General features: G+C 35.8%; 2 protein-coding genes across 5 annotated transcripts; one reads left to right on the top strand and one right to left on the bottom strand.

The window, feature by feature from the left end:
• The first annotated feature begins 22,802 nt into the window (after nucleotides 1-22,802).
• LOC146908736 (AT-rich interactive domain-containing protein 1-like) lies at nucleotides 22,803-28,769 on the top strand. 4 transcript variants are annotated; one of them, XM_085729820.1, is made up of 4 exons: nucleotides 22,803-23,069; nucleotides 23,682-24,782; nucleotides 27,282-28,135; nucleotides 28,269-28,769. In XM_085729820.1, exons 2-3 carry the CDS (start codon nucleotides 23,826-23,828, stop codon nucleotides 28,125-28,127), a joined length of 1,803 nt encoding a protein of 600 aa, XP_085585946.1. In that variant the 5' UTR covers nucleotides 22,803-23,069; nucleotides 23,682-23,825; the 3' UTR covers nucleotides 28,128-28,135; nucleotides 28,269-28,769. The 4 variants fall into 4 exon arrangements, with proteins under 4 accessions (XP_085585946.1, XP_085585944.1, XP_085585945.1 ...); XM_085729818.1 differs by having other exon boundaries at nucleotides 28,263-28,769; XM_085729819.1 differs by lacking the exon at nucleotides 22,803-23,069 and adding an exon at nucleotides 23,247-23,496.
• Nucleotides 28,770-32,906: 4,137 nt separating this feature from the next.
• On the bottom strand, nucleotides 32,907-44,357 carry LOC146908735 (chromatin remodeling ATPase BRAHMA-like). Its single transcript, XM_085729816.1, has 15 exons — nucleotides 43,978-44,357; nucleotides 43,676-43,865; nucleotides 41,252-42,574; nucleotides 39,663-40,976; nucleotides 39,328-39,443; nucleotides 39,028-39,115; nucleotides 38,855-38,941; nucleotides 38,607-38,699; nucleotides 38,435-38,518; nucleotides 38,159-38,362; nucleotides 36,986-37,228; nucleotides 35,340-36,884; nucleotides 34,702-35,241; nucleotides 34,053-34,304; nucleotides 32,907-33,882 (listed from the first exon to the last, which is right to left on the bottom strand). The coding sequence occupies exons 2-15, from the start codon at nucleotides 43,841-43,843 to the stop codon at nucleotides 33,262-33,264; spliced, it is 6,678 nt and encodes a 2,225-aa protein (XP_085585942.1). The 5' UTR covers nucleotides 43,844-43,865; nucleotides 43,978-44,357; the 3' UTR covers nucleotides 32,907-33,261.
• Between the last annotated feature and the right edge of the window lie 7,104 nt (nucleotides 44,358-51,461).

Raw genomic sequence — 51,461 nt, 5'->3', positions numbered from 1 at the left:
CTGGTAGTTTCTGGATATGCGATTTGGATCGGGTCGGATCGTAACAAATTTATTTGTTTCGCGTAGCGCTTACGGATAATGATTAAATTAATTAATTAATTAATTTAACATTTTCAAGTAACAAAAAATATATATATCATTTTTTTTATTCGATATATATATTTTGTAAGCGTTCACCCGTTCACAAAATTGGGTACCCCAAGGGCACACCCTTGGAGGTCACTTTGCCCATATATAAACACTTACTAGTTAGGGTGACCCTCCAATGTGGGACATTTTTAAGTCACACCCACACACTAGTTCTTTCATAGTGTTTTTCTTTCCAATTTTCTTCACTAGAATTAACTAGTGTTCCAACAATCCCCCACTTGACTTCAAAATGGTTTCGTAAACTTTTCAATAAGATTTGCTAATTTACAAAGGTGTCGCCAACAACTTGAACCTTTGCATAGTGGAAGGTATTCTGATTTAACAAGAGTTGCTTGCAGCATTGAACTCTATCTCAGACATAGAATCCACACACAAACCTTTTCATAGGTGTATTCTAAAAGCCCGTGCGTTTTAAGGCCCTGCACGTGTATCCCAGTTTTAACGAATGCTCTAGGAATTCTGCCTCGAAATTCCATAGGATCGGCCTAAGTTCCACATTCGTATAGGTGAGTCTATCAAGGGTACTCCTGTAGCTGTGTACCCCACTCAACATAGAGTATAGATCTCATTAAGAGTTACTATTACCTCATCCTTCTTTCGCTACAGGATCATGCTTTCTATATTCTTTATCTCATAGCATGTTCTACCACTTCATGACTTGTTTTTACCCATTGAACCTATTTCTTGGGATCTCCAGTCATGTAGGTCGGGTTACCATCACTTGTGGGCTATAGGCATTAGTCCCATCCTACTGGATGTTTCTATGACTTTCTCTCTATTAGGTCCTTTCGTCAAAGGATCAACTAAGTTTTCATTCGTACGTACAAAATCAACTCTAACCGCTCCATTTAGAGATACACTCTCTAATCGTGCTATGTTTTCGCCTTATCTGTCGTCTCTTACCATTGTAATAACGATTCTTAATCTTTGCAATAGCCGCGGTACTATCACAATGAATTAACACAGCAGGTAACGGTTTTTCCCATAGAGGGATCTCAGCTAGCAAGGATCTTAGCCAACTTGCTTCTTCACTAGTTTTCTCTAGTGTTCTCATCTCAAATTCATTCCATAGTGGACTGAGTCAATATCATTTGTTTTAACAAACAACTCCTCTAGTGATGCTCAATGTGCAAACACTAGTCGTTAAATATTCATCTGAAAGATGTTCTATTTTATATCTTGTACCATTTAAGTACAATATGTTACTCCTAGTGAAGTAATCTTAGAGTCATAGTCTTCTTAAGGCACCTCATGACTCTTTCTATAGCATGGCAATGCTTCTCATCCGTCTACTAGTAAACTTGCACAAGAGTTTCACGACATCGACAATGTCGGATCTAATACATTCAGTGGCATACCTAAGTGCTGCCAATGATGCTCGTATATTCTGTTTTTCTAACTCCATCTCAAGTGTTCTTACACTTGGATCATAATATATGATTGCAAGTTTACGGTGAAATAATTACATTTCCTTAAGATCTTCTCAACTTTGTGAGATTTATCAAAAAAGTTATCTTTTCTGATCTAGTAATCTTGAAACCAAGAATTACTTCAATTTTTTTTTGTCTAGGTCTTTCTTATCAATGTTGTTGATAAACAATGATTTCACATAATTCATAACATGAATCTTTAAATCAAATATGAGCAAGTCGTCTTCATAGAGACATATGATCGTGCAAATATTATTTGTCACTTTCATTCACTTTATACTCATTCGATAACATTAGAATGTCAAATTTTTCATGCCATTCCTCAGGAGTTTACTTTAGACCATACAAATAATTATCTAACTTACAGACCATGTTTTCTTGTCCATGAATCGCAAAACTTTCAGGTTGTTTCATATAGATTTCTTCTTCTAGTTCACCATAAAAAGAGGCAACTTTCACATCCATTTGGAGTACTATCGAGTTATGAACGGCGGCTAAAGGGACTAGTACTCTTATGGATATGATTTTCGTGACTGGTGAATGAATGTCGAAGAAGTCTATATTTTTCTTTGTCTAAAACCTTTGACTACAAGGAAAGTCTTGTATTCATTAACTGTACCATCAGGTTTTAGTTCCTTTTTCCAAAATCCAAATACAACCGATTGGTTTTGCAACTATGAGACAAGTCAACCAAGTGTCATGTTTTGTTAGACTCTAGAAAATTCATTTCATCGTTTATTGCTTTTTGCCATAATTCAGCATCCAATGAGGATATAACTTCTTTAAGGCTTAATGAATCTTCTTCCAATGTATAAACCAAGTTCATACTCTTTAGCAATTTTAGCTTTCTTACCTCCTTGAGGTTTTATAACATCTCGTATGATGTTTTCATAACTATTTCTAATTACATGAATGTGATTAGATATAGTGCCCCCATTAGTTCTTAATTTTTAGAAGGGAATTTATTTTGCCCCCACTAATGTTGTGCTCCCATTAGAGCCCCCACTAGTGCCCCCACTATTCTTTAGTTAAAGGGGTAAATATTTACATAGAATTCGACATCTTTTAAATTCTATGATCACTTTAACATTTAGGTCATAAAACCTATATGTTTCGTTATTTATCGCATACCCGATGAATACATATTCATAGGCTCTACTAGTGAGTTCAACTCTCTTGGGGTCCAGGATCTAAATATAGTCCAGACAATCCCAAGTTCAAAAATAAGACAAGTTGGATTGTCTTTTCTTCAGAAATTTCTTAATTAGAATTTTTGTTCTTAGACTTGGGTACTCTATAAATTTCAATTTTCGTTATAAAAATTGAACATTCAAGCACATCAATTTTATTTTCCAAAATTCACAGTCATCAATAAATATGATAAAAATATCATTTTATCATTTCTAATTTATGTGTCATCAAATTAACACATATCATAATTTATTATGTTTAGAGATTCAATTCTCTAAATTCTGATTTATATGAACTTTTGGTTCATATATCTTGACTGCAATAAATAAAATTGTCTAATTATATAACGTTGGAGTTAAGTCCAAGTTACTCAAAAATTAAACTCTTGTTCATGATCAATTTTGATATGTCAAATATTAAAATCATCCAACTAATAACATAGAAGGAGAATTTAATTTTTAACATACCATCAAAGTGCAATCTTTTTCCACAAGAATGCATGGTACACAAGTCTCTCTTTAAGTCTGAGTCAACTCAGTCTTATTCAATAGAAATCTGAAATTCAGATTCTTTCTTATTTTTATACGAAACATTTGGAACAAATTTTTCGTATAATTTCCAGTTCATCAAAAAACCTTTTCAATTTGGTCCATTCTTTGATTTTTCAATGTTCATATTAACAAGGAGTATTTAGATGGTAAAATTGTCTTTTTGTTCCTCGGCACATTTCATCTATTAACTTTGGTTATCACGGAACCATAAGTTATTCCAAATGGTGACAGAAGCAAACCGTAGCTACTCCAAAAGGTGATTGAAGCAAACCTCTTTATACTCACCAAGTTAATAATCAATTGTATAACAAACAGAGGTAGAAGCTCAATTAATCCTTCTATTAAATAAAGAGGATTATGTTATACCTAATTAAATGGATGTGCCGAGAGACAATTTTCTATTCACAATAACTTCATGTTTTACCATCAAAAGTGTTATGTGAATTTCATAGTGTTGTTGATTGAAACAACAATCACTTCATCGTTTCAGTCGAAAGATGTAAATCTATAGCTTGATTTATCCTTAATGTGTTTAGGGACAACTTAACCTCAATAAGTAACTTCTCCGGTAGACATAGCATATCGAAACGTCTTAAAATTGTTGTATTTGGATTTCCAAACTGTTAAATTTGGATTTCCAAATTCTGTTATCTACCGAAGTTGTTACTAGGCTGAGTCACAGGTCGCTCTCTTTAAGACGTTTCGTGGCACTACCCAAAGTTGTGCAAGGTAGACTATCAACCACGCCGCTTCCAGGATAAAACAAGCCCAGCTACAACTGTTCGATTAACTACTGCACTGTAGAAAATCGTTCGAGAATTACACCCTCAAATATGGTACTAAGACCACTCTTTAATATTGAAACCATTCAAATTAATATGGTATTATTACCATTCTATTATGGTGCTGAGACCACTTGAATATGGTGTTACCACCATTCTAACTTTAACTTCTCCAAAATATCAATATGGCACTACGACCACTCAAATATGGTGATACCACCATTTCTCATTAAATAGAAAATTATTGAAATAATTTATATACTGTTAAGATCATTCTTTAATTCCGACGGGACATTAGTATTACGAAAAGGGACTATGATCTTAATAGTACTCTATATTCCGAATAATCATATATTATCGAAGGGACTATGGTCTTAAGAACATTCTTAAAATATGGTTCAATCGATTGATCGAAGCCACTCGATACGGTACGTAACCGCTCTATTTGAAACCGAAAGGGACAGAAAGGAGTAGAAGCAGAAGAAACTTGTTAACACAAGTCGGAGGGAGAAGAGAAGAAAAGAATTCCCGACAACTCAATGAAATTCTTTTCGGTGTGAAGAATGAGTGGGGCGAACTTCTCCTTTTACAGGGAGAGTTTGTAACAAAAAACGAGTGACTTGGGGATTAAGTCTGCTTAATCCTTAAGCAAACGCGTTTTGTTTCTTAATTGGATATATCCGGTAGTTTCTGGATACGCGATTTGGATCGGGTCGGATCGTAACAAATTTATTTGTTACGCGTAGCGCTTACGGATAATGATTAAATTAATTAATTAATTTAACATTTTCAAGTAACAAAAAATATATATATCATTTTTTTTATTCGATATATATATTTTGTAAGCATTCACCCGTTCACAAAATTGGGTACCCCAAGGGCACACCCTTGGAGGTCACTTTGCCCATATATAAACATTTACTAGTTAGGGTGACCCTCCAATGTGGGACATTTTTAAGTCACACCCACACACTAGTTCTTTCATAGTGTTTTTCTTTCCAATTTTCTTCACTAGAATTAACTAGTGTTCCAACAATAGATTCATACATATTATAACATATTTGCTCATCATTGAACCTTACCACACACAAGCTCATCCAAATCTCAGTCGATCATTCCTTTTGCGATGGCTAAGAATGGTCAACCAAAAAGGAGTGAGAAGTGGAATTCTTCCTTCATATCTAATAGTACAAAGCCTATCAGGAAAACAAACTTTTCGACTCATACCAATACGTCTTCAACCATACCATACATGTGTTTGATTGACCCATCGACAAGTTTAATAGCCATCTAGGACGATTTCACCTCCCCATGTGTTAGCTTTCTCAACGTGGATAGCGACGTCATATTGATGCTTGCTCTTAAATCACAGAGTCTTGCCAACATACAACTTGACAATTGAACATGGAATAATGAAACGACCAAGATTACCCTCTTCTGAAGAAAAGCACTACAATTTTCAGTGAGGGCCACCAACTCGTCGTCATTAAGCTTTGTCTTCTTTGATAGGAAATCATCGAAGAACATAAACTAAGCATCAATCCAAACCAACACATCAACAAATGAAAGTTTGACTTTAAATTTAGACAACGTTCTTATAATTTTTTAAATTCTTTTCTTACTCATCCTTCTCTTCAATTACATTCCCTCTCTCATTTTGAACTTCGCCCTCATGACTCTAATTTTTTTATTCATAAATTTATTCTTTGTATTCAACTTCTCCACCATCTCTCTTTTTCTCACTCTTTGTCGTTCTCACAGGGGTACTCACACACCTAATTTTTACTCTAATCATATTGCATGTCCCATTCCCGAGATTATAAGGGGTGTTACCTCCAAAACTACCTTTAGCCACGGTAGACATTTGTGTAGAAATTTGGCAAATCTAAGTTTCCATATTCTTGATAGAAGCTTCGTTATTCCTTTTGGCAACCTCTTGACTCTTGATTAAGGCTTCCGTGTTGCCTTGAGATACATTCATGAATTGGCCAAGAATGTCTTTTGGGCTTTGCTTGGCATGTTGACCTTGAGGAGTACCTTAAGGGTGTTGTAAACTTGTATTGCCCTTCCAAGAAAATTTGGGATGATCCCTCCAACTAGGATTAAAAGTGTTCAAATGTGGATTTCTTCGTTGCTTGGTAAAAGTTGATGACATGTCATCTTATGTTATTTTTAGCACATTTTTTCAGTCATTTTAGTTGAGTTTTAATCCAAGTTAGAGGAGTTTTAGAATGATTGCATAGGGTTTACGGGATATTTTGTAATGTTTTCATTTCGAGTCAAGTAATTTTAGTTTTCCCAAAATCAAACAATTCTTAGGTGTTTTTGATGTAATTCAATGCAAAATCATGCAAATCAGCAAAACAAAACACCTCGTGAGAATTTGAGAAGATAATGATGAAGATTTAATAAGCCTATAAAGTCATTACAAGATAAAGAGATTCTATTCCAAGTCCCGAGAAAAGTTCCAAGAAAGAAACTTCCCAAAAAGACCAAAAAAACAGGACCCGAAAGCCCCATGAGTGTCGTCTACAACCCCAGGGGTGCACCAAAGCAGTGCGTGATTGCACTGCTAAAGACGCACGCGCAAGGCGCGCCACCCTTAACGCAGAGTGTGTGCGCATTTGGAAAATAACAACTTTTTGCTATTTTCTGGTTGTAGGTTTGGTGAAAAAGCCCAATTTTTCGGCCCAAACACACTTGGAAATCAACCAATAAATACAACTCCTCACATTCATAACCATTCATTCATTACGGAGAATTTCAAGAGGAAGACAAACCCTAGGATCATTAAGGAAGGAGTCTCTCTTCTCATCCTTAGTCTCTAGGGTATGTTTATTTTATTTGTAATTTTTCCTTTATTGGATAGGTAACTAAGATTAACCTCTATTTATTTGTTGATATTTTTAATTCAAGTTTCTTATTCATCTATGTAATGATTTCTATTTAATCTTCTTTTGCAAAAGTCTTGATGCTTTCAATGACCAAGATAATGTGACATACCCAGAGATGGTGTTTGGCAAGTGCATCAAAATGTTTCAAGTAATAAAGTAATATTTTATCACCTCCACATGGATTGTCGTTTTCTACTAGACAATTTACTAAACTTATAATTAAAAAACAGTAAATTGGGGGGAGTTGGCAAGATTGGGACAAAAATTATAGTGGTTTTGATTTAGAGTTTTAACGTCGATTATAATTCTTCGAATCCTCTATACTTTTTTGTTGAATTAGTGCATGTTTCTAAATCAATTACTATCTAAGGTTTATATAAACGTCGGTTGACAACGTGGGCCTAAGAGTCTAGGACCTCCAAATGTCGTATTACTCCACATTAGAATGTTGGGACTTATAATCTCACAGGAAATTAACTTCATATGTCATGTTGCTCCTAAACTATTTTAGGGACTTATAATCTCACAAGAAATTCTCACAAACGTAAGAGATGCCAGATGTCGTGTTGCTCCCAAGAACAGGACTTACATTCACACAAATGTCTTATAAGTTTAATCATCCCACTAATAAGGAACCTTTAATTTCTTAGAGACACTCTTGAGCAAAATACGTTATAGTGATTCTGGTTGAAGCAAGATGTCAATCTATAAACCCTAACTTAAGATCAATTTAAATCCTAGTTGAAAAGCATTAACCATGATATATATGTAAATTAAATATAGCCTAGATAATATTGAATAAAGAATGTCAGACATTGATATAAAATTCCAACAAATAATAGAGGTTTTTAGAACATCAATCCGTAGGTGTTTAACTATTCATGATAACTGAATACATAATCAAATGAAAGAAAAATGGAACAAACACTTGAACAAGAGGAAGAGAGGTTTGAAAAGACCCCTCATTGAAGCTTTGGTCGCCCTCATTTGCCTTTGAACTGTCAAGTTGCTGAATGAATACTTCTGGATGTGAAGGGGCTTTAAATAGGTAAAAATCCTCACACAACATGCTGAAGGTGAGAAAAACACAAGAAGGGGGGTTGAATTGTGTTTTGAAAAATTCTTCGTTTCTCCTAAAAACTGAACACACTGATCAGAAGCTAAGTGAGACAGCTTCTGAAGTGATAATCAGAATCTAAATGCAGCGGAATAAACAGAGAGAGAGAAGAAGAACGACACAAAGCAATTATACTGGTTCCTTCCACAATCCGGAAGTAGTCCAGTCCCCCTTGCACTTCCAAGGAGATTTCACTAAGAGTAATATCTGATTACAATTGCTCAAGCACACAAGCAAGAGACTTCCTTTGCTCAAGCACACAAGCAAGAGACTTCCTTTGCTCAAGAACACAATCAAGAGACTTCCTGCTCAAGCACAACTGCAAGAGACTTCCTAACTAAACAAAATTACACAGAAAATTGTTTAAGGTTGAACACTTGATATACAATCAGAGGTGTTCACAATACAAATCAGATACAGACTCAATGGACTTAAGAATTTCTAAGATATGACTTTGAGACACAGAAATTCTAAGTGAATGCAGAACAATTTCAGCAGAGGTTTGACACTTATAAAAATGTTGTGAGTCTTTCGTTCAGCGTTCTTGCATTACCAAAACTCTAAGTCTTCACTCCTTTATATAGAGGTGTGAAAGAGACGTTGTGAAATTGCCAGCACACCAAAGAGTCGTTGTTTGAAGCTTGATCTTTCACCAATGATCTTTTGCCTGATTTGGTTGTTGTCCTATGAAGAACCAATTTGAAAACCATTCCTTATCCAAAGGAACATCTATGCAGGCGAAGCCGTATTCTGGAGCTGTTTTCTTGTCTTGTAGCGTGGACACAAAACAGAGTAGTGGAGGAGGTGGTTGTACAGTTCGTACAATAGTACAATGTCAACGCTTTCGTCCAAATTGCAAGCACATGCCTTCAAACACCTTTGAAATGACCGTTGCAATGTTCCACTAATTTTCTGCTGTGTTTTCGAGTCCAATAGACAGCTTTTGTAATGTAGATTCTTCAATCTTTGAATCTTTTGCAAATTCAGTTGATCTTCAGCTTCTGGTGAAATGACTTCTGATGAGGCAGCTTCTGATGATGCAGCTTCTGCAGCTTCTGATGGTGCAGCTTCTTCAGCTTCTGATGATGCAGCTTCTGATAATGTGGCTTCTGGACCTCTTATCTTCAGGAGCACTATTTCTTCAGGTGCGCTTTTACTATCTTCAGGAGCAGCTTGACTTCAGGAGCGCTTTCCACTTTCAGGAGCGTATTGCCTTCAGAATCGTCTAAGCTTCATTTTCTTTTGCTCTTTATTTGCTCATTCAGAACCAATTAATGATGTGACTTTTTAACTGTGGTCCTGTACACTTGAACAAATATTAGCTAGTCCAATTTACAATTTTTAATATATTGTTATCATCAAAACTCTTTGAGGTTCATTGTTAAACACATTTTGTTCCAACAATCTCCCCCTTTTTGGTGATGACAAACAATAGTATTTAAAATTGGTCAATTGTTGTTAATCTAATTAACGAGTTGACTTTGGGGTTTCTGAGGTTTGTAAGCTCAGAGTCTGAGGTTTGTAAGCTCTAACTCCCCCTGAGTCTGATAGTATTTAAGGTGAGGTTTGTAAGCTCCCCCTAAGTTCTATCCAGGTTAATTAAATTCATTTTTCGCACAATAATATCAGAGCTAAAAAAAATTGAAAGAATTGACTTATAGATAAGAAGAATGGTTCAATTAATTTTTATTTGAAATTTGATACTCCCCCTTTTTGATACACCGTTTTAAGGTAAAAACAAAAAGGATAGAAATTTTCAAAATTTTCAAATATTAATTAATGGGGCTCAGAGCCTTTAAATACTATCACATATACTCCCCCTTTTGTCATTAGCAAAAAGACATAAACAAAAAGAAGAGATGAGAAAAAACATAAGTTTAAAGGTTCAGAGCATAATTCAAATAAATTTTAAAGCATTTTAACCATCTTCAAAAATTAAATAAACAGGTCATAGCAAGCATTATTATCAAAGCAAATAACAACACACATGATATAAACAGTTAATGATATTCAGAAGCAAGAAGAATTCAGAAGCTTAGAAGCGAAAAGAACTAAATCAGAAGCAGAGATGATCAAAGAATATTAAAAGCCTAAAGAGACAAAAAAAAAAAAAAGCTAAAAGTGTGCAACTATGGGTTTGGCTTATTTCTCTAAAATCTTCTTCAGAAGCTCTTGAACATCAGCATACTTCTTGTCCATATCTTTTCTGTAGTTGTCTTCTCTGATCTTGGCTTCTTGCATATCAGCTTCCAATTTTGATATCTTCAGCTTCTGCCCTAGTAGCTCTGTTTCAAGCCTTTCATTTTCTTCTTTGAGCACCTTGTTCTCCTGAGCTAGAGCCAGGTTAGGTGCATCAATCTTCTCCAGGATCTCAGAAGGAATAATCAGATGCAGCTCCTTAGGCAGGAATTCACCAGGTTCTCTGCCTTTGATACTGAGGGGGTTCTTCACCCAAGTACCAAGAATCTCTACATCTCCAGTATCCTCTTTCATTCCATTCAACCAATCTTCCAGCTTCTGCTTGGCTTGCTCTTGAGCATCAATGCATGAATCATGCAGTGCTGAAATCAGGTTGATGACCCTTTCCTTGATCCTTCTCCATTGCTTCTGATAGCTAACTTGATGACCCAAGTCATTTCTTTCTGCTATCAGTCTGAGAACTTCAGAAGCAATATCTTCCCACACATCCTGTAGTACTTTGGAATCCAAGAAAATGGTGGGAGGTGAAGGTTGTTTAGAGGGTTTTGGAGTGGCTAGGTGAACAATTGGTAGGTTTGATGATGATTGGTCATTTGTAGTTAAGGATTGGCTAGTTGATGGTTGGTCAGGAGTGGGGTCAACTACCATATCAGAGGCATGATCATCTTGATCATCCTCAGAGTCTGTGTCCATATCACATACACCAGTATGATGGGTGATCTTGATAACTTGTACTGGTGAAGGAGTTATGGAAGCAGGGGTTGGCTCAGGAACAATGTGTTCAGGAGCGGCAGTTTCAGGTGCAGGTTCAGGAATGGGTTTAGTAACTGGTTGTTCAGGAACAATATGTTCAGGAACGGTCTTTTGAGGAATTGATTGTTCAGGTACAGATGGTTCAGGAACAGTTGGGGGTTGTTGTGGGGGTGATGAAGTTGTAGGGGGTGAAAAGGCTTTTTCTGGTTCTGGTTGTTGTTGAGGGGGGTCTTCTGAAACAACGTTATCAGAAGCGGATGCTTCTGGGGTTGTCTCAGAGGCTTTCTCTGAGGTTGACTCAACATTTTCTGGTACAATCATGTTGAGGGGTTGAATGTTAAGAGGTTGAGGGTGATGGCGGAGGATAGTATCAATGACTCTGTCTCTCTGCTCAGCCATTTTTTCTATCTTCTGATTGATTATATGACCAACTGGCTTAAAAGTGCTTGACTGAGAGGACTTTTTGTTGGTCTTGGTTGATGTTGAATGGCTTACCTGTTGTAGAGGGTTCTGAACAATCAGCTGACTTAAATTGATCATCTTCAGCAGTGTCAGGAATTTTAAGAAGTTGTGATGCTTCTGTTATTACCCTCTCTTGAAGTTCAGAAGCAATCTCCATAGCTTTTCCAATAGCTTCTGACACATTAGTAGTAGCTTCATCCTTCTTGGTAATAAGAGGAAAATCCTTGGTCCTCCTTATTGCTTGCTTCCTTTTCTTCTTTGGTATTGCAGGTTGATCAAGAGCAATACCAATACTCAAGACCACGCTAGAGTTGATGTCTTCAGCCACTTCTTCAATTGATGGCATTGTAGAACCACCAATGTTAAGCTTATCAGAAGTGACTTTAGACTTCTTCGCAGATTTTTCAACCTCTAGGTATTGCTCTGCAGTCATCTTCCTTTTTGACTTTCTGCCTCTGGCTCGTGGCAGAGCACCACCATACATTTCCTCTGGTACATCTTCCAATCTGATTCTCTCATTGGTTGCCTCAAAGTGTTCCTTGATATAGTACATCTGCACTTCAAGAGGATCCTTCTTGCAGATGGGTGGAAAGTCCTTCATAAGGTCAGACTTAGGAAGTGATTCACTCAAATCAGTTTGGAGCTTGGTGACAACAGTGATCAACTTCATATTCTTGAGGGTTTGTGCATTTATGAACTTTCCAGTTTTAGTATCAAGCAGCTCATCTGTGAAGGCTTCAGCACTGCTTAGTTTGTCCAAGACTCCTCCTTGATAGAATATTTCTGACAAGAGTCTTCCATAAGGTACCCAGGTTCTATTCTGCAGCTGACTCTGTTTCAGACACTCTATCAAGTACTTGAACATATATTTTGGCACGTTCACTTTCTCCTTCTTAATGAAGTGCTGGAGAAAGACCTTCTGTGCCAAATTGGGTTTCTCACTTCCACCACATGGAAGTAAGTCCTCATTCTGAATCTTCAGAAGCAGCTTCTTATCCATGCTCAGATCAGCATACTTTCCTGCTTGCATGGAGTTGTACAGAGCCAAGTTTACTTTCTCTTTCCAGAAGCGTTCTTCAGCTGTACTTGAGAGATCAATTCCAGAGTATTTTCCAGAGGCTTCTCTACGGAGTACAGCTTCTATCTGCCATTCTGCAATTCTCACTGGAATACCACAAATACTTGACCTGATTTCAACACCTGTAAATGGCTCAAGTCCCATTACTTCTTTGGTCTTCCCTTCCAGTTCGGGATAAATCAACACCATTTGACTTTCTTCAGCTATAGACGCAGCTTTGTCATAAACCTTAGCTCTCACCCAGAAGTGTCTAACCAATGCTTCATATGTTGGTCCATTCAACATCTTGAAGTAATGCATAAGTTCCTGCTTTTCATAGTAGCTTCTGATCCAACACTCATGGAAGGCGAGTGATTCAAAATCCACCGGATTTTCTATTTGAACCTGTAGTTCCCATTCTTCCAGTTTCATACTTCTTCCTTTGTAGTCATATTCAGGAACCATTCGTGCAGAAGAGTCTGAAACTTCCTGTTGCGAGCTTGATGATGCCATTTGACGATGATTGAAGAAGATTTAGAGAATTTAGGGTTCTATGGTTTTTGCGCTTACTTCGCAAGAGGTTTGAGAGCAATTGTGTTTGTTGTGAGTGAGTAGTGTGTGAATTGACAAAGTGTTTAAGAGTAAAAACGTTTGCAATTCAAAAGAGACAAACAAACATAACATTAATGACAAATTGGGGGCGCGTGAAAAGTACTTTCAAAGCTATTAAGTCATCATTGCCCTTTTAGTTATACACCAACACATACAGGCCACATAAGAAGTTCACAGAGTAACTACCAAGTTAGTGGGCCAGAAGTTACTTTTGTTTCCACTAATTCAACTATTCAGAAGCAACAAATCCAGCTTCTGGACTTCAGATGCTGACGTCATCATTATCAGAAGCGAATTTTCCTCAGAACCTCAATACAGAGCTTCTGATGGACTACTGCTTCTGAACTGACTCCAGAACCTAAAATCCTATTCAGGAGCAAGCAAGCATTTAATCAGATACAAAGTGCATGTTCAAATTTTTCTTTATAAAATCAAATCTTTCAACAGTTAAAGGCTTAGTAAATATATCAGCCATTGATTTTCAGTATCAATGAATTGTATATCTAAAATTCATTTTTGAACATAATCTCTGATAAAATGGTGTTTGATTTCAATGTGCTCAGCTCTTGAATGCAAAATTGGATTTTTAGACAAACAAATAGCAGCAGTATTATCACAATAAATGGGAATACTATTAGCAATTATCTGATAGTCTTCCAACTGATGTTTCATCCAAAGTAGTTGTGTACAACAACTTGCAGCTGAAATGTATTCTGCTTCTGCTGTAGACATAGCAATAGTTGTTTGTCTTTTGCTAGCCCAGGATATAAGATTATCACCCAGAAATTGACAATTGCCACTGGTTGACTTTCTTTCAATCCTATCACCAGCATAATCAGCATCACAGAATCCAATTAGCTTATAATCTAAGGATTTCTTATAAAGGAGTCCAAGATTAGTTGTTCCTTTCAAATACCTGAAGATTCTCTTGACAGCCGTCATATGAGATTCTCTAGGATCTGATTGGAATCTTGCACACAAGCATACACTGAATAAAATATCTGGCCTAGATGCAGTAAGGTATAACAAAGAACCAATCATACCTCTATACAGCTTCTGATCTACTTTAGCTCCTTCATCTTCTTTGCTTAAGGTGCACGTAGGGTGCATTGGAGTGTTCATCACTTTACAATCTTCAAGTTTGAACTTCTTCAGAAGCTCTTTTGTATACTTAGACTGATGAACATAGACTCCATCTTTGCATTGATTAATTTGAATGCCCAGGAAGAACTTCAGCTCTACCATCATGCTCATTTCAAATTCATCCTGCATTAACTCAGAAAATTCCTTGCAAAGAGATGCATTAGTAGAACCAAATATTATATCATCAACATATATTTGCACAACAAGAATATCTTTCCCAAGGGTCCTTCTGAAGAGTGTTGTATCAACCTGTCCTCTTTTAAAATCATTCTTGATTAAGAAATTACTTAGTCTATCATACCAAGCTCTGGGATCTTGTTTCAAGCCATATAGTGATTTCTTCAGTTTAAAAACATGGTCAGGATATTTAATATCCTAAAATCCAGGAGGTTGCTTGACATACACTTCTTCTTCTATGACACCATTTAGAAATGCACTCTTGACATCCATTTGATATAATATTATGCCATGATTAACTGCATAGGAAAGAAGTAACCTGATTGCTTCCAATCTTGCAACTGGAGCAAAAGTTTCAGTGTAATCAATGCCTTCTTGTTGACTATACCCTTGTGCAACAAGCCTGGCTTTGTTTCTTGTTACTTCACCTTGCTCATTCAGCTTGTTTCTGAATACCCATTTTGTTCCAATAATGTTCTTGTGCTGAGGTTTGGGTACCAGATCCCACACATCATTTCTTTGGAATTGATTCAACTCTTCTTGCATAGCTAGGATCCATCCATCATCTGAAAGTGCTTCATCAACTGTTGTAGGTTCAATCGTTGAGATTAGTCCAATCATTGACTCTACTTGTCTGAAATGTGATCTTGTTCTTCTTGGACTATCTTTGTTTCCAATGATTAGCTCCTCAGGATGTGAAGACTTGTGTTTGAATGTGTTTCTGGGAGGATCTGCTTGATGTGAGCCATCTTGTGCTTCATCAGAAGCAGATTCATCTTGCGCTTCTGATGTGGGTTCAGCTTCTGGACTATCTTCAGATTCAGCTATCTGATCAGGTTCTGGAGTAACTTCAGGAACCTGTATCTCTGCAAAACTTTCATCTTGCTTTGAAGTTTTATCTTCAAGCTCCTTGTCATCAAATTTAATGTGCATAGATTCTTCAACACAGAGTGTTTCTGAATTATACACTCTGTATGCCTTTGACCTTTCAGAGTAACCTAAAAAGATTCCTCTTTGGGCCTTGGCATCAAATTTCTTTAGGTAGAGCTTGTTGTTCAGAATGTAACATGTACATCCAAATTGATGAAAGTAAGAGATATTGGGTTTTCTTCCTTTAAAGAGTTCATATGCTGTTTTCTCCAAAATAGGTCTAATATAAATCCTGTTTTGAACATAACATGTTGTATTCACTGCTTCTGCCCAAAAATGTTTAGCCAAATTGTTTTCATGGATCATGGTTCTGGCCATTTCTTGTAAAGTTCTATTCTTTCTCTCTACAACCCCATTTTGTTGTGGAGTTCTAGGAGAAGAGAATTCATGGATGATTCCATGTTTTTCACAAAAAGCTTCAAATGGCTCATTTTCAAATTCTCCACCATGATCACTTCTGATTTTCAAAATTTTTGACTCTTTTTCAGTTTGAATTTGTGTGCAGAAGTTACTGAATACCTCATATGCATAATCCTTACTTTTTAGGAATTTCACCCAAGTCCATCTGCTGTAATCATCAACAATGACTAATCCATATTTACTTCCATATAAGGATGCAATACTCACTGGTCCAAATAAATCAATATGGAGTAATTCTAAAGGTCTTGAGGTTGAAACAATGTCTTTGGTTTTAAAAGATGATTTCACAATTTTCTCTCTCTGACATGCACCACAGAGTGCATCTGAATGATAGTCAATGTCTGGTAGCCCTTTCACAAGTTGTAACTTACTAAGCTTAGAGATTAACCTCCAGTTAGCATGTCCCAACCTTCTGTGCCACATCCATTTCTTATCATTCACTGATAGTAGGCAAATCACCTTCTGATCAGCCAGTTCAGAAAAATTGATTTTATAGACATTGTCAACTCTCTTTCCTTTGAACACAATGGATTTGTCTTCCTTGTTGATTACTGTACAGTTGGGTTTTTCAAAAAGCACATCATAACCATTATCACAAAATTGACTAATGCTCAAAAGGTTATGTTCAAGACCATCTACCAACCATACATTATTGATTGAGGTAGAGGAATTACCAATAGTTCCTGTACCTATGATCTTGCCTGACTGGTTGCCTCCAAACTTCACATTTCCTCCCTCTTTCATTGTTAGGCTGAGGAACATGGACTTGTCTCCTGTCATGTGTCTTGAGTAACCGCTGTCTAGGTACCATGATCTTTGCTTTGGCACTGCTCTTAGACATACCTGCATCATTGACATTTTTAGATTTAGGTACCCATTGTCCTATGGGTCCTGGAAGGTTAGTACGTAAGGCTTTACTCTTCACTTCTTGTACCTTGTGCTGTGAGTTGGGTTGCTTCTGATTAACCATCACCTTAGGTTTTGGTACTTCAGAAGCAGTAACTGTCTTCTTCTGAAACTTAGATTTCAGAGCCTCAGATTTTGGTTTCACCAGACTCTGAGGAATAGGTTCTGATCTTTTCAGGATCCTAACCTTTGAAGTCTTGGAATCAGATTTGATCATAGCCTTTGACTTAGAGTTCTTTGGCTTTGAAGTAATCTTAGCCTTAGAACTAGAAGCTTCAGGTTCTGATTGAACAACAGTTTCCAACTCAGCCCCTTCTGGTACAAAGAAGGTTTTCAGACCTTCCTTGATGCATTCACAACAAGATTTTAGATTGGTTTTCTCAAGTTTCACTTCTGGAAAACCAATTCCTCTGCCATTGTTCTTGTAAATGCTATAAATCATAGAAGCTACTCTGCTTCTGTCAATGCCAGATATAATAAAATCTTCAAGAGCAATTTCATGGTTACTTAAAGATTTTTCATTACACTTTTCTTGTAGCTTCTGACATAAGAACCTGAGCTGATCTTCATATGTTTTACACATGAAGTCAAAGCCCCTAAGTCCTTGTTCAGAAGCTTTCAGATCCAATAGAGTTGATTTTTGCTGTTGTACCAAATCAGCATATTTTTCTTTTAAATCCTTCAACTCATTGGTTCTTACTTCAAAATGTGTAAGAAGTTCTTTAAGTGACTCAACAAGTTCATCTCTGGGAATTTTGGAATATACCTCGTTTTCATCTTCTGAGTCTGAATCTGATCCAGCTTCTGAAGTTGCTGTTGCTACCAACCCAACAGCTACCTTTGCATCTTCATCAGCTTCCTCTTTATCAGATCCAGATTCACTACCCAAATCATCCCAGGTTGCCATTAAACTCTGCTTAATCTGCTTCTTGAATTTGCTTGGTTTGAATGTAGACCTCTTTGACTTGTCCTTTGACTTTTCTCTTTGAAGATCAGGGCATTCAGCAATGAAGTGTCCAGGCTTCTTACAGTTGAAGCATCCCTTCTGATCTTCTTTCCTTGAGCTTCTGGAGTTACCCCTTCTGGCGAGAAACTTTCTGTTCTTCTTGGCCAGATACTGAAGTCTGTTTGAGAGTATGGCCATTTCAGCAGCATCTGGTTCAGAATCTGAACTTGACTGTTCTTCCTCTTCAGATTCAACCACTTGAGAGCTTTTGATGACTTGCATTTGGATGGAAGAGCTATTGATTTACTCTTCTTAGTAGACTCATGTTCATTAAGACTTAACTCATGAACTTTGAGAGAACTAACAAGATCTTCGACACTTAAAGTGTTTAAATCTTTAGCTTCCTCAATGGCAGTCACCTTTGGTCTCCATCTGGCAGGTAAGCTTCTGAGTATCTTGCTTACATGATCAGAAGCAACATAGCTCTTCTTTAGAATCTGTAGCCCAGAAACTAAGGTTTGAAACCTTGAGTACATCTCCTCAATAGTTTCATCATCCTTCATCTTGAATAACTCATACTGATGTACAAGCAGGAGAGTCTTTGCTTCTTTGACCTTCTTGCTCCCTTCATAGTTTGAACAGGAGAAGCAAACATAGCTTTAGCAGTGGATTTGTCACCCATCTTCAAGTATTCTGCTTTGGGTATGGCAGTGACAAGGGCTCCTCTGATAATATGATGCTTCTTGTAGAGTTTCCTCAGTTCTGGAGTATGTTTCTTTCTATCCACAGCAGCTCCTTCTTCATCAAGGACTAAATCACCAACACCATCTTCCAGAATATCCCATAATTCTTCATCTAGACTCATGATGTAACTGTAAAAGTTGGTCTTCCACCAAGAGAATTCTTCAGCATCTCCATTGAATTTTGGAATCTTTCCAACACTGGATTTCTTACTATCACTATAATCATGTGAGACATTTTTATAGCTAGTATCACCAGAACCAGTAGGAGGAGGAGTAGACATGTTTTTCTCAGATCTTTGACTGTTGCACGGTTAAGTGTTACACAACAGACCAAGGCTCTAGATACCAATTGAAGGTGAGAAAAACACAAGAAGGGGGGTTGAATTGTGTTTTGAAAAATTCTTCGTTTCTCCTAAAAACTGAACACACTGATCAGAAGCTAAGTGAGACAGCTTCTGAAGTGATAATCAGAATCTAAATGCAGCGGAATAAACAGAGAGAGAGAAGAAGAACGACACAAAGCAATTATACTGGTTCCTTCCACAATCCGGAAGTAGTCCAGTCCCCCTTGCACTTCCAAGGAGATTTCACTAAGAGTAATATCTGATTACAATTTCTCAAGCACACAAGCTAGAGACTTCCTTTGCTCAAGAACACAATCAAGAGACTTCCTGCTCAAGCACAACTGCAAGAGACTTCCTAACTAAACAAAATTACATAGAAAATTGTTTAAGGTTGAACACTTGATATACAATCAGAGGTGTTCACAATACAAATCAGATACAGACTCAATGGACTTAAGAATTTCTAAGATATGACTTTGAGACACAGAAATTCTAAGTGAATGCAGAACAATTTCAGCAGAGGTTTGGCACTTATAAAAATGTTGTGAGTCTTTCGTTCAGCGTTCTTGCATTACCAAAACTCTAAGTCTTCACTCCTTTATATAGAGGTGTGAAAGAGACGTTGTGAAATTGCCAACACACCAAAGAGTCGTTGTTTGAAGCTTGATCTTTCACCAATGATCTTTTGCCTGATTTGGTTGTTGTCCTATGAAGAACCAATTTGAAAACCATTCCTTATCCAAAGGAACATCTATGCAGGCGAAGCCGTATTCTGGAGCTGTTTTCTTGTCTTGTAGCGTGGACACAAAACAGAGTAGTGGAGGAGGTGGTTGTACAGTTCGTACAATAGTACAATGTCAACGCTTTCGTCCAAATTGCAAGCACATGCCTTCAAACACCTTTGAAATGACCGTTGCAATGTTCCACTAATTTTCTGCTGTATTTTCGAGTCCAATAGACAGCTTTTGCAATGTAGATTCTTCAATCTTTGAATCTTTTGCAAATTCAGTTGATCTTCAGCTTCTGGTGAAATGACTTCTGATGAGGCAGCTTCTGATGATGCAGCTTATGATAATGTGGCTTCTGGACCTCTTGTCTTCAGGAGCACTATTTCTTCAGGAGCACTTTTACTATCTTCAGGAGCAGCTTGACTTCAGGAGCGCTTTCCACTTTCAAGAGCGTATTGCCTTCAGAATCGTCTAAGCTTCATTTTCTTTTGCTCTTTATTTGCTCATTTAGAACCAATTAATGATGTGACTTTTTAACTGTGGTCCTGTACACTTGAACAAATATTAGCTAGTCCAATTTACAATTTTTAATACCTTGTTATCATCAAAACTCTTTGAGGTTCATTGTTAAACACATTTTGTTCCAACACATGCATGGGGCACAAAATCAGTAAAATGTTGATTTTTCACGCTTAGTATGCGCGGGCGGGGTGCACGAGGTAGAGAGAAAATCAACATTTCAAGAGCAGTAATGTGCATGGCGCGGGGCCCAAACAACTTTTCCCATTTTTTCGTCATTCGTTCAAGTTTTTTTTCTCTTTGATAAGTTATTGGAACTTGGGTCATAATTTCCCTAAGTTGTCTTGCCTTCAATCCTTCGTCGAGCTTGACTCTCTAGCTTTCATAACTTCCAAGAGGTGTCTTGTCTTACCTAATTAGATGATTTAAATCATATAAGACTCAAAACACCTATGAAATTATCTGGTTAGGGAAGAAATAAGATTACAATTTACAATGACTTAAACCAAAATATTACAAAACATTCCCAAAACCATGAGAAACTCACTCTAAATCCTCTATATTGTTTTCAAATGCTTAAAAAAAGACTCCAAAACATATATATATTTTTTAATAGCAAAATATATTATATATAAATAAGAGATTAGATCCCAAGTATTGAACCAAAAAGAAAAATAAAACTACACCAAAACACCCAGTGAAAAATCAGCAACACCGTCAATTTTCCATTACCACCAACGAAGTTTAATAAAGCAGCCGACAATGATTTGTTGCTTCAAACGATCAGATTCGACCACCACTCAACTTCCAATATGTCGGAGGAGACACCAACAAAGCCTAAAAGTACTTGAGTCAAAAAAACTTGCTCCCGATCTCAAATCAAAAGTGATCGGCCCACCAGACTCCCGACATAAACCAATAAGGCACCCCTAAATCACACACCACCATAGTAGACACCTAAACCTCTCCAAAAACTCGACCCACCATTATCCCGATTCCAAATTCATAAGACGGAGAAAAGGTGGAATAACAGCGCAAATCGATCCAGCTCGAACAAAAACAAACCAAAAAAGCCACAAAATCAACCACCACAAGCACCATCACGAACACCTTTATCGCGCCACCCTCTGGACCACTGTACTATCTTACTTCACGGAGGAGAAAATCTCCAATCATCCAGAGACTAGATCCACCACAACTGCACGACCCTTTGCAGACCTAAAGGACGCCGCCGACCAAAAATCGATGACGAGGGGGAGGTTGGGAAAGCGCACAGAAGTTTGGACGACCAAAAAGAAGGAATAGTAACCAAAACACCAGCACAAAGGTAACTCGACAACGGCGACCAGCCCCTCACCAACACCACCAACGACCCAGCTATAACAAACCACTAACAGTGCGAGAAGCACTTGCAGCAGGAATAGTCATGTAGGTACAATGAGCAACTACTACCGTCAACACAGAGCATCTATGTACCTAACCCTTTCAAGCAACATCAGGCAAAAGTCTAATTGAATCCAATTCACACATCCAACAAAAACACGCACAGACGGACATGACCAGAGAACACCACCACCCAACAACAACTTCCTAACAAAAACAGCAACAGAACAAAACAAAGGACATAAAACCAAAGCTGGAGACCCATGAAAACAAACCTCTCGCCGACGGAAAAAATCTGGCAACCCACGAACAAAACAACCGACGGCTTTGCAATACGAACACACACAACCACCGGACCTGCAACGAGAACAAACATACAAAAGGTGAGACGGAACAGATCCCCACCACAGAAAACTGCCACCCACCTCCGAGACGGCAGAGGAGGGGCGACAACAATAGATCGACACAACCACCATCACCAAACAGTGGACGACGACTGCAACAATCTCAAAACCTAAAACAAACAGAGTAACAAACAACACAAAACGGAACCAGATAAACGAGCACGCAAAACAGAAAACAAAAAAAAACTGGTGCAGATCTGGAGCAGCAAAAACCACAATCGGCAAGACACAAGCTATGATGTCGTCCCCAACACAGCAGATCAGAACTAAATTAAAGCATCTGATTGACAGTGAAACCAAAGGTAGCCGGAACTGACAGAACCACCATACCACCTCGGATTAGACGAAAGAAATGATGAGCTAGAATGGAGATAAGCAGAACCGGAGGAGGGACATCAGTGGTTGACTTGAGTTGATATGATGGTGTTGACTTGATACCTTGGAGTATACTCCTCATTAATGTCTCAAGTTCGATTCCCCCAGATACCAATTTGGGTGGGATAGTTTAACATCTTCAAGAAAGAAAAAAAACGTCCTAAGGTGTTCTTTGTCTCAAATTGAAGCATCACCCTCTCACCAAATTTTTTTTATTCCAAAACAAAAATCTTCATTAAAAAATTAGGGATCATAAATCTTTAAATGAATAAAAAAAACGTTGAATTTACAATGAATTTGATTGATTTTGTACTATCAATATTTTTTAAAAATTAGGAATCGTAAATCTATAAATGAATAAGAGACATCCTTTCAAATGATACCCCCATATGATATGATGATGACTCTATCTCATGACCTATTCTTCCTTTAACACAGAAACTCATTATCCATTTGTTTCAATATTTCCTAACCCCAACCCACTATGAACCTATCCAAAAGCCCAACTCAACCACACAACCATGGTTAAATCTAACCATGGTTAATAAACCCTTCTATAAAACAATCAATACCACAATAAAAGGGTGAATTTTCTCATCCCTAACCACAATCCCTATCAAAAAGTTTCATCTCTCCCCCATCTCAAATTCTCACCTCTTCAAATTCTCCTCTTCTCCTTTTCTTTTTCCCTTGAGAGAAATACACAAAAACAAAAAGGTTTGGGCTAGGACTTAAAATAAAAAAAGTTTTGAGAAAAATTAGGCAAAAAGTGGGTACCAAAACAAAACTCACCACAAGATTTATCTTGAAAGCAACTATTCTCTCCTCCACCTCTTATTCCCACACTTCCATGGTATGTCTCTCTCTCTCAATTTTATTTTTTAATCTCCAATCAAAAATATATTATACTTTTTTTACTCTAATTCAAAATCTAGGATCTGTTTGGGTAGAAAATTAATTTTATTTTCTGAAACAATATTTTCAGATTTCCATAGACCTATAAACCTAGATCAAATCATTTTTTCTTTTCAATAATATCATTTTTTCAGATTTGCAAAAAACCCTCTTAGATTTTTGAAGAATAGGGTTTGTATCTGTTCAAAACTTGAACTTTGACCCCTCCATTTTTTTCATCAAAAACACCAATCATCTGACATAGAAACAATGCGCGGGATACCCAAAAATTTTCCTCACTCTCTCTCTTCTATATCTATACACAAAGTTTAGATATAGAGAGAGAAAGTGTAAGCACAAAGCTTTCTCTCTCCGAAATTCATCTGGTACCTTTTCACATTTCTTACGCTAAATGCTTCAAAACCCAGTTTTGCTTTTTTGTTTTCAGCTTTTTTTCGTGGGTTTTGTTAGTTTTTGGGATGCGGGTCGGGTTCAAAATTGAAACTTTCTAGCTTGGTTTTGTTTTTGATTTTTTTGTTGTTGTTAATGATGTTTTTGATATGCATGACAGGGTTGTTGTGGAGCTTGGTGAAACCCTAGAGAAGAGTTTTGGAGATGAAGATGGTGCGATTGTTTTTGTAGATTTATTTGTTGTTCTGTTAAGTGTTAAGTTCATTGGTGGTTTTTTTTTTTGTTTTTGAAAGAGATCTAGAAAATGTTGGGTAGTGAGCAAACTTTAGATTTGTATAAGCTGTTCATGGTGGTGAAGGACAAAGGTGGTTATGATGTTGTTTGTAAGAATGAGTTGTGGGATTTGGTTGGGGAAGAATATGGGTTGGGTGTGAAAGTTGGTTCTTCGGTTAAACTTGTTTATAGTAAGTATTTGAGTGGTTTAGAGACACCTTTGAAGAATGTCGTTGATGGTGAGTTCCCGAAGCGTGATTTAGTGGGCGATAGAGTTAAGTTTGGGGAGCGTTTAACGGAGTTGCAGGCGGAGTTGGTGTTGGATGATTATGGTGAGGGAGATGTCGGGGATGAAGTCAAGAGTGTATACGGATGTAGGAAGAAGTTGTGTGATACTAATAGAGTGAAGGTTGTGAATCCGGAGTTGAATGCGACTGAACTCGAAAAGGTATATGAGTACATTGATGGGAGGAAGATGTCTGGCACTCATAAAATGAAGGACACAAATCTTGTGTCTAATATGGCCAAGAAAGTTGAGAGTGAAGGACTAGTTGACGTGCTTATGCAGGATTGTAAGACGAATGAGACTAGTCTCAGAAAGTTGGTTAACCAAAATGCTGCAATGGAGATAATGGATGATGTATCCGATGTAGCAAACAGCATGCCTGGATTGTCAGATGGAAGCAAGAGTTGTGCTAATGATGACGCCAATGAAAGTGGCGATGATGTCTTGATGTTGGACCCATCTAGTGTTAATAAAGAGAGCTTTGGTCGTAAAAGGAAGAGAGACGACTCGATGTCAGAAATGCAAAGTTGGGTTACTAGAACTGCAAAGAATCCTTGTGATCCTGTGTTAGGTTCAATGCCTGAAAAGTCAAAATGGAAGTCTTACGGTAATCATGAGATCTGGAAGAAGGTTTTGTTGTTTCGAGAAGCTGCCTTTCTGAAAAAAGATTTTGGATCAGACTGTGAAAAACTCAGCTGGCTGGTAAGTAGAAAACAACTATACACTCTTTGTTTGTCATTGATGATGTTTGAAATATAATGTAGGGTTGTATGTCACTTTTTGTGCTGAGACCATGCATCATGGAAAATATTGCCAATGTTATTTGATGTTGGTCCTTTTGTCATTAGCATTATAATTTATAATTATTGTATTCATGTCCGTAGTCATGGATGTTGTGTTTCTCTTCTGTTTGTTTTTACCTTGTTGAATGGTTGTTAGGGGGCTACTTTATCTTTTATTTATTTATGGTGTGCTTCCATAACTTAATCCTGTAATTTTACTCTCTCCATCCAACAATGAGCGACCCATTTGCAAAAATAATATGCCCCAAAATAGATGTACCGTTCAATCTTCAATGTAATATTTATTATTTCTTTTCCTATTGTATGATCTAATTAATATTACATTCATCACTTCCAACTCAACATGTATTATGCATTTATGATAATGATGAAAAAATCAATACTTGATAAGGTTGATTGATAGAACTACCTACATGGGGTTGGTTGAGTGGTAAGGGACTCGAGAGCCTTAAGCAAATGGTAAGGGGGTTTGACCCTTGGCTCTTGCATAAGGAGAATACCCAGTTGGGTGTGGAAAATCCATCTTGTACCCAACAGAGATTGGTCACGGTAGTGGATACTTCGTACCTATAACATGGTTATAAAAAAATACATACGTGATGCAATGGTTATGAAAAAATGTTAATTTGGTAAAACTATTATCCTCTTTATTTCATTCATAATATTTCCTTAGTATTGTTTATTCTCTTTTCATATGTGATGCAATTCTATTTACTTTGTGACTCTAATTTTTCATCAAAAGTTCCGCGATGTGCCATAAGTTTTTGTGCCACATAATAAGCACTATAAATTATTGTGTAAAATTTAAAATTTGAATTCTCTATTTGGTCCGACTTCTAGTTCGTCACACCACCTTATGAGGTATTGTCTGCTTTGGGTGTAAGCCATTTGCAGTTTTATCCTTTATAAAAGGCACTTCATTAGAGTGTTCTTAATAAGTTATCTTAAACTCGATCCCCAAGTAATATGAAACTTTTTGGTGTGCCGGAACAGCAGGCCCCTATTGAGGCTAAGGGAGTAAAGGGTCTGTCAACCATTGTGCATGGCTTAAACCCCGTTCCACAAATGGCGCCAATGTTCCGACCTCAAGTCCGCCACACCTCCTTTCGAGGTATTCTGTGACTGATTGAGGTCAGAACATTGGTGCCGTCTATGGGAATCAAGGTTCCATGCCACGTTTGATGGCTGACAGACCCTTTAATCCCTTTGCCTCGATTGAGGGCTATTGTTTCGGTACACCTAAAAGCCTCACATTGTATGGGAATGGAGGCCAAATGTCTTTTATAAACAAAACACACTCCTCAATCCAACGAGGCGGACAAAACCATGGGAGCTCACACAAGACCCAAAGTGGACAATACCTCGAAAACAGTGATGTGACTTGAGGTCGGAACACTATTCTTATTATAGACAACACCAAATTAAATACTTCATTGATATTCTATTTATGATGAGAATTCATTGTTCCACAATTCAAAATTTTGAATTTATCACATTCGCAGGAAATTCAATTTTGAACTTTTGCTGATTTATTTTTGAGGAGAGAAATTATTAAATTTTATTAAACTATTGCTAATTTAATGTTACTGTGTGTTTGGGAAGAGGGTTTAGGAGGGGAAGGGAGGGGAGGGCTTACATTCCTTTTTTAATTTAAAGACATTATAAAATGATTTTAAAAAAATTGAATTAACAACATGATAAATGATCATATAATACTTCAAAAACACTTAATTTATCTTAAAAAGACATTTTACATTGTTCGTAATTTAAAAAATAAAAGTGAGCCCTCCCCTCCCTTCCCCTCCTAAACCCTCTTCCCAAACACACCCTTAGATTCTATAGATTGATTCAAAATTGTGTGCTGTATCATCAATTAAATTATTCTGTCTATCACATTGGTATAAATCTAGTTTTGTTGAAAGCAAGCTCAACAAAAAAGCCAGAAAAAATGCAATAGAAGTTTGCCTCATACTTTTGGTCTTCTATAATACTTATGTACTCCCTCAACTTGAATGTGTGTGTATTCTTTGAAAATAATTTGAGACTATTTAGTATATTAATTTAAAACATGTAATACAATTGCATTTCATGTGACAGGATAAGATTCTCCAAATTTATGTTACTGTCTTATTGAAGGCATGAATAATATAATAGATTAATGAACCCTTTTTCTGATGTTACCTTGAAACAACAGAGGGTTCACTTGTTATTCATTATCTTAAGTGTCTAGTAAGTACTTAAAATTTATAGATAAGTTTTTCATTGAAGAAATTTCTCTGTTTTTGGATGATAGAGGTCTTTTTCGTAGCTGGTTCTTGAGATAACTTGAATATTTGTCTAAATATTGCCACCTGGTATCATTGAATCAAGAGTTGAAACTTTCTTCTACCATTTTTAGGCTCAGAGGATGCATCCTTCCATGTATGATGATAACCTTGGGACAAATTACAATCTTAGACAACGGATCAAACGTGACAATGGGGTTTTAGTTGGAAAATCTGCATCTATCTTGCAAAGAACACCTGATTCCGAAGCTAAGGAAAAGTTACTCGACTCCTGTGTTCCAGAATCAATTCTTGATGCACCTCCCACGGTGAATATCCCTCTCGGGCCAAACCATCAAGCTGAAGTGCCCGAATGGACTGGCACAACTCACAAGAGTGATTCTAAGTGGCTGGGAACTCAAATATGGCCACTGCAAATCGTAAAATCCGAACTTTTGGAAGGGGAACCTGTCGGAAAGGGAAGACAAGATTCATGCCGTTGCCAGGTACAGGGTTCTGTCGAGTGTGTTCGATTTCACATTGCTGAGAAAAGCGCTAGACTCAAGCTGGAAATAGGTGTGGCCTTTTACCAGTGGAATTTAGACAAAGCAGGGGAAGAAGTGAGGCGATGCTGGACAGCTCAAGAAGAGAAAAAGTTCAAAGATGTAGTGAAATCGAACCCTGCTTCGCTTGATAGATGTTTCTGGGACGATATTTTCACAACATTTCCTAAGAAGAGCAGGGAAAGTTTAGTCAGCTACTACTTCAATGTCTTTCTTTTGCAGCGCAGAGGATACCAGAACAGGCATACTCCTGATAACATTGACAGTGATGATGAAGAATCGGAATTTACACCATTGAAGGGTGCTTTTGGACATCAAACTGATAAATCAAACAGCATCACCTTATTATCCCCTAAGAAGCCACAGCCAACGCCACATACAAAAGGAAGACAGCTAGTGCATGGCCTCAAATCATGAGCTTCATTGTAAGTGAACATTTTGAAAATTTTCTCTCTTCGCTGTAACAATTTTTCTGTATCAAATGGATCTCTCTCCTTGCATAGAATATAAAATCATCATTGCTATTAAGGACTAATGATTGTTTTGGTGTAGGGTCAGCTATGAGGTAAAAGATGCTGCCTTTGGTGGTGGAAGCAGCTAACTAGTAACTTTGAAGATCTGACTTGTTACAAGTTAAAGTTGCTTTTTGTTCATATGCATTCAATTTTGAGACTTTACAGTGATGCATTGCAGCCACATATTCCCTTAGTTACACATTTTCACCAGGTTGTGACAAGGGTTGCATCACTGTTAAAACAACTGCGTCAGGAATACACAACAATTTTATTGTAGATGGTCATGAAACATATGCACCAAAATTAACTTGAACTTCAGCTTATCTGAGTTTCTATATGGATGTTTTTCAATACAATGTGGAAATTATTTTAGGCTCAGGTTTCTGCAAGTTTGTCAATTACCTTTTCTATATGCCAACTGGCAAGTAATTATACTTTCTACATGGATCTGAGATATTACATTGACCCTTTAAATAGGTTATATGGGAGGAGTCAATTGTATTTGGTTTGCTTGTTTCGTCTTTTGCATGGATATTTTCTTGAAGGTGTTTTTTGTAGTGTTTACTTTCATTTACCATTTAACTCCGTCCATAGAAAACATCCAAACTAAGATAGCTTTTGATAACCATAACTTGCATCATTGCTGATTCATTTAGACAAGGTATGGGTTATCATCGCAATGTTTGAGAGTTTAGAAGGGGAGATAAAAAGAGTTGTAGGAAGTGGGAAGGATGAAAGGGAAAGGGTAGGATTCTCTTCCAACTTAAGGAGTGGAAGAAGGATATTGTTGATGTAAAGATGGTATGAGATTGAATCGCAGCTTTAAAATTTGTAACAGAACAAGATAACTTTAATGTCATTAGTGTTTATGCACCTCAAGTTGGGTTAGAATGCCTTAAAGTAAAGTTTTGGGAGGAGTTAGAATGTTTATTTCAGGATATACCGCTAGGAGAAAAGTTATTTCTAGGAGGGGATCTAAAAGGACATCTAGGGAGTGTATCAAGAGGTTTTGAGGGGTATAGCCTCTAGGAGGTTAATGTAAAGGGTAATTCCATAGAGTTTTTAGTCTACTTTTGATCTTACTTTTGCCAATAGGTACTTTAAGAGAAGAGAGGAGGATCTTGTCATATACAAGAGTGGGGTGACATCTCAAATAGATTTCTTCCTTATTAGATCATACAAAATGATTTACTTTGACTATAAAGTCTTATCACGAGAGTGTTTGACAACTCAATAGAGAATTGGTTACGGCTATAATGATTAAGAGGAGCACGAAGAGAAGTCATAGTGAAGCTCCACATATCGAATGATGGCATTTAAAGGGTAAAAATAAAAGATTTTCCAACATTAGATCTTAGACGGAGGTTATGGGTAGCCATATGGAAGTGTAAATGATATATGAGACAAGATGTCATACTAGATTAGAAAAGTAGCAAAAGAGAAGTTGAAAAAAATCAAAAGGTTTTGAACTTAGAGGTAATGAATCTTGGTGATAGAACATAAGTGTTAAGAGTAAAGTTAAAATCAAAAGGGAATGTTTTAAAGATTGACCTAAGTGTAAAAATACTGAAATTTGAATTTTTAATTTTTTTTATAAGATTTTAGAAAGTGACCAAGAAGAAGATGATCAAAGCAATAACTCGAGCTTTTGACAGGTTATACCAATCCTTAGACATCAAGAAGGGAGAAAAATCTATATATATATATATATATATATATATATATATATATATATATATATATATATATATATAGGTCAAAGAAATATATATATTTTTTCACTTTTTTTTCATAAAAAATGATTTTTTTTTAATTATATGATCTAAGTAGACGAGTTGAACTTAACGAGTCAAACCAAGTTGTTCATAAACTTAAAAAGATCCGAACTCGAGTTAAAAAAAGGGTTAGTTTCAAACTCGAGTCGATTTTCAAGATGAACCAATTCTTATCGAGTTGAACTCAGACAAGTTCAACTCAACTCATTTCCATTCCTAAAATGATGATTTTTTATTGAGTAAAAATGGAGAGTTTGTTCTCTTTGGTTCTAGGATATGTATTTCTGACTTATCGGTTTGCCGTGGCGCTAATCATCGACTTATCAATCAGAACCTGCAACCTGATTGTGGTGTCCTCTTAACATAACAATATGATATTCACCCTAATTGTGGCGTATTTCCACCTTCTCCACACTCATGACTCCTTATTCGCTTCCAATGGCTTTACGATCCACGTCTGGAGACTTTGATCAAGTAAAATGTATTAAAGATGAAGAATGTAAAGTTTTGGTTCATAATTTTTTTTTTACTTGCTCCGTCTCAAAATAAGTGACCTAGTTTGACTATGTGCACTATTCACCTAACATATTTTGACCATATTTTTCTACTATTATATAAAAACAAATGGTAACATAAAATGTTGGGTTTGTCTCAACGAAAATTTTCAAAATATCAAACTTTTATAATTTTTTTAATACATAATTCAAGATACTCCATCCGTTCCTTTTTAATTGTCACTTTTTGACTTTATACACAAACCAAGATAACAAGTATATTTTACTACTTTTGATGCAACGATTTATCTTTTTCCCATATTAGCCGTCATCATTTAATATCTCATTTCATATATTTATCTCCCTGCAATAAATAACTAAGAGTAATATAGGTAAAACAACATTTAATGTTGTACCGAGCTTTGAAAGTCGCAGTTAATTAGAAACAAAAAAATTCTACAAAAGTGAAAATTAAAAAGGAACGGAGGGAGTATTAAAGTTCAAAGATGTGCATTGACATGTGCGTAACAGTCAACAATGTCACTTATTTTGGGACGGAATGAGTAATTAATATCATCGGATTCAAGAGCACAAGGAAAAAGAAGTGTTAAAAATGACGAGTAATAACAAGACAGTTGGACCAGAAAACATAGTAAAGTGTGAAAAGTCTGAGATAGAGGCATTGGTGGCTCACCAAACTTTTCTGTGAAATTATTAAAGTAAAAAATACCAGTCACAATAAAGAGGGTTTGAATTATGATCCTTTTGAATTTTTGACTTATTCTTAACTTTGAGAACAAGTTCAGATATATGAAGTATGTATTCATATGAATTTGATACAGGAAGAGAATGTATGTGTGTATGTGCTTCTGATCTATCAAAATGAAGAGATTAGGGATAGAGAAGAAGATTCAATCAAATTATCATGGTGCTTTGAGATATTTTGTCAACTTCTTAACTCTTTTATCTTCTTTTTTTGGTCAACATGACGATACAAAAATTTGACAGCCTTTTCAGACTTTTTGCAACCACACAATCAACATTTAAAGTCCTAAATAGGAATAGTGATGCCTCAACCATCGACCTCAAGCGACCTCCGCTTATTCCTAATAAAATCCTGATAACCTGAGAAATCCATCAACCCCTAATTAGTATCATCATCAAACAACCTAATAGGAGAGTGATAAAACAGTCCTCCTAATAACGTTATTTAAGAACAATTAAGCCACAACTAACTTCACTATTTGGAGATCAAGAACCTATCAATTCTGCTCATAAAATGACCATTTCAACTAAACCAAGTAAAAAACAGCTACCAACCAAAGGAAGATCAAACAATGTTGATTTTGAAGACGACCAATTCAAGATAGCATTTTAACATGTTTCTAAAATGATCTCAACTTTACTGTGGTTTTTTTTTTTTTTTTTTTTTGCATTTCTAACCTTTCAAATATCATAAACATGCAAACCATATTGTTTCACTTTTCCTCCTAGAATTCAACCCGAAAATAAATTGAGTTAGAGTTTTCAATGTTATGCTAATCATCTATCCTCAATCAACGAGACACATCCAAACTTTTGAAACAAAAGAGGACATTAAAAAAGCAAATGGCCATGTTGTCTTTCTCACACAGGAATAAAATTATGCCACACCTTCATATTGAAATCCTCATCCAACAGGATATTACTGTTTGTCAGAACTTTATAAGCAGAGCTACCAGTGTAAGTGTGTAACATCCCAATGGACCTTCTTTCCACACAAAACCATCACAAGTATTGTATCTAAATTTAACTCTTCCCTATTCAAATATAAGGTGTTGAAGCAATTATTTTCCCAACGGAATAACTCTCTTCAGCATCCAAACTCCCACTCTCAAATACAACATTTTTTTTATTCAACGTTTTCTTATATATAGGCCTGGATATAGTACTATTATACACACCATATGTAGCATAACCTCATTTTAATATTTTTGAAGTGGATGATATGAAAACTAGATAAACCAGTACAAATTTCATATATGATATTATTGAACAAAGTATTTTATAAAAAATTATTGTTTAAAGTTTATATTTTACGATAAAAATATAGTTTAAGGATCAAGAGATAAATGAGTTGGAGAAAAACATGGTTTTTGATAGAACACTATGGTTGTTTGATTCATGTAGCCGATCACACTTGATAGGATAAAGCTTGGTTGTTGTTGTAGGATGAGTCCATAATCTTTTTCTACTAAACTCTGATAGAGTTTACCTAGTGTGACTGTGACAATAATTATATAAATTATGTTTTCAATTGTAAAAAAATAAATAAACTTTCAGAGTATATATATAATCCACAGTAAATTAACTTTCGGTTAGTTCAAATGAAAAATTCATAACTTAACTATCTATAACTATAATTTGGAAGGATTTGTTGTCAATGGGGGAAAAACAATACCATGTAGAAACTAATTATTAATCCTTGAAATCTTGAATGGACGGACTAATATGAACCAGCAAGTCACTCACCAGCAGATATGTCTAAGGTAAAATCAGTTCCTGCAAGATGCAGCATATACCCAATGAAAAAATTAAATCGCCTGTAGTATAACCCCATTGAAGGTAGCTCTAAAATACACAGGAGGACCTAACTCTATATTATTAACAGTTTAGGCTGAACAACTCTATCAATGGATAACAAGGGCCACTAAATTTTTTTTTCTTCCTGAAACTAACAGCAATGTTGCCAATTATATACCATCCTTTGTATCACTTGAAAAAAAATCTACATATGGCTTGGTCTCCTTTTCCCTGAATCTGTTCTCATCCGCTTCACGGGGTTCGCCCATCCAACCGACCCGCCAGACCCATTTGATGTATGTGCATGGCCAGCCCTAGGGGTAGAACCTGACCCTGGAATTGGACTGCTCGTAACAGCATGAACCATGATATGTGGTGAAACAGGACCAGCTGAACCGATCCTAAGCTTCGCCGATGATTTATCCCCCCTCTCATTTCTTTTCTTCTTGCATACAACTAGGTCACCTGGGTGAGTAAGCAGTGAAGGACTATCCTGTTGAAGTTGCTCCCTGACACTGCCACTACCACTTCCAGTTCTTGATGCCTTCTGAGGCAATTGGACTTTGATCCTGCTACTTTCGCCGTTGGAAATGGATCCACGTTGCAGTGGCTTTTGTGTAGGGATTGGATCAGTCTCCATATCATTTTTCCCTCTCTTCCTCTTACTTGGAAAAACAGTTGCTTGCTTTGAGGATGCTCCAGCGTTGGCAGAAATTTGACTCGTAAAGGAAAGTGCACTTTTCGCTTCTCCGAAGTCAATGTCGGAAAATGTGGTTTTCAAGATGTCAAAGAAGAGATCATGAACTTTCCTTGCTTCAGTTCTTACCTGTAAATAATGATCACTCAAACTTTTAACCTTTGCAAAAATAGAGATCATATATAAACAATCCTAGGTCATTATCAATTTCATTCGACAGCCACCTTAATCATGCAAAATACAATTAATCAGTTTATGTTTCTGGAAAAGCCATTTTGAACAATGATAAGAAATCTCACCTCGTATGAGTACCCATAGAACTGCATTGCACTCTTCAACATGAATTGCGCATCAAAAACAAACTCCATTACTCCACTGTACTCCAATCTATTGATTCGCTGGTCAATCTTTCTTAAATCCAAGAGATTGTTCCCAGAACCACCAGCGAACCCAGAATTCTCAATCCTCTTCCATAAATCTGTCAGCAAAGGTACAATTTGATGGCCTTCCTTGTCTATTCTCCTTTGGATCTTGCTAATTACACTTTTGCACTGCAAGTACACAAGTTGTATGAGTTCGTATACTTCCACGTAGTGAGCAGGCAGACAAACAATGACAGGAAACATATCCAAATAGATTATTCAACATAAAGGTTAACAAAAAGGAGGCGAGATTAAAATTTGCACAGCCAACCGAAAGTTTTGGTGAAAAAACAGAGCAAATTAAGTAATATTGTCAGGGTCACATGACCATGTGGTAAAGAAACCTGCGATCAGATGCCCAAAAACTCATTTCAAATATATTTATATTTTATTATAATTTTGTGTAAGATTGGTAAGGGTTTCTGTTGGAAGTCCTTAAAACATTCAATGAGATCAATTCTATTCAGGAAAAAATAAGATAGATGCAGAAAAGTAAACACAACATTGATTACTTAATGATGCATACCCGTCTCTGTATAATTTCAGTCATATCAGTGACATGAGCTGAAGATCCACGTAAATTGTTAGGCTTCCCCTTCAACCTTTCTCTAGAGTGCTCATCATTGTCTTCTGAAGGAGCGGATGTGCAATTCAAACGACTGGACTTCGGTGAGACATGTAATTTGGATGCATTAGCTACTTTCCTTGCAGGTAACTTTCGCTTATTTTTTAATATTGATTCATTCTTGTCGTGCTTGTTGGAACTGGAATCTCCAAATGTTTTTGATTCTTGGTTGATCCTTGATTGCAATGGATATTTTTTGTCTGGTAAAAGAAATGATTGTCCACGTTGAAGAGATGCCATCTCACTGCCAGACTTATCCTCAGGCCTTTCCATGGTGTGACGAGGCCGAACACGAAGACTACGTTTACGTTTAATCTTGGGTTTCTGCAAAACTTGTTCTTCCTCACCTTCATCACGATCATGAATCCAACTTCCCGACTGTTGATGATACATGTGAGATTCACCAGATACTGCAATTTCCCCTTCCTCTAACTCATCTCCCTGTTAAATTTTATCAGAAGATATTAATAAGAATGCAATAGAATAAAACCACCTGGCAAAAGAATAAAATATTCAAAATACAAAATGAAGCCATGTACCATCTTTTTTGAGATCGAACTTGGCTTGGCATCCAGCGCAGACAGGGAAGCAAATTTCTGAGAAGAAACTGATGGTGACACTGCTTGTGTCAATCTTTGAACGCCTGCGGATGATGCTGAGGAACCACCTTCAACCACATTATTATTTCTAGCACTTTCTGAAGAAGACCTAGGACATTCATATTCAGCATCAGAAGGAGTAACATCATCCAACTTATCTTTATCCACAGGTTGCGCTATATCAGCCCCACTATACCCATCATCTTCAAACTCTCCTATCTCCCCTTCATCATGTGCAGAATCTTCATTTCTGTCTTCAGATATTTCTTCAGAGGAATCTTCCAACTCTTTATAACTAGGATTCTTTTTTCCCTTTGGTCGTCCCCTTCTCCTTTCAGAACCAATTTCAGTGGATTCCAATACAATATTACCACCAGATAAAGCATTCTTCTTTGATGGTCTTTTTGATGAAGCAGCAATAGCAGCATTCACTTCTCTTGTACTGGCTCGAATCCAATCAGGGACCTGATCATACCGAGTCATCTCCTCAAGCCAATCCTCTTCTTCATCCATTTGATCAAACAGTTCAACTTCCTCTTCATTCCTAGCAATCATGCGATTTACCTCCTGCAACGAAGGAACATCGTGGACGGTTTCTTGGCACCTTTCTTCATCATGCAATAATGTCTCCAAAGTCAAACGTCTCTCTTCATGTGTTGTCCTTTGATCAAAGCGTCCAGCATTAATAACCTCATCAGCCATATCTATCTTATATTGCTGAATATTGCTCCTTATGAGGCTCTCAATGGATCCTATATATCGATCCTTACCTGCAAGCTCATCCTCCATATCAATAGCGCCTCCACTTCTCATTTCATCCTCCTTCTGATGGCTAGAGATTTTGTCAACAACAGCTTCCATGTAGATGACTTTGACTTCTCTTTTTTGTCCAATGCGATGAGCTCTGGCCACAGCCTGCTCCTCATTTTTAGGGTTTGGGTCGGGATCATAAATGACAACTGTGTCAGCTGACTGAAGGTTAAGGCCTCTCCCAGCAGCCCGAATACTAAGCAGGAAGATGAAACAGTCCGAATTAGGGCTATTGAAGTCCACTATAGCTGATTCGCGGTCTTCCAAAGCTGTTGTCCCATCAATTCTTCTGTACACAAGTCGTCGCCATTGCAGGTACTCTTCCAATATGTCTAGGAGTTTTGTCATGGTACTGAACAGCAGAACTCGATGTCCTGTTCTTTGAAGTTTTATGAGAATTCTATCCAGCATCCACAATTTCCCACAACATTTTATCATAAAATCTTTAGATAAATCACTAAAGAATGGGTAATTAAGCAATGGATGGTTGCATGTTTTACGTAGCTCCATGCATCTGTTATTTAAAGTTTTATATTGCTTTGCCTGGTAGACTGGACTTTTTTCCATCCGACGTTGCTCCTCCTCAGGATTAAGACGAAGAGTTCCGGTGGATTTAATCCAGTCATAAATGGCACTCTGGAAGGCTGACATTCTACAGCGCAAAACTATAGATACCTGCAATGCAACACTGGTATCAGGATTATTCCGTTCATAAAAAACAAAAAAACAGAATTATGCCACACTTTAGAGTAAAAGGTTAAGAGCTGTAGTCAAACCTTTGGTGGTAGCGAGCCTTCAACCTCTTCAACACGACGCCTGAGCATGAAAGGCTCAAGAATCTGATGAAGCCGATGGATAATGATAACTTTCTTCTCTGTCTCAAGCCAATCATCCTCTGCATTTTGGTTGGGATCTTCCTTTTGAAATGGTTTCGAGAACCAATCATTGAAGGCTTTCTTATTGTCAAAAACCTCAGGAAGAAGTAGATTTAAAAGTGACCAAAGCTCCTTCAAATCATTCTGCAGAGAAAATTAAACCATTAACAATTTCATCAAGAAGATACGAACATCACAAAAAAACTCTAATCAATTGATCGGCAAAATGGCATCTACATGAAATTAACATATAGAACAAGAGTTAATATTTTAAACATTTACTACATATTTTATAAAGAAAGAGTCATCAAAATTACGAATTACTAGCCAGAGCGCTTTGACTACATTCCAGTAACAACTAAACAGCCACAATTGTCATTCCCATAATATGATATGCATATTTGACCCAAGGTCACGGTGACAACAAGAAACCTGTTTCGAGATTATTTATAATTAAAGTGTCACTCAAGCTTCAATAAACTTCATTGACATTATTCATTGAAGTGACATCTGACCGTAACCAAACAAACCCTAAGAACTACTAATTGGCTAAAAGCCTCAAACTACATCTTAGCATCAGCAATCAGGCAGGCATGGCAAGACTAGGACTTGAGCTCGGCAAAAGCTGAGTCTGGCCTTATGTGGATGATTTAAGTTTTTACTCCTCTCACTCAAAAAAGAACCAACAAATATCTTTGATACGACCGCTCGTAGAAGAGCTCTTTGGAAATCAAATGTGGACAATACACAGGCCCATTCTATTTTGTGCTGAAATTTTATTTAGAAGAACAGAGGCAGCAAAACGCCAATCGTATGACCCCTTGGCAATAAAGGATTTGATACCATGTGTCAAAAACCAATTCTCCAAAAAAAACTTAAGCTATATGGTGAAGACATGAATGATTTAAATATTGCTATTAGCTATCGAGGGAAGAACAAGCTGCACAACATAACAGAAACCTTGAAATTTTAAGATATGGTAATGTTTGGTTCAGTTGGGCTATAAAACATTATCTGAGTTTAAAGGAAATCACAGCAACAGTGCATATCATATCAAAGCAGAACAGAACAGACCTGTAAAGGTGTTCCTGTCAGAAGCAGGCGTCTGTGACACCGATATCTATCAAGATCACGAGCTAAAACTGATTCTCTATCCTTCATTCTCTGAGCTTCATCAATTATGACATACCTCCAATCAATCTTTGAAAGCTTTGATCGGTCATACATGATGAACTCATAAGTAGTCACAAGGACATTAAATTTCATAGCCATAACCTCCTGCAAATAAAACACTTAGCGCTGATTGAATTACTCCCAACAGTATACATCAATAGGTTGTGGCACACTTACTTGAGAAAATAATTTTGACCGATGATCCTTCGATCCAACATAAAAAATGCATGACACAGATGGTAACCATGTATGCAATTCACTCTGCATGGTCAATGCAATTTTCTGGGTTAAAGGCACACTTAATCACAAAGATAAGGAATATCGTTGAAACAAATGACTTGAAGCTCACCTTCCAGTTAACCAAAACAGCATTTGGAACTATTATAAGATGTGGGCCATAGTTTCCTTTAAATTCCATTAAATAGGCAATTAACGCCATAACCTGGTCAAGGAAGAAATATTTTAGTTGACAGGTGCATCTTCCACGTAAGACATAATGAATTTCAATATTAAGTGTAAAAATCACTCGTTCAAAAACACTTAATAGAGGTCACTCCCATTTTAAGGGAGGCGGACACAGCAAAACATTAGACTAACCTGGACTGTTTTGCCAAGACCCATCTCATCAGCCAAAATTCCATTTAATTTGTTGTTATACAAAGAAAGCATCCATTGCAATCCAACCTTCAAAAATAACATGCCATATACTTAAAAACTTACTCAAAGACGATAAGAAATTACAAACAACTTCACTAACTGGAGAAACCTACGAGTTGATACTCTCTCAGTGTTCCAGCCCGCAACATTGATGGTTGCCTTAAAACTTTTTCATTCACGGCATGAGCAAGGTTGTAATACCTGGTATGTGGCCAATGATTGTAACCAGTAGGCATCAGACATATTAATTATATAACAAACCAGTATGTGGCCAATAGTGCAGCACTAAAAAAATTATAAAATGGTATTGGTAAATTCCAAGCCAAAAGCCAGTACTACAATAAACCTGACCACAAGAATTCTTGTGCCAAAAGCCCAAAACTAGAGATACACAAAAATTGAATAAAACTTACTTGCTGACAGAAGACGAGCCATCTTTTGGAGCATTCATCTCCATAAAACGATTTCTAATCATCACTTCCTCTCCAGCACAAGCTGCTGCAGCTCTGACTTCTTCTTCAGAAAGACCCTTTAATCATAAAATAAATAATGGATCAATGATAAATACATGATTTCAGAAAGACATTATAAATCTTACATTAGAAAACATCGAAAATAGGTAGTTCAAAAATGAATGGCATGGAAAAAGAAATCAAAAGGCACTCAAATGTAAAAGTTTTCTCCCAGGCCATAGGAGTTTTCCTTTTCTTTTAAAATTTTAGGGAGAGGGGAGAGTAATGAACCATGCCTGCAGTCGTGCAGCAGCTGCTGCGGCTTTTGCTGACTCCTCTACTTCCTGTTGATTCTTGGCAGAAGTTATCTTACTTCCTAATTTTTGGAGATACTCTTCAGTCTGGGTTAAGAAAGTTGAAAGTACATTGTATCTCTCCGCAGCATCCCCTGGAAGGCTAGTCTGTTGCTCCAGCAACATCTCCCTATATCTGTCAACATCATTGTTCTTTAAGGCTTCCATTCTCTTATTTCTGTCATCATCCTTATTTTTTGAGAATTCTTTCAACATCTTCTCGTGATATTTGGCCACCCCTCTATTGCGAGCAGTACGAGCATCACGAATGGCCCAGTGAACTTCAAGAAGCTTCTTGCGCCATTGGAATATAGATTTCAGTTGCTTCTCCCTTAAAGCTTTCTGAGATGTCTGCACTTGTCTAGCGAGTTCCACACGCTGACGTTCACACAGCTTAACAAACTTGCGATATGGCCTGTCTGGCATTGCCATTATCTCCTGTTGCTGTTGATCAATCTCACCTCTTAAACATGCCTGGAGATCTAAAAGGCGGAGCTTTTTCTCTTCAATTTGCAACTTCAACACAAGATCTGGCCTAATTCTTTTCCTCTCTAAGTTTACCGCAAGTAATCCTTCAATCTTCTTTAAATTCTCAGCTCTTCTCTTGTTAAAGACTTCTGTGCCTTCCTCATAAAGAAGCTCTTTTACATCATATGCCAGAGACAAATTGTTGTTGTTTGCCATCATTGATGATCCAAAGGAATCTTGTTTCCTAGTGAAGAAAGGAAAATCAAATAGGGGCCCATAATATTTTTTTGTGGGTCCTGCATCCTTTGGAAGGCCAACAACAGTGCTTGACTGTGCAGGTTTATTAATCTGTGCAGTGTCAGTTACTGAAGCCTGGGAAGCGACAGCCTTTCCCTTATCTAATGCCAACTCATTTATAACAGGAACTCTGTTAATCACATGTTCACTTTTCTTGTCTGACTTAGAAGAGAATCCAGCGGAATGCTGCTCTTCATTTCCAGCAGAGACCTTTGTCACAGGAAGCATAGCTTGCATATGAACTTCTGCTCCGGTTGACTTCTGATCTCTTACAAAAGTTTCCTGCTTTGAAGAATTTCCATCAAAAGATATGATGGGTTGTGAATCCTTGGCCTTGGATTCGTTCTGCCTTGGTTGTTCTGCCACACTATTTCCCATAGATTTATCTTGATTCTGTGCTCCTGCAGAGTGAATTGGCTGCTGCACTTGCAAATCAAGAGGTGGTGGAGTAATGGCTTCAAGAAGTTCTTGGGGAAGTATACCATCACCTTTCTATCAACCAACAGAAAAAGAATATTAGTGAGCACAATTGTCATCAGAAATTATATTATATAGTTTTTTTTTTTTCATTTTTGCAAAGGATCAGATAATATATTATATAGTTTTTTTGCAAAGGATAAGATGTTATGGAGTATATCTTCGCTAGGCTTATATAAAAACAAAGAGTAGGCAAGCAGCAGAAGACAACCATAGACAATGAGAAATAAAGGGATATGATCACAAGTCAAATGGGCACCAAATAAATAAAAATTAAGGCAGAGATTAACCTTCAGCCGCCTAAATGCTAGTATTTGTGCTTTAAGAACATGAAGCTGATGTTTGGTAAAGCCGTTTACTTTTAGAGGCATCTGAGATGGTCCCCCTTGAGGTTTGGCGTAATTTCCAGAGCCCACTTCCTTTGTCGGCCCTCCATCCTGGGAAGCATGTTGGCTTAATTGCCTGACATACTGCATTTTTGCAGGTTCTGGACCAGATCTAGATGATGAAGCTTTTGCATTTAAAGAACTATCTGCGCCTAAGTTCTTGTTTGCAGAAGATTGTTGTGGATGCATAGAAGGCATTCCATTTACACCTACAATCGATTGCTTCAATGATCCTTGAGCATCTCTACCATGAAGACTGAATTGCTGCACTGCCGTGTCACTGGAGTTTCCAGCCACACCAGCATTGATGGGTAAGCCCAAATGGCTGGGTGGAGCTGTCTGCCTGGCTTTTACAGAACCTACCAGTGCAGACACGTCACTAGATGAATTAGCATGAGCAGAACCCTCACTTGCAACTGCCGGAGAAGTATCCTGCTGGTTTAAAACTGGGACAGAAGATGACTGAGCACCAATGCCAGTGTTGTTTTCCTTCGATTGTTGAACCATCCTTGATTGCATCAAGGAATTGAGCTGAGCCGCAAAGTTAGCATTTGCAGGTTGTGATAGATCAATATTCCGTTCATGTGCCCATGCCTGCATAGCTCGGAGTTGATCAGAGGTTGCAATCTGGTTGTTCATAGCAATTGGGATACTCTGTTGAGTCGCCAGTGCTTGCACAGGCCTTATATTATTCCCCGGCATCAAGTGTCCAATGCCTAGTCCCTGAGTTGAGGGCTTTCCTTCATTCTTCTTATCAGGAGCTAGCTGCTGTCCTTGCTCTACCCGCTTTTCACCATGTGAAAAATGTTCAGATGAATTCCTAGAAGATGATGATTCTTGGCCATGATTCACTGCCTGCATAGACATAAGGTCCTGCAACTTAAAATTTCCCATTCGCATTTCTTGATCCTTAACAGATGTGGGGCCTGACATCTCCATTTTAGATTGCTGCTGTGACTGCATTGCCAAAGCAGGTCTTTGTTGAGAACTCTGGAGAGCATACTGATAGTACGCCTGTTGGACAGGATTTAGCCTCTGCTGCTCAATGCCTTGAGCCTGGTTGGGTCCATGCTGAGCTAAAGCAAAAAAATTTCGAGACTGCGGAGGCAATTGCATGGCAGTGGAAGATGAGTAATTGTTATTCCCAAATACTCCTTGATGCCCTGCTTGATACGCCAGCACCGCTTCACTCCCTTCAGGTTTTCTAAGCAGTTGCTGTTGAAATGACTGCATATATACCAGTTGAGAAAATGTCATCATTCCACAGCAAAAATGATATGATTCAAGGTTGCAAAAAAAAAACATAAAATTACTATTACTATAACTTAGACCGCAATGCAAATTTCGTAGATCTCAAGACAAACACAAGTAGACAAATACTTTCAATTATACCATAAGCTAATTTGGTTCCTAAAACCTACAGAACATACAGAAATCAGCAATATATTAATGATCACACCATATTGAGAAGACTGCATTTGATAGAAAACTACAAGTTAAACAAGAAACAGACGATCTCAATTATAGGCATCAAACATTTTTACTAATAATTACAGAAAGTAACAGAAGCAGCAAAAACAATGAAGACGAATTGACAATTCACACAAGATGACGAAACAACACTTTTTAGCAAATTGCAAGTATATCTTGTTTGGTTACAATTCACAACTAATCAATGGTGTCCAACCTATATACTTAAGAGATAAATAAAAGGAAAATGGGGATCCAAAATTGAACAGTGTATTAAAATGTCAACAATAGCACCTGCAGAGAGAGAGAGAGAGAAAGAAAGACTAAAAAAGGGAGTTCATTAAACTCAAACACAAACCCAAGTTCAAAAAGGAAATTCCTAAAAAATGCAGAAAAAAATAAAATAAAATAAATAAAATAAAATAAGCAGAATAGTTATACTTGCCTGTAATATAACATCAGATATGAACAGAAATTAAAACCAAAGACCAATTAATTCCTAAGAAATTTGAAGTCAACAGAAGGGTGCAAACTGCTGAGTGTGATTAAAAGGTAGTCTAGAACTAAAATTCCAACCAATTATTTCCAAGTTCTGTTTAATGATTCCATTAATTTCCATAGTATCAATGGCTATAAAACAATTGGTTCAAAAAAAAATAAAAAAATACATAAACCTTACCAACCAATATGTATTAAAATAAATGCATAACATTCTCTTTTCCAAAGCCAATCATGTGATCCAAAATACTGACACAACTGAATTACCAGAACAACATGCAGAAGAATTTGTCATTACAGTAACACACATTCTACCAAAATTATCACAGAAATTCAGCTTAAACAATTCAAAATCCACACCTGTCTAGAACCACCCATTATCTGCTGTTGCTGCTGCAATGAGTCCAATCCCATGTGGGAAGCCGCCGAAGACGAAGAAGTCGGCGAGGCAGCCGCTGACGATGTCGACGCTGCCCGCCCTGCCGAATTCCGGACAGGCCCACCGCCGGCGCCGCCGTTGGATTGCATTAAGTCACACAAAATTCACCACCTACATTACCAAAAAACACCAAAATTTACCAAAATTGAGATCACTCCCACTGTAAAAAAAAATTAAAAATTCAAACTTTGAACAAATTAAAATCACCCAGAAATGCAATAACCTTAGAATCTCTCTTAATTTCAATAAAAACACATTATTTTTCCCTCCGATCACAAAATTCAAAAATTCATGACAACAACCCCCATTTTCATTTTCTCTCTCTAACTTCTGACACTGACACCAGCTTTTTCTCTCTCTAGAATCCAAAACCGCGACTTTCGGGTGCAATTGAGGAAGGATCTTTCACCGAATTTGACGGAAACGATTATTTCACACGCGATTTCGCAATTTCACAGTCAAACCCTAAGGGGCAATTTTTTTTTCAATTTTCGTTTTTCTTCACCAAAAATGTTACTTTTTTTGGTTCTGAGATTGGGTGAAGAAAAGGGTTTTCTTACTTCATCTTTTTTTTTTCAGTGATCTGTGTTGTTGTTTATGTATGAGAACGAGGCCATGAAATTCAGCTACAAATTACGGTTAAAGATTTACCTAAAGTAGTAATTAAAATTTACCCCTCTTTGTTATCAAAATTACACATCTAAACTTTTATGTACTAACTTTATTACTGGTAAAAAATAATTACCATGATATTTCATATATGAGAATTTTTACTGTCAAAGATTTTCTTCTGTTTTAAGTTTTTGCGTAAAGATATCTGATTCACATGAAAAATGTGTAGATTTTTTTTTTCTTCTCCAATGTTATCAACGGACTATAATCTAAACTTTTTTTGAGGTTTTATGGATTAAATTTAATTTTCTATGTTATCATAACCATCAGACTAGTAAAAACGTTTGACCTTATTCATAAATATTTTAAGAATTTAATTTGTATAGTATACATTGATGCTATAATGTAATTTTCTAAGAATATAAGTTTTGAGGTTTCATGAACATATATATCTTTCTCTCAGCCAAACTCTGTACCTCATGGCTCGAAGAATGAACTTCCAACAACACAATGATCAATTAATTCAAGTCAATTTCATTGTTCATTGGTGGGACTCAATTGAAGATGAAACAAAGATATATTATAATTTACTCTATTTACTTAGGTTTATTATAATGGATTCTCTTAACAAAAACATTTGTATTACTGATATTTGGTGATTTTTTTACTGAATTTTGATGATTCAATGAGCCGTACTAGATGGTCGTTTGAACAACGTCAAAACCGTGGCACAGGGATGATTCTTTCCCTCTTTGTTTTATCTTACTTTTTGCATAAATAAAAACATATTAAGGCAAAATTATCTCCTTTCAAAACACTTAAATCTGAATACTACAACAAATACAAATGTTCTACTTTGCTGGAAAAATCCTCAAAGATGATTACAAGTAACCAAATGTGTAGAGAAAATTTGAAGGGAGGGAAACTTATTAGTGTAAGTATGATGATATCCACTTTCTCAAAATAAACTATTGTTTTTGCAATTTTTTAAAAAGAAAAAAAGAAAACTATTTTTTTATTTGATCTATTTTATGCTTTTCCTAATTTTTGCAAGCCCTATCCTACCTAGAATTATACTAGACCTATCACTATCACCAAGTCTATTCAATGATTGTTGTTTATTGGCTTAATACATCCCCAGGTCCCTTAACTTATTTTTTCTTCTCATTTCAGTCCCTTAACTATTAAACGTTTCAATTTGGTCCTTATCTTTCGTTTTCTTCATCGATTTGGTCCAATTTTATTAATTTTAAATCCCTAAAAAAGAAGACCGTTGGATCAAATACGTCCATCAGATCTTACTGTGTACCACCAACACCTAAGTATCTGAAATTTAATTTTTAAAAATAATATAAATCCATTTATATTAATTTAGAAATAAAAAAATTAAAAAATTGGAAAATTAATTTTCAAAAATAAAAAAATTCAAAAAATTTGAAAAAAAATTCAGGAAATTTTTTTTTAAATCTGGAAATGTTTTTTAAAATCTGGAAAATTAATTTTAAATTTTTTTCCACAAAAAAAAATTTGGAAAATATTTTAACTTTTAAAAATCTCGATACCAATTTATAAAAATTCAGATTATTTTTTTCAAAATTTTAATATTTTCGAAAAAAATCAGATTAATTTTTTTGAAGGAAAAAAATAATCTGATTTTTTTACCAGATAATTTTTAAAATCATTTTTTTACGAAATTATGAAGATTTTACGATTTTGGCTAAAATTTGAAAATATATTTCGAAAAAGTACAGATTTTTCTTTCCAAATTAATTTTCTAGATTTTTTTTAAAAAAATCCGTAAAAGACTCTGAATTTTTTAAAAACTTTTTTCGAAAAAAAACTGACCATTTTTTGTAAAATTTTGAATTTTTTCTTTTTTTGTATTTTGAATATTAAATTCCTGAATTTTGTAAAAAAAAATTAATTTCGAAAATAAAAAAATTCTAAAAATATTTTCCAGATTTAAAAGAAAATATTTTTAAAAGAAAAATATTTTTCCAATTTTCCAGAATTTTTTTTAAAATCTGGAAAATTAATTTTAAAACTTTTTTCTACAAAAAAAAAATTTAGAAAATATTTTAAATTTTAAAAATCTCGATACCAATTTAGAAAAAAATTCAGATTATTTTTTTCAAAAATTTTATTTCAGAATTACGATTATTTTAAAAATCCAGATTATTTTTTTTCAAAATTTTATTATTTTCGAGAAAATTCTGATTTTTTTTTAGGGAAAAAAATATTCTGATTTTTTTTCCAGATTATTTTTAAAATCATTTTTTTTTACGAAATTATGAAGATTTTACGATTTTGGCTAAAATTTGAAAATATATTTCGAAAAAGTACAGATTTTTCTTTCCAAATTAATTTTCCAGATTTTTAAAAAAAAAATCCGTAAAAGACTCTGAATTTTTTAAAAACTTTTTTCGAAAAAAAACTGACCTTTTTTGTAAAATTTTGAATTTTTGCTTTTTTTGTATTTTGAATATTAAATTTCTGAATTTTGTAAAAAAAATTTAATTTCGAAAATTTTAAAAATTCTAAAAATATTTTCCAGATTTAAAAGAAAAATATTTTCCAATTTTTTTTTGTAAAAAAAATTTAAATTAATTTTCCAGATTTTAAAAAAAAAATTCCTGAATTTTTTTTCAAATTTTTTAGAATTTTTTTTATTTTTGAAAATTAATTTTCTAATTTTTTATTTCTAAATTAATATAAATGGATTTATATTATTTTTAAAAATTAAATTTCAGATACTTAGGTGTTGGTGGTACACGGTAAGATCTGATGGACTTCCTTGATCCAACGGTCTTCTTTTTTAGGGATTTAAAATTAATAAAATTGGACCAAATCGATGAAGAAAACAAAAGATAAGGACCAAATTGAAACGTTTAATAGTTAAGGGACTGAAGTGAGAAGAAAAAATAAGTTAAGGGACCTGGGGATGTATTAAGCCTTGTTTATTTGGTCTCATTCAGTTTTCAAGACCACATGCTTTAGCAACATTGATTTTTTAGCATGCATGTGATGTGATGTGACAATTGAAATTACTTCACAATGATTATTAGGTACCAAATCCATACAAAAATAATCAAGAATTTTTTTAAAGGAAAATAATCAAGATATATAAATTACATATACTGCATATTGTTGGAGCAAAATCAATGAAAGAATTAGTGAGAGCAAGAATCAAGAAGTGGTGGCAATTGGCATAGTAGTAGTTTTGATGCTAAGAAAGAGTCACACAGTATTTTCCTAGAATTATTGAGGTTCTTGTAGGAAATTAGTGTGATGTCATAGCCTTAGTGGAAGAAATCGCATATGAGCATGCAAAGCAAAAAATATTAATTAATGGAATGAAAGTTGGTAAAGTAAACACATGAAGGCTCTGTTTGGTAAAAATAGCGGATAGCTGATAAGCTAGCTGGTAGCTTTTAGCTGATAAGCTAGCTGGTAGCTTTTAGCTGATAAGCTAGCTGATAGCTTATAGCTGATGACTGATGATTGATAGCTGATAAGCTAACTAAAGTGTTTGGTAAAACTAGCGGTTCAATTAGCTGATAAATGTAAAATGACATAAAGGGCATTCTTAATTCATAATAAAATTTATATCAATTAATATTTAAGTATTTGTAATTTCGTCATCTAAATTTTCTTTAAAAAAGTACTTTAAATTTATTAATTTAATATATCTTTTATATTATATATTAAATTAAAATTTATTCACTAAAAAAAATACAACGAAAGGCCAGAGAATAAAAAATAATAACACTAATAACATATATATTTTTCCGTCAGAGGATATATGGTATATTTTTTTTTGAAGTAACACTTATATTATATTGTTCCGTAAAAAAAAAGGTATATTGTAGTATAAAGAAAATTAGAAACAAAGTCTGTTGGTGTAATAAACGTGGTATTTTAAATTATAGATATAATAAAATATAATGGGTAAACATGGATTTTACATAAAAAAAAGTAAGGGTAAAAATGGAACAAAATATGATAAGCTAAAAGCTATAAGCTCAAACGCTACTTGAAGTAGCTTCTGAAAAATAGCTTATAAGCTCCTGAAATAAGCTATAAGCTCGTTGTAAAAAGCGTTACCAAACAGAGCTATTTTTTGTCAGACGTGCTTATAAGCTATGAGCTAAAAGCTAAAAGCTCTTTTTTGGTGTTACCAAACAGAGCCGAAGTCAACAGAGTTCGATCTGACAATAGACAATGTCAACATCAAGGTAATTTCAACACACATTGTTTATTAATTGAATTTCAAATGGTTTTTATAGTCGTTGATTCGTCATATCATAGAAGACTAATTTTTCATACTATTCTTTAGTTTACATATTTTTTAATAGTCAACAATAAATTAAAAACACAAATTAGACAATCAAATATAATTAACTTATGAAATCATCTATGTAGTGAATTGTTTCCGAAATCATTCATAACATAACTTCTTATATGTTACCAATATTTTCTTTCAAATGATCATGATTCTAAAATTTAAATTGTATTTTTTTTAATAATAACATTAAATGTGTATATATTGTTCCTTTTAAATATTATGTAATATTCTTAAATTAAACAACCCATTATCTTTCGGTGGTGTGTAAGTTATAGTATTGTAACTAAATCATGATTACCGAGTTTTAAAACAAACAAATTTCATATGTAGAAGACAATTGTTTTATTTAATCACAACAAACACAGATCTAGAAGACAAACAAAACAACCAAAAAATGTTTGATCGACCCACAAATATCATGAAAATAAAGGATTATCAGATCTAGGAACACTCAAATATCTGAATCTTTGATCGACCCACAAAGTTATATGACACAACGATCCGCTCAAGCTATCGATCAAGGATGGTTCACAATGTTGTCCACAAGTGCGACACTTCAACACAATTGTCTTATTTCATCACAACAAACACAGATGTAGAAGACAAATAAAACAACCTAAAAAATGTAAAGACATTCAAGAAATTATTAAATGAAAATAAAGGATTACCAGATCTGAGAAGACTCGAATATTTGAATCTTTGATCGACCCACAAAGTTATATGACACAACGATCCGCTCAAGCTATCGATCAAGGATGGTTCACAATGTTGTCCACAAGTCTGACGCTTCAACACAATTGTTTTATCTCATCACAACAAACACAAATGTAGAAGACAAATAAAACAACCATTAAAGACATTAAAGAAATTATTAATTGAAGACAGGGATTACCGGATCAGGGAAGACTCGAATATTTGAATCTTCGATCGGCCAACACAATAGTATGACAGAACGATCTGGTGAAGCTATCAATCAAGGATGGTTCGCAATGTTGTCGGTAAATGTGACGCTTCGACACAATTGACTAGTCGATTGTGTGGTAATGCCACGAAAAAACTATCAGATGAGTTTTCACGGCTGCGGCTATTGTGGGGATCTGGGAGGCTAGAACCCTAAAATACTTTTGAGAATGGTTGTGTTGAAGCAAACTAATATATGCATTTTTGTACATATAAAATAGGTTTAAATATATGATTGGTCCTTGAAAATATCTCGAATTTGGCTTTTGGTACTTGTAATATTTTTTTTTTTGAAATAAGTCCTTGCAAAATTAAATTGTTTTTTAAAATGGTCCCTGACTCCACTTTCTAGATGATTTGACATCATTTTTGCTTATGTGTCACTTGTTGACTGCACCAACTCATCCATGTGGCAAATACGTGGCATTTCATTATTTTTTTAAATATTTTTTAATTTAATTAATAATAATTAAATTGTTTCTTATTTATTTTTCAACCAAAACAACAACGTTCAACCCCAACCCAGCAACAACATTCATAAAAAGCCCAACAACAACAAGTCTTCCACTTCTCTCTTCATTCATAAAGAACAATGCTTGTTGTTGGAATTTTAAACCCAGCAACATAGTATAAACAACATAACAACAACACATAATGTTCTGATTTTCTACTCAATTCACGGTTTCTATTCCTTTCCTTGAATGTTTGTTCCTTTCATTGCAGTCAATCCTAAACCTGGAAATACAAAAGTGGTTTTAATTTGTGGTGAGAGAGAAAAAAACATGATCGATCTCATCTCTTCTCTTCTCTATGTGTTGATTAAGTTTGTATGGTTTTGCAAATCAGAACATTACGTGAGTCCAGATCAGTGAAGAAACTCTCCTCTGCACTCTCTTACCTCTCCCTCTCCTTTGCCAGTCCTTCCTCTACAAGCTCTCACCAGAGACACACTCATGGCCACCACGTTCGCACACCGACTACCAACATTCTCTCTCTCTCTCTCTCTCTCTCTCTCTCCTCTCTCTCTCTCTCTCTCTCTCTCTCTCTCTCTCTCTCTCCTCTCCCTCCCTCCCTCCCTCCCTCCCTCTCTCTCTCTCTCAACACCCGTTCGTCTTTTCTCTCTCTCTCTCTCACTCTCTCTCGCAACCCGATCTCTGCCGTCATACCGCCGCCATCACCAAATATTGTGTCATTCTTCTTCATCATCGAATCCAAATCTGGAGGTGGTAGAAATCATTTTTTCATTGTGTTATTCGACTGTTCTGTTATTTTTGAGAAGGGGATTAGTTGGGTTTGAGTTTGATTGAAGAAACTCAAATTTTCACCATGGTTATGGTGGTTTGGAACTAAGAAAAAGAAGAAGGTTTGGGGGGAAGAACATTACGAGGAAGAAGAATGATATAAACCCTAGATTTTAATCTACCCCTTTCTATTTTAACCATTTTAAAATAAGCAAATTAAAATTAAAGTAAAAAATAGCATTTTCTGAATAACAGATGGTCGATGGAGAAGAGGAGGAGAAGATGAGATGGGGGAAAATCTTAAAACCTAGTTTCAATTCCCCCCTTTTATGTATTTTTTTAATAAAAATAAATATTTTTAATTTTAATTTTTGAAAATTATTTTTCATAATTTTTAAATCATTTTCTTAATTTTAAATTTTTAAAATTGCCACATCAGATGCCACGTGGATACTAGTACACAATTAGTGCGTGCCACGTAAGCATCAAACTGACACCTTCAACTTAAATGTGCCCAGGGACCATTTTAAAAAACAAAATCTTTTGCAA

The sequence above is a fragment of the Medicago sativa genome, chromosome 7 (genome assembly GCF_051527215.1).
Source record: "Medicago sativa cultivar Bolivia chromosome 7, Bolivia_mono, whole genome shotgun sequence".
Taxonomy (NCBI): domain Eukaryota; kingdom Viridiplantae; phylum Streptophyta; class Magnoliopsida; order Fabales; family Fabaceae; genus Medicago; species Medicago sativa.
This window is presented reverse-complemented; position numbering and strand designations above follow the sequence as displayed.

Excerpts from the sequence above, each read along its gene's own strand:
- LOC146908736 (XM_085729820.1), top strand. The coding sequence starts at position 23,826 with ATGTTGGGTAGTGAGCAAACTTTAGATTTGTATAAGCTGTTCATGGTG. Across the intron at positions 24,783-27,281 it reads GTGAAAAACTCAGCTGGCTG|GCTCAGAGGATGCATCCTTC; the intron begins GTAAGTAGAAAA and ends TACCATTTTTAG.
- LOC146908735 (XM_085729816.1), bottom strand. The coding sequence starts at position 43,843 with ATGCAATCCAACGGCGGCGCCGGCGGTGGGCCTGTCCGGAATTCGGCA. Across the intron at positions 40,977-41,251 it reads TAGCATTTAGGCGGCTGAAG|AAAGGTGATGGTATACTTCC; the intron begins GTTAATCTCTGC and ends GTTGGTTGATAG. Across the intron at positions 33,883-34,052 it reads TCTATGGGTACTCATACGAG|GTAAGAACTGAAGCAAGGAA; the intron begins GTGAGATTTCTT and ends CATTATTTACAG.